This window comes from Solea solea, chromosome 11 (assembly GCF_958295425.1).
Source record: "Solea solea chromosome 11, fSolSol10.1, whole genome shotgun sequence".
NCBI classification, from domain to species: Eukaryota; Metazoa; Chordata; class Actinopteri; order Pleuronectiformes; family Soleidae; genus Solea; species Solea solea.
In genome coordinates this window covers 5877840-5938787 of record NC_081144.1, presented here as the reverse complement: position 1 = coordinate 5938787, position 60948 = coordinate 5877840, and the positions used below count along the sequence as shown (strand labels likewise).

Sequence of the window (60948 nt, the reverse complement as noted above, 5' to 3'; positions counted from 1 at the left end):
TCCAGCAATTAGAAATAAATAAATAATAATTATACTGTATATAGAGAGAGATATTGTCCTGTTAAGTGCACAATATCATGGAGACTGTGAGGAAAGAGTACAGTGTCCTGTGAAGGACAAATACAATCAAACTGTGACTCACATTCAATGAACCAAATACAGGGACGTAGATACACACATGAAAACTTACACCGGGATTTTAAACTGTAAAGATGCACATCTCCCCAAAACATGTCATAGACTTTGTTCACGTCACAGGAAGCTGAGGATTTGGACTTGATGTGTGGAGAACCCCACTCTCTCTCACACACACACACACACACAGAAGAGCTGTCAAACCAGATTCCGTTGTCAAACAAGGGGGATTAAACATATACTGCACTGAGGAGAGCTGTTGTTGCCTCATACAGGCAGTGGAAGTCTGTACCTGTGAGTCTCCCTTTGCTACTACGAACGATGAGTTGTTTGACGGCTTTTTCAAATCAGTTCCAGACTTTAAAGAATCGGGTGTTAAAAGGGAACGTGGACAGAAACTCATGCAGCGAGGAACAGCGTCACAGGGTAAGTGTTCAGTTTCCTTTTGAACCATATTCAAAAACACAAGATTTCCAGTCTAGATTTTGTACTTCAAGTCATATCTTATAACTCATTTTTACTTTTTATACAAACTGAGCTTCTATTTAACAAATAAAAGACATGCATTTCATAATCTACACCTGCAGTCACTTTGTGCAGGTGAGAGAAAATCAAAATAGTTGATCTGGTAACTCCACCATATCTTAATCTAACCACTGTAATTTACATCCAAGTCACAGATATACAGTAAATCCTATTACTATTGTTTATATCTTGAATTTACAACTTCTTTGTGACTGATAACGAGAATACTGAGCTGGAGTTAATCAGATTAGGGCAGAAAAATTGAATGATTACAAAAGGTGTGAATATTGTCAGCTATCTGTGTAATATCATGTACACTATCCCTCATTTTACCTATTTATAGCGTATATATCCCAATATTTATATATGTTTTACCTTTATTTTACATTTGTAATCACTTATTTATTTATTTTAACTATTAATATTATTATTTATTATTTTACTATTTAACCTGAGCATACAGCACTTTTTTTCACGTGTTTGTACTAAAAGGTGTAGGTCTATAAAATTCTTGCATCTGAAAGTTGAAACTTCATTTTCCTCCACCTTCCCTTAATCCGCTGCTCTTCACAGCGGTCGGGGGGGATTCCTCTGGCCAGGAAGATATGCTACGCTGTGGGTGGGGTCCCGTATCAGATTACTGCAGTAGCTATAGGAGTCTCCATGCAGATTTTCCTTCTGGATGTGGCACAGGTAAACGTACACGTACACGTTCAAACCTCGCTATAAACAGATGTTTGTGATAGCTGGAGCATGAATGTTCACAGATGGAGGCCTCCTACGTTTCCATGATTTTGTTTGCCAGCCGGGCCTGGGATGCGGTGACCGACCCTCTGGTTGGATATCTGGTGAGCCGCAGTAAACAGACACCCGTCGGCAAACTCATCCCATGGTTGGTTTGTTCTGCCCGCACATGTTCCACTTGCACTTCATCTTGAATTTAGCTGTGATTCGTCCTCGGGTGCCGAGTCCAACAGAGCCAACCATGTTTGTCTCACAGGCTGATTCTTTCCACTCCATTTGCTGTCATGTCCTATCTGCTGCTGTGGTTGGAGCCACGAGGCCCCACGTCTGTGCCTCTCAGTGTCCTGTGGTTCTTCACTGTAACCTGTCTGTTTGAGACCCTCATGAGTGTAAGTCAACGTAAGTGTTACAGACACTCCTCGCTCCTGTCCTCCATCTGCATCTGGTGCCCATTGGTGAAGAAGTAAGTGAAGTCTTGTGCAAAACACAAGTTTGACTCAGGGAAGCACAGATTTATCAGTTGATATTTTCTCCGGGTTCTCCACTTTCCTCCCACAGTCCAAAAACATGCAGATTTGGGGATTAGGCAAACTGGACACCCTAAAATTGACCGTGTGAGTGCATAGTTGTTTGTCTCTGTGTGTCCCTGTGATGGACTGGTGACCTGTCCCAGGTGTACCCCACCTCATGTGGATCTAAAGCAGTAGAAGATGGATATTTGTCTTGTCATGAGCAAAAGAGAAGACATTTCCTGTTAGAGGCACTGCTGGTTTTCTGTGTATGCTGAAAATAACATCTTTTAATTAAATAAGAGACAAGAAAAGGCTTGAAATCAGTTATTTTATTGTAATCAGAGCTGGTTTAAATTGGGATTATAGGCCTCTTGAAACCTCCTTTTCTGGCAGAAAACACTGACCAGTGGTCCTCACAGAGAGCAAAACCTGGTCCTGAGGACTCCTCTGATCACCCTTCCATTTCATAAGTGAGTCAGGAAACTATGATGGTCCTCACATACCAGGAACACTCTTCTCCAGTCTCCTCAATGTTTATGTGGACAGAGTTGTTTGCCTTTGTTGTAGTGTAGTTAGCTTCATAGTGCACGCTCTGGCTGCTTTGTCCATTGTGCCTCCATCAAGTGAGGCCTTTATGCTCTAAATACACAAACCAAGCTTGTGCTGTGTTCCGTTTCTGTCATTTTGAATGTTACATCCCGGACCTCTAAGTTAGTTTTCATAGAGTTCTTTTCTTCCTTGGAATAAAAAAAAAAATAAATTAGTAAAAATAAAACAAATAAAGCAGCTGTATCAGCCAAATGGTTGTTTTGGACACTGGTGTCTGTGTCATTGTTGGTATAACTCCAGACGTTCTCAGTCATTAGTTTTTCATCACTTTTGCCACTTTACTGCATCATGTTTAGTTAATAGTTGTTGTTTTCTTTTCAAATTAATGTTAAAAAAAATTAACACACAGGATGAGCTCAGACTGTTTTCCTACTAATCATTTCACATTTTCTCAGATTTATGGAAATTGTTCTACTGTAATAATGAATCATTGGTCAATACTTTTACTTTTGATACTTTATGTACAGTATTTTTACATACACGTGCCTTTGTCGTCTCTTCACTATCGCCCCCCCCCCCCACTACAGTCTTCTGTCTTCATCTCTCTCATGTCACCATGGTGACACCATGTTACCGCTTGCTCCAAGCTGCGTCACCATGGCTACTGAGTTTCACACCGCTCATGCGCGCTCAGCTGGCATCATGTTCTCTCTCCCTCTTCGTCCATTAACAGTGCTACAACGTGCCCTACCTCTCCCTCAACATGTTCCTGGGCGGAGACCAGAGAGACAGAGACTCTGCCACGGCCTACAGTGAGAGACTTTACCTCACATCCTCAGTCCCAAAGCAGTGCCGAGCCAAATGCTGATCATGCACCCCCTCCAACCCCCTCGCTCCTCTGCTCCTTGCCTGTCTGCCTCTCTGTTCAGGAATGAGTGTGGAGATGGTGGCAATGCTGCTGGCCTCCATCATCCAGGGTCAAGTCGTGGCCGTGTACAACGCAGAGAAGCAGGAGGCTTGTCAGCAGCTGGACCAGAACCATGACACGCCTCAAGGCACGTCGGCACCACAAGCCGCATCACTTCGAGAAACGGTAGAAAATCTCAAATGTAAAGAGATTACGCTCATATTTCTGAGGCGGTCGAGCAGCTTTGCTTTGGCATTGTTCTCTCGTGGTCCCAGGAATATCTAGTTACCCCATGAATTACTCTTCTTAGCCTGACATAGACACCTGGTACCTGGTATTCCTTATGTTGTGGGGACCTAAATCTGTTTGACACAGTCACATTATGGGGACAAAAATCAAGGCCCCGTAATGTAAATCACTACATCTTAAGGTGAAGTCATGTTTTAAAGTTAGGCTGAGGTTAAGGTTAAGGTTAGGGTCAGGATTAGGATTAAGCCAGTAGTTATGCTGGTTAAGGTTTGACTAAATCACCAGGAAGTTGAATCTCATCTCATCTCAAATGAATGTAAGTCAATGCAACATCCTCTGAAGTCAGAGAAACCAGTGTGTGTGTGTGTGTGTGTGTGTGTGCATGTTGTTCATTGTTATAGAGCAGCACAAGACTGAAGGCATTCACTCCATTCAATTCAACTTAAATAGATGTGAGTTTGCAAAAACAAGCAATTACAGCTCATTTCAAGACGATAAGAAACGAAGGACGATTAGTTCAGACAAAAGAAACCGTTTCACAGCGGAGGAAATGTTCACTTTCTTCACGCTCTTTGAACGAGTTTGATGAACACTGACATTTTCTTTTCAGAAAATCAATTACAAAGAGACTTAGGAGTAACACAAAGAGACATGACACTACTATAATGACACACACAATGAGTAAAAAGATGTGTAAAACTACCAAAAAGAAACACAATGACTCCAAAGAGGCACAGACGTGGTACAAACTGATCACCACAGTGAGACAAAAATACACCCACAGTGAGTCACAATGAGTTTTCTTTCTTCTTCTTCCTCCAGCAAAAGGCTTTCCTGACCTCAGGTCTGGTCGTGGGTGCACTGTTCTTCCTCTGCAGCCTGGTTCTCTTCCTCGGGGTGAAGGAGCAGCAGGGTGAGTCAGAAAATAGAGATCATGAGGTCACTGGTAGGTTTTTCTTATGCAGACATATCGAGTTAAGTCAAGGATCTAATTATTTTCAGCTCCCGTCTGCCCTGATGACAAAGTGCGACCATCTTATTTGGCCTCACTGAAGATGCTGATGTGTCACGTTCCTTACCAGCGGCTGGTGCTCGGCTTTGTGTTTAGCAATCTTGCATTTCAGGTATAGCTTATGTTAACTGCGGCTGCAGATGAGACAAATTTGTCCTGTATTTGATTTTTATTTGCTTTTTTCTCACGTAGTCATGATATTTTTTAATAGTTCTTTCTCTACTATCTGCTTTAATCTCAGATGTCCTGGAGTAATTTTGCACTTTTCTGTAGCCATGCAGCCGGACTGGGAGCCCACTTCCAATACCTCCTCCTGGCTCTGTTGGTACACTGCTGCACCACACTACAATTATCACACACACACACACACACACCTACATGTGATGTTTTAGTAGCCTTCTGAGTATTTACTGATAAAACACACAATAATATTTCCACAGGCTTCTGCCTCAGTCGCAGTCCCGCTGTGGCAAGCAGTTCTTCTGAGAGTGGGAAAGAAGGCCACAGTTTTCATTGGACTATCAGTAAGAAAACACACACACGTCCCTGCACAGTGACCTGAGTTCACTCTTGTATAAAGTACCTTAAAGTGATACTTCAGTACAAGTATCTTACCAGAAAATTAGATTTGATAGAAGTTGAAGTCACTGTTTTTATAATATTATAAAAAATATTTAAGTAAAAGTCTTACATTTTATGACATTTACTGTACTTATGTATCAAAAGTAATTTTTCTGCTATAAAATGCACTTAAGTTTTAGAAGTAAAAGTATTAAAAAAGGTGAGGCATTAGGATTGAGCCAAGGTGGCTCAGTGGTAGTGCGAGTTGTCTTTCAGCTGGAAAGTTGTGGGTTCAATTCCTGGCTCTGCTAGTCTATATGTGTTCTTGAGCAAGACACTTAACCCCATGTTGCAGTGTAAGGATGGCTGAATGACAAAACTATAGTGTGAAAATAAATACAGACCATAATACCAACTCTTCTTCTGACTTTATTTGGTAGTAACGCGTAACAGAGATAGTTAGAGTAAAGTAGTGGAGTGAACGTAAACATTGCTAGAAATATAAATAACAAAGTAAAGTACAATAACAAAGTATTTGTACTTTGTTACATTGTTACATTGTTTCCTCACACCGTAAATCAAACTCTCACCTGCTCTCCCAGCTCTTCATCCCCGCTGTGCTCCTCATCGCCTGTGTTCCCACTAACCTGCCGCTCTCTGTGCTGATGTGTATTTTGATGGGATTCAGCGTGGCGTCTGTGTTCTTGCTACCATGGTGAGTCACTTCCCCCTGATAATAGTCCAAAAAATAAAAAAATAAATCAGTCCTTTCCTAGGCCTCAGTCTAATCTGATTAGTATGAGAGCTGAATGTGCACATGCATCTTTGATGAATATTCCAGCTTCAGTGAGTGTTGATGGCTGGTCCTCATGTGTTTACATGTGGTTTAAGCGTGTGATAATGGAGGGATCAGCAAGTAAATGTTGCCACATAACATCGTGTCTTCAGTCAGAAACAAAGACCCAAGTTTGCTGCCTTAAACTAACAATAATGTGGACGTTGTCTTTAATCAGCAGCTTGTTACAAAGACAAATGTGTGTGAGACACATTGTGCATCGTTTCAATTTTATGAATTACTGCTCCTTCTTTGAGCCTAACATAGGCAAGTAGTTATTTTATGGACGTCTCCATGACAACAGTGGTGCTTTTATTTTTCAAACCAAACATTTAGTTTAGGTTAACTGTCAATTCTAGCATCACAGTCTATTTGAATAAGTTCATACTTCTTTTCAGAATAAAAGCTCTTAACTCGATATGAAATATTACTTTCTTTCTCAAGATAAGCAAATAATTTAAAATCAGATTTGTTAAATCATCTGCCGGGCCAGATACTGATGCTGGCGGGCCACTTTTGGACCACTGTGATAATAGATGGATGGATTATGGAACAGGCGCAGGTGTTCACAGTGTCAGGAACATTGACTGTGTATAAAAATGGATCTAAGCCCCAGAAAGTAGCATAGTTTGGTAGTAGCGACTCCACTGGTTGCCGAATTTACTCAGTTTACATGAGTAAATTGGCACGATGTCAGTTTTGTTAAAAGGTGGATATAGAGGATAAAGTGCGGCACATGTGAGTGGACACCAATTTGTTTTATCCAATATGAGCCTGGTTGTCTGGCCAGGTTTCAAAAACTTTACTGGTGCCAGTCACATGGTGGATCTCAGTCTGTGGTCAGGGGGATTAAGTGGATTATCTGGATTAACAGTGACTGTTAGAAAATACCCCTAAAGACACAAAACAACAAAGACAAAGAACAAGAAATAGACGCCAGACAAGCACAAAGACACACAAAGTAACAACAAAGATGATAAAAAAAAACACAAAATGAACTGAAAACAGTCAGAAAACTACAACAAAACATGAAACAATGACAAAAAAAAAGATGCAGAGTGGTTCATCACCAGAAAATGTCAAACTGATCTCACAGACCATAAATAATGTCCGTTGTTTACACACAGTGTCTGTGCCCACGTTCTGCTAAAGTGTCCATGTCCACAGGTCTATGCTTCCAGACGTGGTGGACAACTTTGCCGTGAAACATCCCTCCTGCAGAGACCTGGAGCCACTCTTCTTCTCCTGTTATGCGTTCTGTAACAAACTGGCCGGAGGTCTGTCTGCTGGAATCTCTACCATGATATTACAGTGAGTCATCGTCTCACTTCATGTGTTATTTTCTCTCTCTCTCTGTGTAGGTGTGTGTGTGTAGGTATAGGTGTAGGTGTGTGTGCTGATCTGTCACATTTAGTGTTGTTCCTCCCTCCCTGCAGGTTTGTGGGCTACAGAGCCGGCGCGTGTCACCATGGCGATGAAGTGGTAACGGCTCTGGTTGTGCTCTTCTCACCGGTACCCATCGCACTTCTGCTGATAGCGATGGTCTTTTTCTGCTCCTACCCAATCAACGAGAGGCACACACAGCAACTGACCACTGTCCAGTAAGTTCAGAGGTCTCAAACTCGTGGCCTGCGGCCCACATGTGGCCCGCCAAATGATGTTATGCGGCCTGCCCCCTTAATATCAAATTAGAATGAGAACTGACCCACGACCGATAGATAGATTTTTACTTTGAAATTCAGTGAAAATTTCTTCATGGCTATATTTATTGGAACATTGTGTTATGATTTGAAGCTAATTTCGCCACATAGTTCAACTTTTTTTCCACATGACCAGACACTCCCTGGCCTCCTGATGTAGATAGATAAAGATAGAAGGAACATAACACATTACTGTTTACTTCCATAATGAGCACTCAAAACACACAATATAAGTTAAGTATTAGCTTATTTAACTTTAGGGTTATTTGTAGTGAATTTTGCACATTAAAAAAAATGGAAAACGACAATATTCCTTGGAGGTGCAATGTGTATAAACTAGTGACACCTAATGGTGAGAATGCAATAGTGGAATACAAAAGGACTCCTCACTTTTCCATACAAACTACGGCCTGTTGTATATTGTAGCGACTATAAATCCTAAATTAAAACGCAGCCATGGGGCTGAGTCGGCCCTGAGCACAAAAGTCATCTTGATGTCCATTTAAGTCTATACAATAGATGAAAATATGATACAAAAAATGGAGATATATGACGGATATTAAAACTGTAAAGTGCCCGTCAACAGAAAATTACAGATATCAAACTCACCCTCATTGTATATTATATTTTTTTGAAACTATGCCATGTTTATGGAAAACTTTAAGAACAAAAACAAGCAATGTCAACTCCTGGAACATTAAAATTCATATTTCTCTGAAAAGCTCTATGCAGCACATTAGTCTTATCTAACAAGAACATGTTATGGAACAATTTTCACACTCTTAACTAATATACAGTTCCTGTTATTGTTTTTCTTTTTCTTTTCTCTCCATCAGGCCTGAAGCTACATCATCAGAAAACATAGAGCAGCCAACAGTTTTACAGCAGCTCTGTCCCGGGGTGAGGTCATCATCACAAAATTACACAAAGACCAACACATTGCATGAGTCACGTTCCTCCCCCTGCTGCTACAGTCCTCGGCGCGCACTCCAGTCGTCCTCACCTTCAGATGTTCGGAATGATTCTGCAGAAAACGGCAGATGTAAATCAGTCGTCCAGTCAGACGCACATAAACAGAGACCTGACCGTCGAGAGCATTCAAGAAAAGGAAGACTCGACAGAAATTTGCCTGAGAATGAGTCGGAGTTTTTCTCTAGAAGGACAAACATGAGGTCCAAAGTGTCATGGGTATAATAATAATAATCACACAGTCTTATAGTTTGACATTATTTGGGAAATGCTTAAGCTACAGCCAGCAGCATGTACCAAACAGCTAACTTTCCTTTTTTCCAAAGATTTACACAACCTTCTCCTCAGGTTTGTCCTTGGTTGGAAAAAAATGACAAAATGTGTATTGTATTTGAACTGGAATGACTATCATTTAGTGGGATTTACTTCATTTACAGAAGCTTCTAACTTATAAATAGAAAACATTTGTTAAAGATGTTATACATTGCTTGCATTGCTTTGTTAAGAGTCACTCTCCTCTATGTTTCCTCAAATAAATTGGGTTTGTTGTTCATTTACAGTTTAATTAAATTGTAATTGGACAGAGAACACTGGAAAGATTAACCAAGGGTCAAACTGGGAGACTACTGCTTGGCATTAATTTTCCAGAGATATAAAATGTGTCAAGCTGTATTGTAATTATTGTCATAATTCTTTACATGTTGTGAATTCACTGTGTTTTATAATACAGTACTTTGTTAAAACGTATTTCAGTGATTGGCTGTCACTGATGTTTTTACAATACAGTCACAATAATGATGATAATAATGTGATAATGATGACTTATTTTAACTAGCATCTTTAAAAGCCCAGTGAGTAAGCATTTGTGACATCTCCCAGTTCTTAAGAGCATCAAGGAACTATGGTGGCCTTCACGTACCAGAAAGGATGTTGATGTTGTTGTCTATGTTTGTTTGTTTGTTGACATGGTGACATAAGATAGTAGCCTTTATTAAAGTACCTTAAGTACATTAAAAGCCATTATACAAAAAAGTGCTTGGGCTGATAACCAATACTGATATATGTGCCAGAGGTTGTGTAGTGAAATTAACATCATATGTTGCATGTTCATGTCACAGCAGATGTAGATTTAACAGATAGAGGGCGCCAGCATAGACGTCAAGTAGGTAGAAGGCTATTAAGCCTACCGTTGTAGTCATAAGTTGTATCGGCAGATCTTGGTGTGTTTGTATTACATTTTTATTACAAGTCAAAACCTGCTGATAATATCGTGCCGATAATATCGTGCAGCCCTAATACAAACATCATTATGTGTATTAGGGCCGAACGATTTTGAATAAATACCCCTAATGTGTATTCAATTTCATTTCTGCCAGTAAATCCTCCTGAATGATGCATGGACCTTTAAAACTGAACACTTCTGTTTTTGTGGTGTGTTTTTTTTGGTCCTCACAAAGAGGCACATACAGGAACACACACACACACACAGAGAGAGCGAGAGAGAGCGAGAGAGAGAGAGAGAGAGAGAACCTCCTCCACGGTGACTCTCTGCGTTGGCTCTCCTCCATCTCTGCCCACCCGCTCGTCAGCAGCAGCAGGCCGCCCCTGCCTCCTGCTTCCGCTCGCAGCATTGTAGGGTGGTCTTGAAGACGGAGACTGAGGAGCGAAAATGGGAGTAGAAATTGAGACCATTACTCCGGGCGACGGTGAGAATAACGGTTCCTCTTCACGTCAACGGTTATCGTTGGTTTAAAGTGTCTGCTTCGTTTTCATACGCGCTTCCTTTCCCCTCTTTTTTCCTATCCTCGTTTCCAGGACGGACATTTCCGAAGAAGGGGCAGCGCGTCGTGGTGCACTATGTCGGTGAGTAGGGGAAGCTTGGGGGGGGGGGTCACACCGGGGCTTCTGGCGGATTTGGTTGCGTTTACTCTTGGTGAACATTGTCCGCCGCGTGAGTCCATTTGAATAGCGTCAGTCGGTGCTGTGTGAACCCCGGTGTGAACGCGGAATGAAGCGGAGGCTGGAAACAGCAGTAGCGGCTGCTTTTTAGCATAGCAGCTAGCGTCTGGTACCCTGTTTTACACATCGTTTCTGGTGTTTGCCCGGCTAACACCACGCAGTGTTGGATTCTTATATGTTCTCCACGACTGTCATCACCAAATCTGTAATGACACGGCGTTTTGTCATTATTCAGGGCATTTGGAATGAAGGAGCTAGAGTCTCCTGCTGACAGCCGCCCAACGCAGAGCCAACCAGCGCCTTAATGCTAGTCGGCTAACTATAGCTCCCCGTTGGCGTTAAATAGACTGAAGTACACTTAAATACATTTTAGAGACAATATTGTGCAGTTGTATGACACTGTATGCATCTGACAGCCACGATTTATAAAAGTAGAGTTTACAACAAATAAATAAAATACAGGATTAGTTTGTGAAATATGATGTTAAACCCTGTAACCATCTTTATGAAACAACCAACCTATGGTTGGTATCATCACTTATACCTTGCTTCACCTGTTAATCTACATACATACACAAAGTGTGTGTTCATAAATGTATTAGGACTGAAACAATTACTCGATTAATCGTTTGATAATCGATTAACCTATTTAATTTTTTTTAAATAATTCAATCAAATTTTCAGATTTTCCCCATTAAATGTGAGGTGTTTTTTTTTGCTCCATGTTGTGTGTATATTTCCTAGTTTGAAATCTGAGGTATTTTTCCTTTTTTGCTTTGAGTAATGCAACATGACTATAACACTATAAGTGTGAGAACACTTGAACAATAGTCTATTCATTGGTTTGAGTGATTTTTCTTTAATAATTGAAATTGGCGTTCTGATTTTTCAACTTTTTAAACATGTATATTTTCTGGTTTCTTTACTCCATATAACAAAACTCAGCAATTTTGGAACAAGACATTTTCATAATTTTAATGTGTGGAAAACACCAACATTTTATGGACCAAACGACTAGTTGAGGAAATAATTAATCGATGATAAAAATAATGGTTAGTAGAGGCTGTGCTTTCTTCAAATGAAGCAGTTTTTTCGGTGATATAATCATTTAACAGCTTCCGATCTCTTGGTTTATATCAGGCACACTGGCAGATGGGAAAGTGTTTGATTCCTCACGGTCCCGTGGGAAGCCGTTTAAATTTAGGATCGGTCACCAGGAGGTTATCCGTGGTTGGGAAGAAGGAGTAGCCCAGGTGAGGAACCAAACCAATGCCGTTTAGTAAATGAAATGTGACACAACAACCAAATCTGCCAAAGGTTTTGTGGAAACTTTTGGTAGATATAGTTTGTGGTGCTGTTCAGGTGTATGTATAAAAAAAGAGGTTTTTCTCTTTATTTGGTTTTGCCTCATTATACTCGAGCAAACAGACTGTACCATTCAGGGGGCTGCAGTCTGTACTGCAGGAGATTTTCATTATATACGAGCAGCAGCCCTCCTTCACCACAGACTGCAGTGTCCTGAATGTTCCAGTTGAATCTCAAGAGTAAAAACAGTTCTGCGTGTGGTGTTTTTAATTGTTGACAGATTGATTTTAATGACTTGTGTACTTGTGTTTTTTATATATATATATGTATTTTTAGCTCTCATTTACTGGTTTGGTAGATGGGTGTTTTTTCTTTTGTCATTCACGGTGGTGAACAGACTGTACACTGTGTACTGTGAACACTTAACTGTTTTTATATCGTCACAATTAATAATTGAGAGAACAAATAAAAACTGATTGATCAATAATGAAAACAACTGTTTGTTAGTTGAGGCCCCAGTGTGTGTGTGTGTGTGTGAATACATATTGTATTTATTATTAAACAGTGTTAAATTATGGATTATGTACACGGTTGTGTTTAATTCAGTAGCAGCAACAGTAGTAAAAAAAAAAAAGTAACCTGTTCTCCTCCACAGATGAGCGTAGGTCAGCGGGCAAAGCTGATTTGCTCACCGGACTTTGCCTACGGCAGCAAAGGTCATCCAGGGATCATCCCAGCAAACGCCACTCTCACCTTTGACGTGGAGCTGCTTAGCCTGGAGGCATGAAACTCGTGAACTCACTATGTTAAATTCCACTCAAACTTTCAGGGTAAGTCTTCAATTAAGTGAAATCACACTGTCTTGTTCTTTTATCCCCAGCTCAGGTTCTTTCAACACACTCGGTACATTTATGTGAAGTTAGAAATGTTTTAATTATTGTACACCTGCGTCCTACTAAACTAAAACCAAACATTTAAATTACATGCAAATGTGTTGGTCTGAATGAACTTGTACTACATCAAATTTCTCAAAGTTGAATTTTGATAATGTACTACTACTGTATATATGTTCAATCAGCACTCTGCACATGTTCCACCGTTCCCAACAGCTTGGTCTGACTCGGAAATAACAACAAGCCACGGCAAAACCATTGTGAAATCAAATCCAGTGCATTTGTGGACTGTTACACTCCGTCAGCTTAAAAAAAAAAAGTATTTTTAAGTTTATGACTGAAAGAAAGACACTTGACACTTATCACAGGATGATTTTAAAAGTTAACGTCACGATTATCCTTCCCCAAATAATTGTGATTTACGATATTGTTTCGATGATGATGAAAAAAATGTGTTTTAACATATATATATGTGTATGTGTGTGTATATATATATATATATATATATATATATATGTGTGTACATATTACATTCTCAAACCGGTGCAGCCTTCTGTCTGCAATTACGGTGGTCAGAGACATTTAATAAGATCATTGATGGTGAATGAATGAATAAGTCATGAGGAGGTGCAGCTCCCCAAACCCACATTAAGAAATAGATCACAACACTGTATGCTGTTGAGTTAGACAGGATTTTCACGTGAAATATAATATCGTATTAACACGATAATAGAAAATCACCACTTTTTACTTATTCTATGTGCTTGTAATCTCGATAACCGATAATATCGTATATTGTTCCATCATTACTTGGAACCAGCTAAAGTTGTCAGTGGTCTCGAATTGTTTACATCAGCATGTTGGCAGGAAACGTTTCTGCGCAGATTGGACCATACAACGCAGAACCTGACAGACAGTGACCGTTATAATGTCCCTGCAGTGCTTTTCATGAGTATGGAAACAGCTGGAGAGGACATTATAACAGACTTGCAGTATTCTGATATCTTCAACTTTCTGATAAACACTTGCGCAAAATGAACACGATATTAAAATGAGTTAGATATGAAATGATCAGTGCACAAGCGGAGTCTGTAAACTGTGGATTCACATCGCTCCGTGTTCTATTCTTGCTTAGAGTTTTTTCTGGCTGTGATCCAACTCTGCTGTCTCTTTGGTGATCTGGTAAAATGCTTTCCTCTTTGCTCATCCTAGTGCACAACAGCTGTCCACCATCTTTCACTTTTTATGAATGCGAGGCGAGGAGACGAGTCACCTGACATATGGCTCTTTGTATATGTGTATATATATATGTATGTGTGTGTATATATATATATATATGTATGTGTGTGTGTGTGTATGTGTATATATATATATATATATATATATATATATATATATATACAGTATATACACACATACATACTGTATACAGTATATATAGCTCTATAGGTCACCTGTAAAATAGACTTTGACTTTATTGTCCCTCAGGGGAAATTCTTTGTCACAGCACTGTACTTTACCGCCGCACCATCCACCCTTAACACATAAGTCACAGTTCCTATTACTAATATTAACAAGCTGAAATGCAATACATCACCACCGAGTGGAGCGTAACTGGACACACTTCGTTCAATAAATCAAATCTTTCACGAGTGCTTGTATTCTGGGACAAGGCTGGTCGTCCACTCAAATGGCGTCCCTCGACTTAACTGCGCTGGAACGTGTTATCGTTTACCGTGAAGTCACATTTAGCTCTAGTAATTAAGCTGGGAATGATGTTAAGAGCTCCAGTGGTGAAAGCCTGCAAAGGCTCTCTGTCTCAATCACAGCACTAAGATCCGCCCTCTCTTCACTGCAGGTTGACTCCTATCTCGGGAACATGGAGGAAATATGTAAACAGATGATTCCTGCTCTTGATTCCTGCATAGGACCTATTCACTAGTTCACTCTCCTTTTACATTTACATGAATTATTATGTTGTCACTTGCTTTAAAACGTTTATCCTTCATACTGTCCTTTTAGAATCCATACAGTAATAAGTCATAGGCCATCCCATCCCATGTATTATGTCAAATTCTGCTTTGTATTTTTATGATGATGTTTTTGTTTGTTTGTTTATTTGTTTATTTTTGCAAATGTGTCTGCCATCAGGACCAGGTTTAAGATACGAGTGACTGAGATGTTTAATCAATCTCGTTCCTGTGGCTCTGTGGCCTTTTACACTAAAATTGTATTGATTGCGCGTAATGAACTGTCTTGAATTTAAAAAAAAAAGAAGAAAGAAAAGAATAAATTGCTGTTTGACACAAAATAATATTTCTATGAATGAACTTTGTGACAATTGTTTGACAATGATTAGAGGAAAAAAGTAAACAAGACACTGAATCCGAGGCTTTATGAATCAAGCACATTTACAGCCATTAAGAGAACACGGGACTCTGCAGATGTTAGGGTTTTTATACTTTCTTCTGCACCGGAACATCCATTCATTTGTAAGAGTTAAGTGACTTTATTGTTTAACATTAAAACTGGGCATTATTTTGTCTTGTTGATGGCTTGTAAAATAAACCAAAAGAAGGTCTTGTGGGGAAAAAGTATTTGGTCTCTGGTTAAAGGTTTGTTTAATTTGCATGGCAGGTTTCCCCCCACAGATCTGTAGGCACATCCTGGTGGTTTGTGGTTATCTTTATTTGAAGGAGTTGTGTGTAAAAAGCTGTGGATGTTGTAAAGGTCTGTTCCTTACTCGAAACACATTAAAAGAGTACTTTTAACACAAACTGCTATTTTTTTGTCCTTCCCTTGGATGATTAATATCTCGCTGTATCACTTCAACATATTCTCTTTTAAAAATCTTTTCACTGAGGGATGAATATTTAATGGTGTTTCAATTCAATCGACAACAGAGATGCATGAAAGTGTGATTCATGTTTTTATGTTCCTCATATGACGGGAAATATCAAGGGCATTTTGTTGTCTTGTGCATTTATACTGAAGTCGAGCACAGTGACTGCAAAAGTCTTAGGCCACCATTAGACTTTCATAATTTATAAATCTGTCAGTTATTATCTCAATTTATCAAGCATTTGTTTGGTCCAGAAAATGTTGAAAAGTTTTGCTCAGTGTTTACCAAACCTAGAAATGATGATGTTCTCAGATGTCCTGTTCAGAAAGCCTATTTTAGTTATTAAAAAAACACCTCTAAAACTGCATTATTTAATAATCCTTGCAGCCCTAATGACCGTGCAGTGTAATTGTTTCTCAATTACCTTAGTGGAACACGTCCAGAAGCATTTTTCAGAAAAAATAGAAATAAATAACAGCGTATACAGGTTCAAGTGTCAAGTGCCTACCCGTGTTTTCTCTACTATTTCACGTAGAATATGATGTGCTGTGAAAAAGCTCTTTATCCGGTTTGTTCAGGACATTGCTCGAGCTTTCTAGACACATATTGCGTGATATTTAAAGTTTGCTAATATATGAGGGCAGTTATTAATCACGTCATTGCAACCCAAATGCACAGAATTTTGCACACTTTAGCTTATTTAAAGCTGGTGGTGCCCCAAAGACTTATGTTCAGTACTGTACAAACAAAATCACTGGACAGCAAAAAAATAAGTACGTTTTCAAAAATGATGTGTTGATCCAACCAGAAAATCCACTTTATATATGATTGTTGTAAATTTGCAAGAATGGCCAGTTCTCTGCCTTAAGCTGAATCATTGAGCAAATGAACAAAATAAAACAGAAATTTGTAAATATATAGATATTGTATGTATTAACAACATTTCAACCTATGCCACAAGTAAATATATGATCTTGTGCTATAGCCCCTTTTCTACCGGAGGAACTTTTCCTCATTTACTGAAGATTTTTGGGAAACCATGGCATGTTTCCTCCGAAATACCCGGGGAAAAAACTCCCTCGACCCCAAACTTTGCCCGAAAGAAGTACGTACTCGCGACTCAGCAGCAGCTGTTATACTTTACTATAAATTGCAATACAGTGTTACGATGGTGACCTTCACTGACACAGAGAATAACTTGCTTGTATGTAGTATCAAAATAGGTTTTCACAAAGCTGGTGCACAACTGCTCATTCGAGTGCTTCATTCATTCAGGATTATAATCTACTACTGGATGTTAAAGTCTTATAGAAATATAGCTACAGACTAGAAATCAGAAAATGTAGAAACCAGCTGGGAGTCAAGTAAAAGTTTATTTCGATGTGAATAGCAACAAACGCTGACCAGCTTTGTTCATCAGTTTAAATACAAATGGGTGTGCTGATGTTCAGTGTGAACAGGAGGAAAGAAACAAAGTCAAATTTAAACTCCAGTGTTTTTTTTTATTTTCATCGGCAAATTATCAATGATGTGTTTGTTCTGCACCTGAGCACATGCTCAACCTTCCTGAAACATAGCATTTTCATGAGTGGATGTACAACAGTATTTTTTCTACCTAGTGTCTCTGTTACTTTACTAACTTTATGCAAAAAATCAGTAAAATATGAATAAATTCGAGAAGCATTCAACTATAGACAGTTTCACTTCTTATTTCTTTTCCCAGCAGATGAATCCAGGTTGGGGCTTTTTTTTTTTATTCAAGCAAAAATAATCCAAACAAATTGGGTTACATGCAAATTGCAATAAAGAAAAACCCCATTTATAGAGCAGGCAGTAGCAGGAGGTTCAGTATATTTTGGTAGTGCATGTGTTTTCTATAATGTACAACTAGTCATTTGTTTTCTAAGGCAAGGCATGATCGCACACTCTTAAGTAAAATCTAAAACCCTTAAGGAAAAGTCTTATGAGTGGATGTCCAACACACGACAATGGCCGAAATGTAATAAAGCAGAGTCAGTGCTGTTGTGGCTGAGTCTGCAGAGGTTGGGAGTTGTGATCTTAAAGGTCCAGTGTGTAAGAGTTAGTGACACGGTGAGACTCCTCTGCTCGCTGCTCGCTGCTCGTGTTCCCTTAGGCTTCAGAAGACTACGGTGGCTTATGCATACCATAAAGGATGTTGTTCTCCGTTCATGTGCATAGTTATCGTTCCGTAAAATGTATGCTTTGGCCTAGGGATGCAAGATATCATCGATATTGGCAGATATTGGCTTTAAAATGCCAAAATCCTCCGATATGACTAAAACAGTAGGCTGGAAAAGCTGCTACCTCTTTGACTTCAATGCTATTTTATATCCACATCAGCTGTGACATGAGTATAAAAAAATATGATGTTAATTTCACTACAGAAGAGATTAAATGACCTCTGCAGTTGGGCAAAAAGAAAGTCCAATATCGTGCATCCCTACATTTGGCTGGTTCATTTCAATTTGGCAGTATAACGGTGCTTTCTGTTTACGTCGGAAGTCAGAACTGGGAGTTAAATGAGGGAACGTCCCCTCCACTCAGAAATGGCGACGTCAGACTAAGACTGCAACACATTAGAAACATGGCCTCCTTACATAAAGTCTATATGAAAGGCTTATTCTAAAGGCCTTTTCATGTGTGACTTGCAGTCTTCCTGCGTGTGCGTGGGTTTTCTCCAAGAACAGTTTCCTCCCGCAGAGGTTAGTTGAACACCGTGTGAGAGCAAACGGTTGTTCGTCTCTGTATGTTGCCCCTGTGTTGGCTTGCTGACCTCACCTTCACCCTGTGTCAACTGGGATTAGCTCCAGCGACCCCTCATGTGGAGGATAAAGCGGTAGACGATGAATGAATGAATGATGTGAATAGTGAGGGTGCATCAAATATTGTGTCTGTGTCACCGCTGAAGTGCGACACAAACATGAACCATGGTCAATTCCTGCCAATAAACTAAATGTTAGACACTGGACCGTTAATGTCGGAGGTTGTGGTTCCGTTCATGTTGGTCGGTCTATGCCCTCTGCCTGCACCCTGGCGGCGAAGCGAGTGGAGCGCCACAGCACAGCAGCCTCTCAGCAGCGACCCGATGTGATACACGGGCATGACGTCCGGCTGCGGCCCTCGACACAGCCACGCCATGGTCGGGACCACGGGTGCTGCCAAAGCCAACAGATCTATGAGGAAGTAGCGGCTCCAGTGGCACAGCTCAGGGGAATTCTCGTCTTCAGCTTCCTCCTTACTGTCCTCTATCTCCAGCGCTGTGGCCTCCTGCCTCACAGGCAGTGGAGCTGCAGCTTGGGGTTGGCAGGTGTGGGGCTCTGCTGCTGCTCGGTCAGAAAGTAGCGTCTCTAAGCTGTCTGAATGCACGAAGGGCAACGCAGGAGGTAAAGACGATGGAAACAGATGTGGCTCTGAGGGAGTCACATCTGTGGAGGCTAAAGAGATGACACTCAGCTCCTTGGTTTCACTTTCCTCACACAGCCAGGTCATGGTGGGGCTGCAAGCTTGGGAGCAAACCTCTGGCTTTTTCTTCACAGCAGGAGCAGGAACAGGAGCTGGAGATGGGATGGGATCAGTTACGGGGGCAGCTGTTACTGGGACCTCCTCCTGAGGTAAGTGCAGAAACAAGTGATGATGGGGGACGTATGTGTGTCCACTGCACCTGCAGCTGCTACTGAGACTGTGACAGGAGTGTGAGACTGGCAACACGGTCCCTCCGCTGCACAGCCTTTCATAGGTGGAAGAGCGCGGTACAGTAGGGGGGACCCTGATGTGGCCCTGCGGTGGCAGCTGCTCTGACAGGTGGGCCGCTTCCAGGAGCAGGTGGGTCTGCCCCGCGGGGCGACACGCTCCACTCGCCTCAGGAGTGTTGGCACCGCGCTCCAGCTGCAAGGCCTCGCTGCTGAGTCGCATGCGAGGAATGCTGCGGCTCAGAGTTCCAGCAGGGGAACAGCCACAGGAGCGAGACCTGCCCCCTGGCTGAGCTCCCTGCAACCCTGAGTATGGCTTGTGGTCATGGTGGTCCTGTTCGCGGACACTGAGGTTGGACCTCACTGACTCTACCACTTCCTGGAGGTGCTGAATCTCCTTGCGAGCCTCTTTAAGTGCTAACTGGGCCTCGACGCGGTGGCATTCCTCTTCTATCCAGTCTTCCTGCATCCTGTAAAGTTGGCCCCGCAACTCGTCTATTTCACAGTCCCTAACAGAGCACAAGGAATAATTGAATGGTAGCCTTGTTCTCTTTTAAAACCAAATGTGTCACACAAGAAAAACGTTTTAAAGGATAAAAATCATGGCTGCCAGAGGAGACACAAAGAGAAATACTTAACAAAAGCTTATCTAATAAAAATCAATGCCTACTCAAGTCAGTGACTGAATTACGTGTACTGCTTTATCTCGACCTTTTCCAAGTGGGAACTGAAAAAAACGCCCACTCCTGCACCAAAATCACAGCACACAGGAGTTGTTGATTTTGTGACTTTGGTGTTTGAAATCCTTTGTTCAGATTTACCCGAGTGACACAAACTTACCAAGTAAGGCAGCAGCGGACCAGCAGCTTTTGTGTCCCTGTGAGCTAGACGTGGAGTAAGTGAGTGGTTTACAAGTGTCTTACCACTGAGATGAAGCTATCTTAATATTCTTAAGATATCTTTATTAGGGGGGAGCCTTTTGTTAAATGGACAAAATGTAGTTTTCCTTGTGTCCCCACTGGCAGACGTGATTTCGGTGAGTTCCTGGAGACGTCAGTGAGCTGGTAGTATGCGAAACAGTCAGCATTGATTATGTGTCGGTTATATCTTACACTTCATAAAAGCAGAACTTTCTCAATCATTAGCAAATACTGGTGTAACAGGCAAACATAAAGGTTTTACCTGTGCTGTAATCTCTCCACATTCTCCCTCAGCCTGGCGCGCAGATGTCGTATACACACCTCCTTCTGTTGCAGAGGTGTGAGGTACTGATCTGGGGTGGGAGGCCTGATCCCATGGTTGTCACTGCAGGCTGTGTGCTTTGCCTGACGCCTGAGTAAACACACACGCATGCACTCGCATAAAGAGACCATTTACACTAAAGTGCTTTGTATAATCACATGTGGGAACAGTGGACTGGGAGCGTGGCTGAGAAATGGATTAATGAATGGCGACATTATAAAGAACAGTGCGTCTAGTATCAGCACCAGTTGGCAAGAGAAGGTGATGTATTATGATTCATATTTGCGTTACCTCGGAGTACTGGGATATGTCCGAGCTGCGACGCTTTCCTCTGGGACCCTACTCCGACCAGGGTAGGTGTAAGTACTGGATGCATCATTGGAATATCGCCCACTGCCACCACCAGTGCCCACTGAGCGCCTTAATAGAAAAAAGCAGGGCAAATTATACATGTTTACCAAATATGATGATCACTCAAGACACTTGGGGCTCATTCAGACCTGATATTAACATCTGGCCTCAGTGATCTGATCACAGCATTTACACCTGGCATTAAATGTGTCCTGGATGCGTCTCCTGTGACCACATATGACTGAATCTGGAATCCCCACCCTTTGTTCAACTACTCACTGACATCATTTACAACAACAAAATGATCTGATTGTACAGATTATTTTGAGTAAAACTAAAACTGCCACGGATCAGATGACGTCAGCTGAGGAGGCGGGCTCTAATCTGCCTTGAGGACTGTCTGTGATTGGATCTGAGGACACATTCAGGACGGATTGGGAACGTTTGGACCTGAACCTAGCATGGTCTGCCTGTGGTCGGATCACTCAGGATGAGATCTGAACGGGATCTTAAAAAGAGAGGTGTGACATGGAAGCAACAGTACCTGCGCTGACCTGAGGAGGACTTTCGACTCGGAGTGAGGGACATGGGTGTGCAAAGGACCTCCAACTAGTCCACTGATGTCTCTAGAGAAGGATGCTGGGAGCCCTTACAGCCAAACTGTAAGAGACAAAAACACATTACACATTAAAAAAAAAAAGAAGAACCTGTGAAATTCATCTCAGACAGCGAAGCCGTCTTCATTCCTCAGTGATCTACATCAGCGCACAGAAGCAAATGATTTTCCTACACATGCTGTGTGCTCATTATGTACTGCACTGTAAGTCAGTGACAGCAGCGACTAAGGCTTCCTTTCTGTGCTGACACAAAGGGGGGCACAGTGAGTTCACAGTCAGTGCAGCTGTGTCCTTCATGTCTGCAGAGTCTGCAGATGAACATGATAAATCTTCACAGTGACTGGTGTCACAGGGTGAAAACAAAGACGAGTGGGGGTCACAGAGGTTATAACATCTCTGCAGTGAGTTAAGATTTTCCCATTACTGTTAATAGAGGAGTAGAGTGGTGCTGTATGTGCAGTAGGTCGTGGTGGCCAGGTGTGTTTCTCAGACGAGGAAAAATATAGCTGAGATTATTGACAGCAACACCTACACTGAGTGATGAGAGTGTTGCAATGATTCAGCCTCTTCACCACTCTTTTGGTTTGGATTCTCTCCACCACACTCGACATGAGACAAACCAAAGAAGAGGGTTGTTCACGAGCAGCTCAATGTTCCTTTGACAACAGCTGCTGTTATTAAGGGGGAGTTTAAAGTTTAAATTGTTCCCGACAGCTGTGCTGGTAGCGTGTGATGGGGGAAAAAAGCACTGCATATACTAGAGATGGCATGATATGATCTTTTTTGTGTCCGATACCGATATCACAAACTTAATATCTGATGTCTGACGTCTGTCTGATACAGTCCTTAGTCCTATGAATGTGTTAACACCACATTTGTGCTCACCATCTGAAGCTATTATTTTTAATCTGCAAGATCCAGTTATTTAGACCGATACTAAAACTGGGTATCGCACTGTCTCATCCCTACCATATACATCAGTTGTGCAGTGTGAATGCATGTGTGAATGGCATGACTGTAGTGTGTAAGACTAGAAAAAACGCTACATAAGAGGGATGTAAGTAAATATGACTGCAATATTTCATGGATCTAGTTACATCAGCTCTAACTGTTATTGAAATCAAAACAAAACACCATCCCCCCTGTGGGCGCAGTGACGGAGAGCTCAGTTCTCCCTCAAACATGATAATGACACAAAACCAGAATATAATACTGCTGTAAATTGACCTAAATACCAAAGTGTGTCTAAACAAAAAATAATGATGAATGCCATCATTTCAATGTCACTCCCAGGATTTTACAAATACATTTGACTTAAATCATTTAAGTTGTATTGACTATCACTTAAAGAAACTGCGGATATACTCCTAAAATATAGGTCATAATGATCAAACTCTAGTGGCTGCAGACACAATAGGACGTCAGCATTTTCTTTGGTCCTATATTTAAATTCTAGGACAATGAGACAGGAAATCCCAGCTTCCTTTCATCTGGCTGCTGCGCAACAAGTGGCAACAAGGAGTGTTATTGGGGAGAAATACGCAATCATCTTACGTAAGTGCTGGGATCTGTGCAGGTGGACGAAACTGTGCGTAAAGGAGCGTTTAATCGTGGACACTCAGCTGGGGGATGTCGTTGATGTTATTCAGTACGTGTGAGGATGAGGATGAGGATGCGATGAACAAACCTCATCCTAATGATGATGATGATGATGATGAAAATGATAGTGATGATGACGCCTTCATTAGAGCAGTGTCAGATACGCAGACATGACTGCGGTTTGCATGTCCAGCTGACTACAACTGTGTCTCCAAACACCCGCAAGACAACGCACACATCAATGAAGTCCCAGCTGTTTGTCCTACATACAAGAATAACATTACCGGGTCTCTCTGAGTCTGTGAGACGCACAGAGACACAGATAAAAGACAGCCCGCTGCATTCACTGCCACAACAAACTCTACCATTTCTGCAGGAGGAAGTTGTGCGTCGTAGAAATGCCTCGGTTCATGGTGGACGCAGGAAGAGAAGATGCTGCTGCTGCTGAGAGAACATCCTGCAGCCGCGAAGCCCGGAGACGAAATGAGGCAACTGCGTTTGCTGCGTCGCTGCTTCTTAAAGTGACAGTATAAGGAGGGAGCGCTTCATTTTGAGCAGGAGCTAAACCGCAAATGAGTGGTTATTGTTAAATTCAATTTTCCTAGCTGAGATGTTGTGGTCTGACAGGCAACAGTTTAATAACAGCTACAACAAAAAGCCCCATCACTGCAGCTCTGACACTCGGGTCAAAGAGCACCCAGCAGTCAGAGAGAAGTTTGTTTTCATAAGATGCTGAAACATGGGCCCTTGGGTCAGAATGAATTAAAGTGATTCCTTAAAGGTCCACTGTGTAATATTCATAGAGCTCCGGACGTCATGTGACGGTTTCTGTTTCCTTGTTTAGACTGCAGCCCAAATCGGATTTGTAAGCGTATCCCATCGTACCCAATGGATACGCGTTCTTTGGAATTGCTGGAGAAGACTCTTTGAAATCGTGAGGCGTTCGGATTGAAAAGGATCTGTAAAAATTCCATCAGAATCGCATTTGAAACCACCTCCGTGGTTTGAATCAGCTTTAGAAAAATCGGATCTCATGTGTTTTTTAGCTGTAAAGACTGCCAAAAAAAATCAAGCTATAGATACAATCTCTATATGCTTAAAAATACAATTTCTGAGCTGCAGTGTAAACAAGGCCTAAGATGCAGCAAAAATGAACAAGACCAATGCTGGATTTAACCTGTCAGAGTTCACTGTGCACTTCAAATCCAGGGAGATCAACTAGTATCTCACATAACTAATATATTGGATTTTTAAAATGCCCCTGGGGTGCTTTTTTTTGTTTGGAAACAGCTGGAGAGGACATTATTCCAGACCTGGAGTATCCAGACATCTTTATCTTCCCAATGAACCTCCATTTATCTTACTCCAGAGTCACTGAAACTTCGCACGAGCCTGGAGCGTAACAAATGGACATAATATAAAAGGAATAGTGGGAGATAACGAGTCTTGTGGTTGAATCCTTTGTGAACAGGTGTGTTTCAGCAGTCCAGCTGGAAAGTTATGAAGGTGTTGGTGAGGGTCAGAGTGAGCGCATTGAGTATTGATGTGGAAGGATTCTGTGATTAATGAAAGAAAAGAAAAAGTGATTGAGAGCCAGGGTGTGGACGACATGTTTATGTGTTTGTTACCATGAAAATTGCAACTCAATTTTCTAGATATGAGCTGCAGTAAAAAATATTCCAAATACACAATGTATCATGTCTAACATTATATTACATATGTCCAGCCTTAATAATGTCAAATTGTGCTTGCAGTAAAAACAAACAGAAAATATTCATTCATACTTACGTAACCAAATATGTATTTTAATTCTCAAAACAGAACTTTAAATAGATGCTTAAGAATGATGAACAGATGGTCATGAGTCAAAGTAACACCTGCATTTTAAAGCCATTTATTTTCAACAGATCAGAACAGATCTTACATACAGGAGGCGAAGCCTGACTTTCTGGTTTTTTTCTGTTATTTTTAGGAACAAATAAATAAGAATAAATACTTACTGAGCACACAAGAACGTGCAGTCCTAAAATACCTCCAAGAATGGCTGCATAACACGAGGTGTTGTAAATATAAAACAATTAAAATATCAATACTTTTAAATAATCTTTGAGATTGTCACCTGAAATATTTAGAACAGAGGAACCCTGATGTCAGGAATCGTGTGAAGTCAGAGGACTAACGAACCTCTTTCATTGATAACCTCCCCATTGCTCACAAAGGAAAAAGTGCCAGGAACAAGCACAGAAATATGTGCAGCCTTCACGAGATGCAGGGTTTTTGCACGTTTGCCCAGTTCAACTTCAAACTCCTGCAGATTAAATCTAAATCTGAATTCATACAAACATATCTGACATATGATGAAGTTGTGGTTTAACAGAGAAAACTATTAATATTATTATCATGAATCTATTTATTTATTTTGTGTATATTACCCTGCCAAACCACTGTGATTCAGACTCAGTAGAACCAGTACTGTAATTTGTGTATTGTGAGTTTACTAATCGTAGAACTTGGGTCCCGGTGTGACGACGATGTCCTCATAGGGGGCGCTCTGATGAAGGTGCAGGGCTTGTTGTTTTTTCAGGACGAGCAGACAGAAGAAAGTGTTTGCAGCCTGGAAGCGCGTGCTCCCTGCACAGAGTGCCTTCACACTGAATGTGGCATCACTGTTGGTCTGACACAATCACACACAAGAATTGAATTATCCCTTACCCCACTGAACACTTCTCATCTTACCAATTCTAATTCTACTGTGGATACTGATTTTTATCTGTCCTTCAAGGAGAGCATGGGCTCTATCTTACATGGAAATGACAGTCCTGTGTTGCAGACATGCAGAGTGAGCTGTATCAACACAGTTAGCTGGTGTTATTGTGAATTTATTTTTAGTTTCTTACTTTCAGACTGTTCAGGAGCTTTTGTGTTCGCAAGGTTATCCTCCTCTCACCAAAGTCCTGGCTGTCCAGCATAGACTGCGTGTTACAAAAAAAAAAAAGACCACAATTCACTCAGGGATACTGGGCACATCTCCAAAGCATGTGAAATTAACAGCTGCCATATGTCAAATTCTGATACAGTGCTGGCCATTTACACAAATAACCATCCAATATTAATTCACTTGGAATCCTCCTTTCCCCATTTGTGACTGCATGTGTTCACCTGAGTGTGCAGGGATGTTGACGGAGTCTCCTGCTCCAAGCGAGCTGGATGGACAAACATGGAGTCCTCTGAAGGAAGTTCTGGACAAGTACATTCTGACCTGTACTCATCCTGATAAACATACAGCACAAATGATAGAAAATCAAACTTCTTAAGCTGTTGAGACACAAAAAAATTAATTTATTGAATAAAGTCAACCTTTAACCTACAGAATAAAAATAAATAAATTAGAATGCGACATAGGAGTAGGTGAAAATATTGATTTGGTGATATATCGTCTTCCTTCCTTATGCAATACGATAATCGATACGCCAGGGAAAATATCAATATTTCATTAACAAGTTAAGGGGCTGAAAAGTAAACCTGCCAGTTTCACTCGCCGTGCGTCATTACTTGATGACTTGATACTTAGGGTGGCGCTGCTCAAATGAATGAGGGAAACTTGGGTGGAAGTTACCTGGCTGAAGAAGAGGGAGTTTACAGTGGGACAATGGTGGAGAAAGCTAGCTACGTTAAGAGATGCTCCATCCACGTTCAATACATAGACTTTGTTCTACTACGGGGGTGGAGTGGCTCAGTGGTTAAGACTGGTACCCTGTGTGCGAAAGACATCATGGTCGCAATTCCGACTCCACCCCTGGCTGATTGTACTTATTATTGTAAGTCGCTTTGGATAAGTCGCTTTGACTTAAATGGAGAAATCCTACACTTAACTTTTCACAGACGTTTTGTTTTCTTCAGTTAGACAGATATTGCGATGTATCGCTATATAATTGTTTATCAGAGAATTGTTGTATCGTGATATTATTGGCATTATGGACCATGCATTGCATTTCGTATCAGGTGATTCCCACCCCTTAATGTGACGAAAGAATTAATGTTATAATACAAGTAACACTGTTCTAGATGTAGGGGAGGATTTTCTAGGTAGCAGATAAAGGTATCAAGAGTATAAAATGAGCATCCACCAAAGGCATAGTCTTTGGGTCTTGTCAGTCAGTTGAAAGTTGAAAGACAGTGTTTCTCAGTGCAAGAGTGCAAAGAATTTAGGTCTTTCATCATCTACTCAGTAAAATACCTAATACAATTGTGAAAAGATTCAGGGAATTGCAAAATCTTAGTGTGTAAAGGCCAGAGTTTGAAACTGCTGCTTAATGTGCGTGAACATACAGTCTGCTATAGCATCAAGAAATACAACCTAAAACTGTATAATGCAAAGAGGGAACCATTTATCAGTTATGCGCAGAAAGGCAAGCTGAGGTATCTGGGCAAGTGACTAAAAAAGAAAATGGAAATGTGTTTTGTCATCAGATCAGTCCATGTTTCAGTTTGTTTTTTGGAGAAATGGATGCAGGATTCTTCATGCCCAAGATGAAAAATACTAATTACGGAAAGGTGTCAAAAAAAACAACAACAGCATTTGTGATGGTATGGGGGAACATCAGTGACCACGGCATGGGTGATCTGCAAGTACCATTGACGCAAATGTTGATATTGACATTTTGGCCAGACATATGCCCTCATAAAGACCAAAGTCCACATCTGTCTCCTATTAAAAATGTGTGGTGCATCATAAACAGCTCAGAATCTGCAAACTTTTTAAGGGGTAATTAAAAGAAAAGGCTTGTGTGGCAAGCATCAGTTAAGCATCAGTAAATTTGTTTATCTTTACTTTGTCCTTTCAGCTGTTAAACAAAAGGCTCAAGTAGGGTTTGTAAACTAAAGGTGATAAAAGGTAAAAAAACAAACAGATATTCAGATACTTACTTGGAGTGCTGACTTGTTATCATCCTGGTTGTTGTTCGTTTCATCCAAAGCCAAAAGCTTAGTGTTGTGTGTGTTTTCAGTGTTGCCTGTTGAATCCATGACACTGATGTCGTCTATGGTGGACATGGTCACATCCTCCTGAACTTTAGCAGACATAATAATACAGACAGTATGAAACGGGCAGACAAAGGCGCAAGAACAAACAAACTGCTTTGACTTTAAGTTTCTACCTTCTTCTCGGTCCTGGCGTACCTCCTCAACCTCATCACAACCACCAAAATATTTCACATGGAAGACACTCTTAGCAAAGAGCTGCAAAGGCAAAGTGAGATTTAACAGTGACAACAGTTATGACTTTATTACAGAAACATAATCATGTGTCAAACTGCAGTGAGATCGTTTGACCTCCTTTATCTGTGGAGTTGGTACACTGGAGCATGGCTGAGCAAAAAGTTTGTCTGCACCACCGCAATCCTTCCATTGCATGAGCTGCACAGTTGGTGGGGCCATGTCCATGGCAGTGACCAGGTCTGAATAATCAGTAAGCTGCTCTCTGATAAATTCGTTGGTCAACTCTTTAGTCAGGTCCACAACTAATCGACGTTTCCTCTTTGCCTTCCTCTTCTCTTTCTTTACTAAAAGGTAAAAAGTAAAAGGAAATTTTAACATAGTAATTGTTGGATATATAAACACTGTGCATCTCAGTGCATCGATGCGAGCATTTCTGAGAGCACCTCGACATCTCACCGCGTTAAAATACACATGAGTTAAAAGAACCAGAGTTTGTGAGGTGTTTGCTTGTGCCTACGAGTGATGGGCACAGGTTCAAGGGCAAAGGCGTCTTCTACATTGTTGAGCAGGGTAGTTTCACTCATTGACGGAGTCGCTGCCTCCACTGGCTCTCTTCTGTTAGCATCTGGAAAACATATAGTCTAATTTTAGTTTATTGTGTCTTTGAAACTGTACACTGTTGATAAACAACACATGACAGCACTATCCTGTGGTGATGCTATATCATCGAACCAAACCATCATGACAGGATGGACTGTAAATAACACTGATCACCTTGTTGCTGATCGTGCAGTGAGGTCTCTAGATCTTCATTTCGAGGCTCTTCTGAGATGAAGTCTTTGGGCTCAGCAGGATCACTGGAGCTCATAAGAAAGTCTGCAAAGTCATTAAAAACAAAATGGTCACGAAAGCAGCAAAACCAAAATCGCATCAGATAATGACTGCCCTTTTCCTGAATGATAAAGATGCCAATTGTTCTTGTGTGAATGTATTCTTCGACAGATGTAAGATTTTCTTGCTACAGTGTGACACCACTGGTAGATGAGTTGGGTAATCCTTCACAGTTTTTTTATTTTTAGCTATTTATTTCTTTGTGTCCCAATTCAGTGGCTGAATCCTTGAAAAGATAATATTCCATTATAAATACTGGTCCCTCAGAGAAACTGAAGGCTAGGCAAGCCAAAGAGATTCCTGTAAAACTGTGACAAATCAAATACATGCAACAGTTTAAACCAGGACATTGTCCTCAAACTGTGGACAAAGTGCAATATTTGCTTGTAAACTGAGCCATATCCAGGGTACAATTCATGAGTTCACATTACAATGCCAGGGAAGTTGCATCATATATACATATAGCTTTAATTTTCCTGAACTCATTTTTGGGGACAGCAGGCAGCAATTTTCAATTAACCAGCTCCAGTAAGAACCCATGGCACACAGCACTGCCTGCCTGGCATCAAACAGCAGGCAGTCTGTGACATTTAGGAGCTGAGAGTACCACTTCTCTCCCACCAGAGGTAATTGGCTCCAAAAACAGAACTAAAAGAGTTGGCACTAACTCATGATATTTTTTCTTCCAAGATATCGGACTACTTTTCTTACAAAATAGCTTACCCTATCACCTTTTGAAAATGTTGACATTGTTAACAAAGAGTTTATGCTGCCTCCAAGTGGTGATAATATGTTAAATGTAAAAGTATAGCAAAGGGTTGCTCAAGCTTACCATCAATACCAGTGAAAACTCCAACATGCGATAATATTTTCAGTTATATACAGTGAAGATTAAAATATATAACATTTTCAGTAGCTACCAAATAAGTCGAATGTTTTATCCTCATCACCGAAGCCGTCTTCCTCCTGTGTGAAACTCTGGAAGCTCACATCCAGTACTGCATTCTGGTGACACTTGGATTCACCTACTTACGGGAACAAACAGCAGTGTCTCTTAGTACAATTCAATTATAACAGACTTTGGCTGCACAGAAAGAAAGACTTCATCAGTGTTTCTCAAACCTGGAAATTATGTTCTCAAATGTCCACAAACCAAAATGATCAAGTTTTCATGATTTATTTGTTAAATGGAGCAAAGAAACCAGAATTATTTGTGAAATGTAAAATGTATTCACATAAAGACACTAAAAAAATGAGAGAAACTATATCATCAATATAGTTGAGGATTCATTTAATAATCAATTAATCTAATAACCGTTGCAGCTCTATACAACAGCGACCTTCAGTGTGACCGCAATCCCAGTTGAAAATATTGCAGGGGCGTGGTTGCAAGATTTTTCAAAAATTAAACACAACGTTAATACCTGAAGACACTCTTACATCTGACGTTTTTTTATTTTTTATAAACATTTAGCATATTTGGTTAAATTTCATGTAGCAGCAACAGGCAGAGACTGGAGGTGTAAGTGTGTCTGCTTTTTAATATGAATTTTATGTCTTGATATAATAAATGTTTTACATATATCACAATATAAAACGAAACACAAAAACAAATCTGAACTAAAAGGGCAAAAGCAAATAACACATCAAATGAGAAAACAACATGAAAACAATCTGGTTCTTACCAGTGCCTGCTACATGTGGAATTGTTTTTCCAAAATCCTCCTTCAGGGTGATTTCCTCAAATCTGCTCTGATTCAGTGAAAAATGGTCCTCCACATCTGTGTCACTGGAGCCAGTATGAAGACAACATGGTGTGGACAAACAGACTAGTCATTAATTGGGGCTAGAGAACCAATCACTTACGCTAATGTAAGTGAAAGGGTAATCCTCGTTTCAGAATTCAAAAGATGAAATTACAACAGAGAAACAGAGTAATGTTTGTTCGTAACCACAGCAGGACAGCAGGCCTCCGTTTTCCCTTATCAGCACAAATCCCTGATTTTTCTTTCATGGCAGAAGTGACTACGTCTTTTTTACTACAACATAAAACAACGCAGAGCAAAAAGGGAAAAACAACAGTTGTGCACAAGATGGAGCTGTACCTTAGGGAAGGAAGCTGGGCATCAAAAGAAGTGAAATCTTCAATCAAGGTAATTGTTTTTAGTGTTGCCTCGAGCCCCTCCTTAGGCATATCTGTCTGACCTGGTGTGTTGAGAGAAAAACGAGGTAAATGAAAAAAAACATACTTTAAAGCTGGAACTCAGAGAGGTAAGATGGTGGTGAGAACAGCAGGAGCTAGAAACACCTCTAAAAAGAGATGCATTTGCAAAAAGACACAAGAAAGGAAAAATAAAACTTTTAGTTGCAGAAATTCCAGAACAGATTCAGTCAATTTTCTTCATTAAGATATTTTATTAATTTATCCGTCCCACTATGAGGAAATGTGCCGTGTTTAAACAGGGTGAAATACTGTATCATAAATACATTTCTTAAATGTTTCCCAGTTTGTGACATATGTGCAATATCTTTATCAAGTGTAATATAGGTCACTAATTACCATGTGTAACTGGACTAATACCATCTGATATGGCCGAGAGTTGGGGTTCACCCTCGACAGGTCACCAGTCCATTCACTTTCACACTCACACCTACAGTCAATTTAGAACATCCAATTGCCCTAATCTGCAGATCTTCGAATGTGGGATGAAGCCGCAGTTCCAGAAAGGCCCTCTGTTTAACAGGGATCTGAACCAATGACCTTCTGCATGTTTTTTGGGCTGTGCAGTGGGATTTCTCATTTTTGTTACCATTATCCCTTCAATGAACACATCCATTTGACCATAGCGGTCACTTCCCTCCATTTGCACAGCAATAATTATAATTTCAGCCAGTCCAATGTGAACACAGAGCAATGTAAGTTGTAATGTCATCTCCATTACAACCCCCCCCCCAAAACAAATCAAATCAAATCAAGGTGTGTTACCTGGCCTGAACGACACTTTTATTTTAAGCAGAGCATCGTTGCAGTCAGCAAGCAGGTACTTGGCTTTTCTGGAGTAGATCCTGACCACACCGAGGAGCAGATGACCGGATATCCGCAAACCCAGTTTCATCTCCAAAAGATAAGATGTACTTTATTAATTCCACATAAGAGAATATAATGTAATCAGAATAATTAAGAAATACAATACAAAATGAGGACATCATATAGGACTAAAATAGAAACACTTTGTCTCCCAGTTGGTTGTATTTTGGTATTTTTTTTTCTACTAAAAGAGAACGTTCTGAGCATGTTGTCCAGATATTTGAATGTTTCTATTTAACCCAACTTCATTTAAATTTTTAGATACGATTATAAAAAGGTTTGCAGTTGCAGTCACCTTTAGGTTAACATTTAAGGTTAAAGACAATTGTACATATGAACCACAGAGGAATGTATTTATACCCCACTTTCTTGAGTTGTATTTTGGGGTTTTCTATAATTATAGAAACACATTAAACCTTAGCCAGGTACATAACATTGGAGAGAGGGTTTTAGACTTTAGACTTACCTTTGGTGAAATGATGTCTCTGATAGTTGTCTCCAAGTTGCATTCATACACATGAGCCTTGGTGAGCTTCCTTTCCCAGTGCGCAGCTAACCAGATTTTGGCTAAAGGTCCTCGCTCGGACGTGAAGAGTTGCATGTCGAACAACATATCGGACAGAGATAGTAGCTGTCACCTGTGACAAACACAACACTGACATTATAGAGTAGTAGGGTGTCGGTGGTTACATATTTATTTATTTATTTTACTCTTGAGTTCTACTCGAAGTTTTCAAACGTCTGTTGGAAAAAGTCGGTTAGCTCAGTGTTTGCTAGCTGCCAGTTTTTCTTTCCTTTCTTTTAAAGATAGCATTAACGGTAAACAACATGGCGGCGGCGGCGCCACGTCTTTCAGTTTAGCTCACAGGTTTAGTAGAAACACACGTTTAGTTTAATTAACTTAACTTTTATGTGAAACATTTGAGGAGGTAACTAGGAAACAGGACAATTCATCCTACCTTTACTTTAAAAGTACCGCGTTTTGACACGACAGGCGGCGCGTGGACATCAGCGCGAGGAACAACATGGAGATTCGCAGGTTCGTCCACGTTACTGCTTTTTATTTTTTTTAACAATTGTTACATAAATAAATAAATTGAAGCTGTTGTAATTTATTTACCGTTTCGATGAAAAATAGTTCCCGTTTGCTTTGTTTTATTTCATGCACCAACAGCTGTTAATGACCTTGATACTGTGGAAAAGTGATGATGAAACCTCTTTGTATTGGCTTTTATCACTTCTTATATGTTATTTGAATATCTCATATTTCAGTGATTTTTATACAATGAATGTTCATATGCACAAATACCTTTTTTTTCAATAGCTTCCACATCATGTGACCCATTGACTCCAAACAAATACCAAATAGTATGTTTAAAACCTGAGAACACACATTTTTCAGAATAAAACAGCTTCAACTGGTTAAAGTGTCAAGTATTTGTGACCTATCCTACACTCTAATCAATGTTACTGGTATAATCTGTTTGTCCCACTATTTCATGTTGACAAACATCTGCTGTGAAAAAGGTCTATTACACCAGGTTTATTCAAGAAATGCTTGAGCATCACATACACATGTTGAATTTAGTTAAACTCATACATTTCAGTCACATTATTCCAATCCAAATGCCAGTGATCACAGAATTTGACTGACATAAAAACAACAAAGCAGTATTGCTAAAAGTATTATTGGAGGACCTCCAGAAAATACAGGAAATATGCATACAGTTTTACAGGTACAGGTATAGCTGTACATGGGCATTGTGTTTTTACATGTGCGTGCACTAGAGGGCATCAGGACATCACATAGCCAGCCACTGCAGCCAGACAGCAACACTGGAATCCTCTGCTCTCCATCATGCCCTCATATACATATAATACTAGGGCTATTTCCTTGATTAATCGTGTAATCGTTTGGTCCACAAATTGTCATAAAATGTTTATTAGTTTTTTTAAAACCTGGAAATGATTACGTTCCCAAATGTCTTGTTTTCTCCAAAATGATTCAGTTTGAATGATTTCTTTGTTATATGGAGCAGAAAGAAACCAGAAAATATTCACTTTTAAGAAGCTGAAAATCAGAGAGGTTGGTTTTAATTTTTGAAAAACACTCAAAATGGACGATTAATTTAGTAATGAATTAATAATTTTATTAGTAATTGTTTCAGCCTTACATAATACACAGTGATAATGTTAATTTAAGAATGATTAAGAATGACTTAATCAATCATCAAAGTAATTGCCAGTTAGTCTGTGGACTAATTGATTCATTTTTAATTTGTGTCAAATACAGCACAAGCTAATGATTTGATGGAAGTACTCATTGCTCAAGCAAGTCCAATACATGAATACTCATTCATGTATTCATGTGCACTTATTACAACACACTATCATTCTTGATTCATACAGGACGGCGTAGATGTGAACCTGCAGAACATGACTGTGGACTGACTCAGCTAAGAGGTAAAAGCCTGAACACAGAAACATCTCTGAGCCAGAACTTATGTACTTCTCGACTTGAGAAGTCGATGTCCTTCCACCTACACGTACAAAGTGGTTAACAGATGTACTGTCCTTAATGAAAGTGGAGGTTATTAGACAGACCATGTGTTTGACCGTGAGTGTATCTGGCAGCCTTTTTAAAAAATATATGGAGTGACCTCCCAACTCCTGCCTCCTCCCTGCTGACCTTAAAAAGACTATGATGAAGATTCTTTCTTTCTTTCTTTGCAGTGTTGTAACATAACAAAGTACAAATACAAAATTCATGTTTCTGTACTTAACTTTGTTAGTTTACTACATTTCGTCTAACTATTTTTGTTACTCATTACTACCAAATAAAATCAGGAGAAGAGTTGGTAATGGTCTGTATTTATATAGAGCTTTTCTATTTTTGATGTGTTGCTTTACATAGTTTTGCCATTCACACGCTTCAACATGGGGTTAAGTGTCTTGCTCAAGGACACATAGACTAGCTGAGCCAGGAATTGAACCCACAACCTTCCAGTTAAAAGACTACTCGCCCTACCACTGATCCACCTCATACTTTTACTTCTAAAACTTAATGACATTTTATATCAGAAAATTCCTTTTGATACTAGTACAGTAAATGTCATATACTTTAAGACTTTCACTAAAGTAATGTTAGAAAAAGTGACTCACTTTCTGATAAGATACTTGTACCTTTACTCAAGTATCCCTTTTAGGTGCTTTATACAAGACTGTTTATTGGTTTATTTTCATCTATTTAGGGGGGAGGCTTCTAAGCATTGCTTTAAAATGTAATAACTATGTATGATACATATTGTTGGTAAAGTTTGTGAAACACTGCATGTCACCTTGCATGGTCTAATAAGTCACTGTGCTTTAAGGAAGCTTCAAATACATTCTAAACTGGCCAAGATCTGAGACTGAGAATTTAAAAAAATGCCAAAGTTAATTTGTGTTGTGAGTGAACTGCATGCCTGCAGCAGTGCAGCTGCACAAGAACAGCTGGTACAGCAGAGAGAAAGGGAGAGAAGATTCTGGGTCAATCAGTTTTTTTAGGGACACTGAGAATAACTGAATTGTAGAGATGAAAATCAGGATAAAAAAAGCTCAGTACAATATTTTAAATCTTACTTAGTATGAGCTCCACTGTTTTTACCTCAGAAGAAATGTTTAAATGAAGTCCTTTAATATTCAAGTGCTGTGCTGGTTGAACACTCACCCCATCTGCCTCAATCTGCCTCTATAAATATGTAAAGTCATCACTATGTTAAGCGCCCTACACAGAATATTTAGTCAAGAATCTCACAAATAATTAACAGCAATTTAAGTTATAGTTATTTTAAGTAGCTGTATGGGTTTCATATTATTCAGATTATACTTGTAATTAAACCTGAAGCTGTATACACTATCTCACTGTGTCTTTGTATTGGTCAGGTATAAAGTTTATTCAGGTATTTATTCTTCCTTTTTTTAATGTGGGGGAAATAAGTGACTTTGTATAAGTCCATCTGTCATGCATATTTGCTTGGACTTGCTGCTGGCATGGGAGTTTGTATTAAAAAACAACAACAACACTATATTGTATTCAGTGCCCTAACAGGAGTAGATAACTTAAATACACAGATAATTTACAAAGGAAGGTTTTTCTATTACCACAATTCAACACCAAATGGGCTTTTTTTTATATGTGCTTGTTGGATGCACATGCATATTATCTTCAAAGGGTTGGCAACCCCCCCCCCCCAGCTGTAGCTTTGCTGTCATCATGATTTTGGTGAGTGTGCTCAAAGCTACTCCTCCAAAAGAGGAGTCTTTGCCAAACAAACAAAGACATGATGAAGCTGAAGTGAAATGGAAGAAGTGCAGTTCCTTAAGTGTGTAGTCTTTCATAACCTTCCCAGAATATGTTTCCAGTGAATCTACCAGATCATACATTACTTTAAATTGTTTCGATTTGTTTGTTGATTTAATCACTCAGTTTTAGAGACACTCATTGGCAAATACAAACACGTCTTTATAGGTTTGCCAGTTTATTTGAACTTGTCTAAATGAACTTGTTCCTTAGCAACATTTTCTCACACACAGACACTTAAACAGTTGTATTATTTGCTTAATTTTCACAGAGGAAAGACAGTACCTGAAGCTACTTTCTGTGTTTGGTTCATTTGGTTTTTTAACCATCACAACAGATTCCATTAGTGACAACATCCACAGAAATTGAGGCATTCAGCATGTGAATATTTGATCATATTTCATTAAGATGATGATTGATTTTAGTTGGTTACATATTAATCATGTTGTCAGAAGAGAGATTGTGAACAGTTTCTTTATCTCATTTACGATCCTTCACAATAAATTAGCACAGAGCCAGGTAATGCATCAGTAACAGTATATATTGTGATATAACTGTTTTTATTATAACAAATGATCAATACATATATCAATATGATGTTCCTTTTTTTCCACCACAGATGTTTCCCTTTTTAACATGTTTTTTTAAAGTCAATTGCAGATGGGAATTGTTTTTATCATGATAACCAGTTTTGTTTTCGGGCGTCAATTATTAGGGATTATCCAAATGTTCAGCAGTATGTTCCACAGTATGCAAAAGGATTGCACAACTTTCTCAACTTTCATCAGTGAGCTGCTTTAAAAAATGTCACACATCGGCCTAATTAACCTTGAAGCTGGCAGGGGTTCGCTCATCTCATTTTCTGCTCCTTCTGAATCCTCTTAAATCACAGCTTATTAAAATGAATGGAAATGAGCCGACACAGTATATAGGGAGTATATATGCTCAGATGGAATAAGCATATTGGGAATCTCAGGCATTTCACAGTAAAGGAGTCGCCCTGAATGACATTGAATTCTCTTGGTGACACATACTAAAGTATTGTCCAGGGCATTTGTTGTTTTGCTGTCTTGTAGAGCACCTTTCCTGTCTTGTGTCTACAGGAAATCAGCCTGTGGTTTAGCTGAGAGCTTGCTAACTGTCACCTCTCTGTAGGTGGATCCGCTCAGGATGCAGGCAGTCCTTAGGGTCGGTGTCACACGGCACAGTGCCAGTGCAGTGCAGACACGCCCCGTAGCTCTCCTGCTGTCCGTTTGAGAAGCGCATGGAGACGCCCATGTCATTGTTGTGTTCCAAGTTGGATCCCAAGTGTTCTTTCGGTGCTGACTGTGGACTTCCCCTTGAGATCCTCTGCCGTAACATAGACGTGTCTCTGTAAAGACACTCACGGAAGTTGGGCTTGCACAGCAGGTAGACTATAGGGTTGTAGATGGTGGAAGACTTGGCAAATATGGCAGCAAGAGCGAAGGCAGCAGGAGGAACTTGCGTGGCTTCTCCGAAAGCAGCCCACATGGACACAGAAGCATATGGTGTCCAGGCGACCAGGAAGCCTATACATACTGCTACTGACAGCTATAGAGAAGAAGCATGAAAGCAAGTGATGCAGAATATTAATGAAGTTTCAAACCAGTAGCAAAGTCAATATCCAATATCTGTAGTATCACACACACACACACACACACACTCAGGTTTGTGCAGTTATTCTTCTTAGAACACTGCATTGACTCCCATTATTTTTGGACAGCCTAAACAAAGCATTATCCGTAACTTTAACCATAATCAGTTCATGTTTAATCCTAGAATGAACCTAAACATATTTCAAATCTTAGTCCTAAACTTAACCAGTTCCTCAGAAATTAGGTTCTGCCTCATTAGGACTAGGTTTTGGTCTCCAAGAGGACAACTGGTCCTAACAAGGTGAGTGTTTATGCAAGAAACAATTTCTACTATTCACAAACACACACACACACACACACACACAGAACTGTTTATGCATGGGAATGTACTACAAAGGTTAGGTATTTTATATTAACTGCAAAACTTGAAGACAAGTATGCTAAAGTGACACATTCATATTCTCTGACCTTGACAATGACAGCATGTGCATTGTTGGTCTTGGTCTGTGGTGACACATGCTGCTGGACGGCCTGACGTGACCCCCGCACTGTCAGCAGAATGAAAGTGTAGGAGAGGAAGATGACGGTGCAGGGCAGTGCATAGCAAAAGACGAAAAGGCAGACGATGTACGACAATGCTGAAAGATCGTGGTTGGGTGCGTGCCAGTCAATGCAGCACGCTGTGCCATAAGGTTCCGCACTGTAACGTCCCCACTGTGCCAAGGGACCTATAGCAAACACGGATGCGTAACACCACACTCCAGCCACCAGGAGGCGGGCATGTGATGAGGAGAACTTGTTACCTGATCAGACAGGAAGTAAGGTGGAAAAAAAAATGCTCTGCAGTTATTGTGGTTATTTGTCAACACATGCTTTGTAAAATCTGCAGATGTGGCAGCAACATGCACATCATTTTAATTTATTCTTCCCTCACCATGGGTAGGGAGACAGACTTTAAGGCAGCAGACTAAAGAAAGAGCTGTGAGGTTGGTTAAGCTGCACAGACCAAAGAGGACTCCACACATGGCATAGAGCTGACAGGTGAGCTCTCCAAATAACCACCTGTATACACGGAGAAAAGGGAAATATGGCAGAGACATATGGCATTTCAGTATTAATTAACTTGCTTTTTGTTTGATTAATCAATCAATTATGTGGTTTATAGTTTGTCAGAAAATAATGGAAGAAAGTCCTCCTAACGCATAGTCTGTATATAAAAAGATGACTAACTCTTCTGCTTTGCGTAGTGTATTGAATAGTTACCAGGAGGTGACACCACTGGTTGCAAAAAGAAGTCAATTTGAATGAAAGTCTATGGGAAAATGACTCTACGTCTTTATTTATAACATCTGTAAACTTTTTCCAGAGAAGTCAATGGTCTCGATTGCTAGTTTGTAAATTCTATTCCAATATAGAAGAAAATAGATGGAAAAGCCTAACACATGGATGGATGGACACCAGTGTGATTGACAGCTCCTATCGTCCAATAGGAGCCTGGTTGCAGGTAACATCTGTGAATTTCCGGTTGCAAAACCTCAAATTGTTAATCTCAATGCTTTAAAATGGCAGTTTAGAGATGGGTGACACCACTTGTCCTCATCCATGTCCACAACCCAACGATATTTATTTTATAATGATTTGAAATAGTAAAAGAGAGAGTTTTCAAAGAGACATTTGGCTTGGCTTGTCTTGCTCAACGAAAACAAAAGATTTGACTTCAATAATACATGAATAATATGACATACACATACCTGTGTGAAAAAGATGAAGGAATTGCCAGTGGAAATAAACTGAGTGTCATCCCAAGATCACTGATGGAGAGATTGATGATGAAGAACTCTGCTGGCTTCAAGGTAGACCACTTGTGATATGCTACATGTAGCAAAGTGCAGTTTCCAATGAGGGACAGTACACCTTAAAAATAAAAAGAGAGATTGAGCAGTGCAGGATTATCTTGCATTAGTGGGGACTGCAAGGCGTCCCCAAAGGACCAAGACAGCAGAGATTATCTTGTTGTGTATGTGGACTTACAAAATACGCTGTAGAGTGAGCCCATGAGTATGTCAAGCTCCTTGGAGATGGTGGAGGCAAACAAAGCAGACGTGTCCGAATTATTTCCCATCTAAAATGTTGTTTACACACATGTTAATTGTACAAAGTGCAGTAATTGAAAGAATTTACAGAAACTCAATACTCCAGTTAAGTTGTTGCAAGCTGGAATGCAAAAAAAAAAAAAAAGTATTAAATTACTGCAATAAAAACTGTCTGTTCTCAGTCTTTGTTGCACTGTACTTGTGGCCTGCAGGATCAGATATAGGAACAAATGAAATAAAATAATCCTTAATGAAAGATGAGGACAATTCGTATTAAATACAAATATAGAGAGCAGGATTGACAGATGGAAAAAAACAATAAGTCTGTGTCTTTCAGGATTTGCAGCAGGGGATGGATGGGAGATTTGGAGCTCAACAACAAATCAGTTATGATGAAGATAACTCACAAGTAAAATTTGTAAAAAAGATGGTGGAATTTGTCGGTTTGTCCCCAGTTGACACACGCCGACTCATGATCCAAGCGTGCACATTCGCAAATCAAATAAAACAAATGGGGTGATTCAGATGATGCAAGAGTGTGGTCAATCTGCCATGAAGGAGAGCTGACAGTAGCTCAAGAAGAGAAAATAAATTATCTAAATAGACCGTTGGAAGAATCTTAATAGTGTCCTCAGTGTCAGCCGAAGCCTATGCTATTTACACTCGAAATGATGGTTGCTATTAAGTGCATCACTTTGCTTTTAGAGGAGACGGAAGTAAGAAATGGAAACTGGGGCGGGAAAGAGTTCTGCAGAGACAGATCTGGAGCAATATTTGGGAGCACTGTCAAACATGATGCAGAGGCAATATTGACTGTCAAGGTCACACAGGATAATAAACTTCATTACTATGCAAGTGAGCGCCACAGTCAATGACAGAATGTCCAGGCCGTCTGAGTGGAGATTACTCGGCAGAGTTAAGTAATTGTGTCCAGTCACTCAGTACATGAACTCTACTGTTGTGTCAACATGTGATATATATAGGATTTTTGGATTGTATCGGGTTTTACTTTACTTTTTTTTCTTTTTTTTAACCTGTATCAGGCTGATATTGATTCCCATCCCTATTCAGAACAATTGATTGTTCAGCTCTAACTGTTCATAGTCATGTCAGTTTGGGAGGACAATATCCAAATCAAAAGTAAAGCCACTGTAATCAGATCTGTCACTCATTCACATTAACTGTCCAGTCAGTAAAGATGAGCAGCCATTCCAGTACTGACAGACACATCTGACTGTCTCTCAATGCAAGGACATGCATGAGCTCATGAGTAGTGACAGCTACGATGTCTGCACAGTTTTCCAGAGATTGGTCGCCATTGGCATCGCTCAGTCTTTGACTTGATCTTAACATACAATAAAACCTTTCATCTCACATCTCTGATGTTTCTACTCACTGACAACTAATAACTCTTAGGTATTAAGTTGATAGTCTGACACATTTTAATCGATTAACGTCATTCATTTTATTTTTTCCCCTTTTATTCAACCTGTGCATCATGTTTCATGTTGCTTTTTGTGATTTTTATGGAAGGAAAAACAGCCTCTGTGTCACTGCAGTACATCATTTTCACGCACAATGCATCACCACTACAAAAAAAAGTATCTACTCAACGTGGGCGGAGTCATCACTGCACGGTTGCGCGAAACTGCGGTGACTTTATTCACGCGCACACACAAAAACGAGTGACTAGTAACCTGTAAAGCAGTTGTTTGTTGTTTTTATTTGTTCAGTACTTCTCCATGACTGGATGAGAGACTCCACCTGACACCGTCATGGGACTGAAATACAGCAGGCGGCAGGGTTTGTGATGCCGGTCCCGTCACTAAATACACCAGACACCTGAATTCTTTTTAACCGATCTACGCGTCTGCACTGTTAGGCTTGATTCTTGTGTCGGACGTCTCCAGAAAACACAAACTCCTTCTGACACAGTCACTGGACAGCAGCAGGGTCTGTGATACCGGTCGCTGCTCGCAATCAGTGGTGCTGTCCCAAATACACTGGACGACTCTGTTAAATATTGATGTCATCGTCCATCGGCACAACCCTAATGGATATACTGAGAATGCTAGGTTGATAGACTTAATCATTGTGACCTCATTATTTGTATATATTTTAAAGTTAGAAACTAGAGCTTTAATATATAGATTTTCCAAAATTAAAATGTGTCAGTTTGTGCTTGACTGTGTCTCTTCTCTAGCTGCCTCCTCATGTGACAGTGACTGACACTGACAGTGAAAGCGAATGCCACACGGTGCAATATTTACACCATGTTTTAGCAGCGTGACAGAGTGGTTAGAGGCAACTCTTTCAAACCATCTCGGGGCATGCTGTGACATATCTTATGTAACCACTGTGTGCAGAATCATCATGTGAGAAGATTTGCACCTAAGAGTTGTTAAGAGTGGAACAAGGAAAATAAAGGTTGCAAAAGAGGAATTGATCAGAGGGCGATGGTGACCCAGTTTGACTTTAATTTATATACCCGATTAGAGCACACTAGATCTAGATAGATTAAGATAAATACTTGTATTGGTAGACAAATTAAAACAAAATTTTGCTGTAGCAGCTTCATTTAAAATAAAGCACAAGGGATAGCAAAGCCATAAACATCACATTAAACACATTTTAAATGACTACATTATAAAGTTAACCACACAACAATCACAGCAAGGAGAGACCAATCCTTTCACCATGAGTTTGACCTTGATTTCAGTTTTTAATGACTAATGCTCAAAATATGCTTCAATCTGATCCCATTAAATCCAGGGTCTGTATATGTGTTTTTATGGTAATTGTTTATATTCAGTATTTATTGTAAAAGGAAATCAGAGTCACAGACACTGTTGTTAGCCCGTCTTACTATGTTGTTGTTATTTTAAGATGATTAATAATCTATGATATTTGAGCAGATTTTATTGAGGACATTTTTTTATGAGAAGTTTCATGCAAACGATACCTACCCTGGTCATTTGATACATCTTTAACTGGACTGCTTCTCTCATCAGAATTCTCTCATGGTGCCTGAGCCTGTGGTCTCCTGTCATGCCTGTGGGAAGGTCGGCATGCGCAACAAATGCAAAATATATAAATAAATACAATCCTGCCACCCTCATGCCATCTTCACTCCACCATGACTGCTTCTACTCTTCATGACACAAACATATTACGTAATCACAGTGTGATTGAATATGGTAAAGCAAATGTTTCTCTGTGTTAGTGGTGGTTACATCATGTCTTTTTGTTTTTTTCCTCGTACAGTTGCTTCCTTTAATTGCCTTTGAAGCTAATCTTAACGTGAAGGTCATTCACTCTGTTAACTGGTTTACTATCCAACATAGAACCATTATAATTGGTTAGACTCCTTAGACTGTATTAACTCTCTGTTCTAGGACAAACAAATGAATCATTGCACGCATGTTCATGTTCCTGTATGAAAGGCAACAACAATAAGCAGTCCATGAATGCAGGCATGCATGCATGCATGCACTGCAAATTAAAAAAATGTGTGCAGGCAGCCGCAGATTAGGTCCACAGATTCTCTTCAAAGAGGTCTGTGTTGTGACAACTTCAACATTGGCTAAAATGTAAAGAAAAGTATTTTAAAAATTTTTTTTTATGAAGATGAATTATCAGAGATGTCATCACTAATCCTGCCGGACATCCTGCAGTGTGGCTGTAATGTTTGTGCCTTCATTTCATCAACATTACAACAACCACAATGACTTTGCTCTCTTCTTTGAGAAAGTATTTGATTGTTGACAGAATGTCCTTCTTATTCTTCTTATTACTACTTAACAACTGTGAAACAGAGTACACTGCTACGTGTATAAAGAAAAAACAGAATGGCTTTAATAAAAACTGTCTTTGTTCCTGTATATCATGATCCACGGCTCACAACTAAAAAGAAAGACATAAAAAAACATACATCTATTGATAGATCAAACATTTGCCTCATCATCCTGTTTTGCTATTTTCAAATGACTTTATATTGTGCCGTAAATTGACCCGATGCCTCACCGCTGTGCCACTTACCTTCCAGGAAGGATTGGCTTGTCCACGGTCCACAGTTTCAATCATGGAGACCTCATGAAGGACACAGAGGAGAGAGGAGCTTGGCCAGTCACCGAGCGGGAGCGAGAACCTGTTCCAGGCTCCAGTTTGAGGTATTCTCGTCCTCTTCGACGACACACACATCACATCTGACCAGGAGGACGCGCTTTCAGTCTCTCACACGGCATATGCACTCATAATTGTGGAGATGCACTGTAGGCTAGTGATAGCGGCAGAGGGAAAGAGAGGGAGAGAGAGAGATCAGTATAACACTGGCAAGCTCAGAGTGTCACTGATGACTCAAAATACCGCTCCTCCACCCCGTTTCCTTTATCCATCCAAACTCATTACTTTCCCACTTTACTTATCTCCTTCACGTGGTCTTCTTCCTACACTTTTTTTTTAAATTTGTATTATTCACAATCCCTACATGCTTAAATCACGCATTTGTAAGGAGGTTTTCCCGTATCAGTTTCTGCTTTTAACAGGGCAGGATGAAACATTTTCACCTGATTATTATATTATTATTGGTTTTTAGTCCCAAGGGAAAGCTGAAGAAAGGTCCAGTTTTAAAGGTCCAGTGTGTAACATTTATTTATTGGCAGAAATCTAATATGCCAATGCTTAATAAGTCTGGTGTGAAAAAACAAAGATTGTTGTTTTTTTTGTAGCTTTTAGAATAAGCCTTTTGTATGTACTTCAAGCAAGGGCTTGGCTTTATGGAGGCCACCATCTTGAGCCGCCATATTTCTACAGCAGCCTGAATGGACAAAAATGAACATGAGCATGCGTTATGCATTTTGAAGTGTAGGCCTACCATGCAAATCTACATGGTTTCTGAAAGGCAGCAGAGTATGCACTGTGTCAATCTGCAGTTTTACCATTAGATGTCACTCATTCTCAAACACTGGACCTTTAATTTTCTTTATGGGCAGAAAACATCACTCATATCTTTGTGTGATCTATGTGTGTTTGTACAGTACATACACATGTATTTGAGATGCACTGAACCTGAACTACACCTGAAATTGATTTGGAAGAAAATCATATCATATATTCTTGCATTCCTGAACAGAAAATTGGTTGTAGTGGTTGAATGTTATACTATACTTATGATTTCTTACAGAAGCCCAGTGAGCCACATAAATAACAATAACATTAACCAGGTTTTAAACAACTTTTTGGAAAGATTTCTGATATTTATGTCGTTAAGCACTGTACTTTTGACAATGATTTTCTGACACTGGTTTTGTGTTGTATTTAAGCCTCAAACCACGATTGGCAGCTTCCACTCCTCAATAGACCAAGAAAACTGGATATTGTTTGTTCATATAACATTGCTTGTATATGTGAGTTTTTCTTTAAAAAGCCAATTTTTTGGGGAAAAAAATCACAATACAATATATCCCAATTAATCACGATATATTGTACTTTTACCATTGTATTGAGACTTTTTTTGAGACATTTTTGCCAATACACAGCACTAGTTGTGTATTGTGCACTAGATCAGTGACTGTAATGGGGGATAATCAAAACCCGGAGGAGAAAAATCTGTCTTGTCGCAAAAAACACTGTGACACAGTGTCACATTCACAAAGATATGACACTGTGTCACAGTGGTTTTTGATCCTATTTAACATCTGAAGAATATTTTTCTTGGAATATAGAATAGAGTTTGAATCTATTTGAATAATATTGTTGTTTTCAGGATGCGCCTGTGATATTTGAGATAAAGTGAGAAAAGTGAGAAGGAATTTATGATTGTGATGTTTATTCGTGGCAATAGATAAATGAGTATTAGATGGCATGTGCCCATTTTTCATCATGGTCCTAATCTTTCAGGATGATGAGCTGAAGCGGTGCCATGTTAATTATTTTCCCAAGTGAATGCCAGTTGCTACAGTGGCACTGATGTTTAATATGCAGTGATAAATTACAAAATGTTTGAAGCATAATTTGTAAACCAAAACCAAAGAAAATACTTGATACTCAATGCCATTGATACCATGGGGGGAAAAAATGAAGAAACATTGAGAGGCATAATTTTTTTTTAAGTCTGAAACGTTGCTGTTGACAAATTGCTAGTCGTTGTGTGTTATTTTGCTCTGCAATATAGGTAGTATATATATATATATATATATATATATATATATATATATATATATATATACATATATGTAGATAGTTTTCGTTTGTCCATATACACTATAAATAAAAAGACTTTTATAGCATTTCAGATTTACATTATCATCTTGTTGCCTTGTTCTAGTTGTTCGTTTGCAGAATTTTTGTCTAAATAACTGGGCCTGAAATGAGCTTCCCCTGTTTCAAAGACCAGCAACCCGCCACTGCACTGTGCACATCACTACTGTTGCAAACGAGTATCAAATCCAATACTCATGTTTAGTATTGATTGCTATCTCAGTGTCTTATATGTTTTCACACACTAAATCCAGTCCTTGTGGGGAGCATCTGAACAGCGCCTGAACCGCTGTGTCATTCTCCTTTATCATAGCCACTCGTGCAGTTTGCCTGCAGCAGCACAACTCCCAGTCTGACTGTCACTGAAAGCTGCTTACGGGAGCGTGGGCTCACTCACTGAGCTGTGCCAGGGCTGCAGGGGCTGTCGGAAAGCTGTAAAGAGCAGTACTGTCACATTAATACCTCAGCACAAAGCCCTGGTCCTTCTCAGGCTGTCCGCTCTCACACATTTAGATGAACTTAATGTCATAGCCCGTGGTCCACTGCAGTATCAAAACCTTTAAGGGACTCACGAGAGATGACAGTAGGCAGGGAATGATCAGAACAAGAGGGAATCATAAGAGATCATTCGATTGTAAGACCAGTCACTTTCCATCACAATATAATAAAGACATAGTGGATGTAAATAAATCAGTTAGTGTTTGCCAAAGACGTTGCAGTAGCTCAAGGGATGACATAGTGGGTCAGTCAGTCCACCATTTTAGTCTACATCTCTATCAGATGGAATGCCATGACATTTTGTTCAGATGTTTATGGTCCTCAGTGGATGTACCCCACTGTCTTGGCTGGATAAATTGGCTTTTGAAAACTTTAACCCTCTTATGACCATCATGATAATCAGGCCGCCTGGATTTATTTTGATTTTATGGCTACAAAATAAAAAAATGTTCAATGAGTGAGGGCCTCTGCTCCTTTTTCCAAAATAATGTTCACTTTTGATATCTGGCAGTTATTCAACCGTTTAGGAATTACCGTAGTGAGAAGCTGACGTTACAATAGTGTGACGCGCTGGAGAATCTTGCCTGTGATTGGAGGTCCTGAGGGCTACCGTAATGACAAGTATATCGGCACAAAGTTCTATTCTCTATTTCCGCTTTCTGGAATCCATCCATCCATCTTCTACCACTTTATCCTTCACGTGAGTTGCGGGTGGTGCTGTATCAGTCTCAGCTGACATAGGGCAAAAGGCGGGGTACACCCTGGACAGATTGCCAGTCCATAGTTTTTGATTTCTAGATATCTCAAACGGTCTAGGAGTTATGGTAATGAGGAGCACACATGCCAAATCCTGTCGATGATGACCGGATGGTAACATAAGGGTTAAGCCCCAAGCCAAATGTTGGACTTATTCTATATAATATCTCAACATCTAAAGGGTTGCTTAGCAAAATGTATCCCTGATGTTTGTATTACTTCCCTGCGTCGACTAATGCCCGTGACAACCTCACTGACTTTTCCTTTAATGCCATCACAAGGTTTGACATTTCTGTTTTGTGAAGTAAAATTTCTAGACGGCAAATGGAGCGATTGTTGTGACATTTTGTACAGGCATTCTCGATCTCCCTCAGGATGGGATTTAATAATCATAACTGGGTAAGTTTAGAAGTTATGAAGTTTATGGTGTGAGAGAGGGGGATACAGAGAACAGGGTGAGATGGAGGAGGTTGATTCGCTGTGGCAACCCCTGAAGGGAGCAGCCAAAAGGAAAAGAAGAAGAAGAAGAACTGGGTAAGTTTAGAACTTACACAGTGTGACAGACTTTCCAACATTTGCACCACTTTCATCGCCGTGTTTACAACTGTAGCAAGGCTACTGGTTGCATTTATCCATTCATTTAAAAAAAACAAAAAACTAGCAGTTAGATTTGAAATAAAAATACAATCAAGGTTGGTACTTTTCTTAAATAGATTTATTGTCCTAGGGGACACATCTATGTTTCCTCACTCCTCCTTCTTTCTCTATTGGCTTCTCCCTTTAGGGGCCACAGCAGCAGATCATCTGCCTCCATCTTGTCCTATTTCTCGTGTCCTCTTCTGTTACACCAACTGTCCTTATGTCCCCCTTCACAACATGTGTGTGAGCTATGGTGTTAATGTGAGAAGCTGCATGTTATGCGACTGAACATTTTGTGTTGTTATTAAAGCTGTTAATGAATTAACAGCTTAATTCCACCCAGCTTCTGATCCATACATATAAATGTACAATCATTTTCATAAATATCAGTAAATTAATTAAAGACAGAGGGCAGAATCGGTCCTCCTGCCTCCTGTTATCTTAGCTGAGAGCAGAGGGAGTTCCTGTAACCTTTAACAGGCTGGATTAGGACGCTTTAGGCTGTAGAATTAATCTACTGAGCTATTGCTTTATGACTAATTGGTGCTGCTGGACATTTTTTGTGAATATAAAATAATGATTGTCTTTTCCACTGCAATACAGGGACTGTCACTCTTATTAATAGAAAGGAAAAAAAGAAATGGTGAAATAAATGTCAATTTCAGACCATTTTATGCTGGAAAAATCTAAAACAATGCATCATTTATATGACCATGAGTTGATTAAACATAAGACTTAATTTTGTTTTCTATAATGTATAATCATTAAACACGTTCATAGAATCATGGAATCTTGTAAGTAACGGAATCAGCTGTCAACAGCTGGTGCTTTGGTTGATTTTCAGTTTTGTGATGAAGATTATTGATCAAATTTAGATGCATCTTTGTCTGATGATAATGAATTTACTAAACCCACACATTCAAATATAATCAAATTAATCTGCATTGACTTACACAGTACTTTAACCTATATGCAAACAAATGAGGAGAAGTTGAATAATTGGTGTAACTGTATTCCTGTCTGGGGGTTTAAACTATCAGCCATGTTGGAAAAATCTATATGACACACCAGTTATATTTCTAACCTTTTCAAACAGTCTTTTTGTCTAGAATATATAATATATATACATATGTGTGTGTGTGTGTGTGTGTGTATCTATATATATATGTATATATATATATGTATATATATATATATATATATATATACATGTATATATATATATATATATATATATATATATATACATGTGTGTGTATATATATATATGCATGTATGTATATATATATGTATATATATATATATATATATATACATATATATATACATACATGCATATATATATATACACACACATGTATATATATATATATATATATATATATATACATGTGTGTGTATATATATATATGCATGTATGTATATATATATGTATATATATATATATATGTGTGTATATATATTTATATATATATATATATATATATATATATATAAATTATTTGAAATTAGATAATGCAGCCCATGTACCCAAGTCCACTGTGACTACCATTAACATGCTTAAGGGTTTACTCTGCCCCTCGCTCTGTGTCCGTTGGGATTTGCTGCAGATAATGATGGGTCTTTCTCTATATTTTCGTATAGAGATTTATACGAAAGACTACTTTCTCATAATATCTGCAAGTACTGTATATATTTGATATTCACTCCACTGCAAGGAATTGGTTTCTATTTTCTCCAAATGTTTCTCACTCTTTACTGGCAGGAATCCAAAATCTGTGATCTTTAAAGGCTGAGCACAGGTTTTACATAATGACTCAATATTTCATCCTTTTTGATAAGCAAAACCTGCTTGTGCACTGTAGCATCCTGTATCTTATAGGTTTGTTTGCAACATTTATGTTCACCATGTTTTCTTGGTATGAATATAGCTTTTCACCAACAGTGTGGTCAGTGTAGGACAAAAGTTCGGTACAAGTACAGCGTTGTATGTTACTACTACTCACAAAAAAAATGAAATTAAATTCTGGAACTTGTGAAGAAGAAGAAGCCCAGAGTCCTTGATCCAAGGTGACCCGTTCCAGCGCTTCCTCCTGTATGAGCAAACTTAAAACCAACACTGTCCCTTCCCTGATCATCACTATAATGAGGACAAAAAGTCCTTTCACCTTAAGCTTCCGCTGAGGACATTATATGGGATGATTCATATTTTAGACCGCTGCAGCCTTCTATTTACTTAAATATGCGTCGTCCTCTGTCTGTGTGCCAGCTTTCTCTCTTGCCTTTTTCAGGGGCATGCCTCATAATATACCTCCAGTGACATTATGTGAGGTGTGCTGTGAGCATAATCGGATCTGTGAGTGAGCAGTGATGAGACTTTGAGTCAGGGGAGATGATTTCACCAAAAGCCCTGATTCCCCTTTATGTCCAAGTGTCTTCTTTGAAACAAGCAAGATTAATGTGTTGTTGTCTAGGTTTGCGTGACGTAGGAAGTTAAAGCTGTAGTGTGTAACCTTTGATGGGTCTTTTTTATGTTATTATTCTGCCTGTTTGAGATTTAATCTGTTTGTATACTGCACCCGTTATCTGAAAATGGGCTCTGTCAAGCAAAACTGTCAGAAATTACTAAGGGAGTGTTTGTGTATATACAACAACAGCATTAGGGTGGGTGGAGGCAAGAAGCAAACCACTGAATGACTCGGTTTTTTGAGCAGTGGCATTTATTTCTGTATTTTTTTTTTGTAGATGCTTCTTTGTGTTTTCATTCTTACTTGAAACCTGTTTGCTTTACTAGTGCAATGCTGCTGTTGCTTCCGTTTTTGTCTTGACATAAAACAAATCCCTTCCCTGTACAGCATGGGAATGTTAAGCTGACAGACTTAATCGGTATTGTGTCAACTCATACTGGTTTAAATTAGGGTTGAACAATTAATAATAAATGTTATCAAAATTGCAATATGGCCTCCTGCACTTTTCAAATTGCAGGAGGCGCAATATTTTTTACAGCCAAAATGTGTGAAAAATTACCATTTTTAGATTAAATATTGTCCTGGCCTATACAAACCATATGATCACAGCCTGAAGAAAACATCTTTGTTTCTCACAGATCTGCACAAATATCACAGTAATCATTTTAAATGCGTTTTTCCCTCTCATATCTCCATTTCAGTCAAAATAATTGCAATTAGATACTTATTCAAAATCATTCAGTCCTATGTGCGAATGGCACACTATTTGGCATACGGGTTTATAGACAATACCCTGTTGTCGTAATTTCTTTTTCACTGCATATTTTTTTTGTCTTGACATAAAAAAAGAAAGGTTGGTATGTTATATGTTAAAAGTTGCTTGTGGAGACAAAGGGATATATTTGCCACCTTCTCACTTTCGGCATGTGTGTGCATGGAATACCACTATTATCTAGGTTTATGTTCTGACCAGATTTGGTGCCTATCCTTTCTTTATTTGTGCCTTATTCCCTGGCATTTCCATATTTATTAGTCACCTCATGTCTTAGGCTTAACTGTTTTCACACCACACTGGCCTCACCTCACACATGGGTGTGTTTTTAATGGTTGTTTGTCCAACTGAGGAAAAGGAACTGACATGGAAATGTTATTAATAAGTTGACCTATTGCACTTTTTTAACATACAGTGTAGAGAGAAGAAATGAGCTCAGGCAGCTTGGCTGGTCTCCTGTTTTTTGACAGAGAGAGAGAGACGGAATGAGATGTCGCTGTCACCTTGGCAATAATGTCATTTTTTGAATGTCTTGTGCTACACATGACCTGTACCCAATATCTTAAGTTGTGGACTCATTTGCTTAATGTTCAGTCCTGTCAGGCCTGATTTATTCCCTGCTGTAAGGATTTCTTAATTTATTATTTATTTTGATTTATGTGCCTTCTTGTGGCTCTCCACTTTTGTTCAATTAACAATTCTGAACACCAAAGTTACACACATCAGTTATCTGAAATACTCAAATACATAGCTATCTCGAGCATCTCTTGTGTGACATGTCTGTTCACAAAGAAAACATGAGCGTTAAAGTAACATGTTTATTGGATTGTCAATGGAAAACCTCAAAAGTGGACTGTTTATGGCTTGAAATAACAACATTTTATGCAGAAGAGAACTTGATGTTCAAGAAATGACACTATACAAAAATTCCTTTTTCTAGTCTAGACATAACAAAAACAAATACAAAAATCTTAAACATGTAAACATTGTTAAACAACTGTTCATATAAGAATATGTTGTAGGCTTTAGAGATACAGTACAGTAAGGTGCAGGATTTTCCTCAATCACTGGGGCTAAAAAAATAATTGCCCATTAAAACAAACTGTTCATCTTAGCACCTTCATGATACATGTTTTGAGTCTGTGTTATTGATGAAATCAGTATTAGCTGCCATTTTTTTTTTAAATCATGCTTATTTCAGTGCAGGTTCAAAACCTTTGTATTTCACAATTCATAAAAAATAAACTGGCTATTTTGTGGGCCCCACTACACCTGCAGACTATGACGTTTTGTATCCTTATATAAAATCTATTGTCCATAGAAACTGAACTAATTTATAGTGAAGATGTCACCTCTTCTTGGCACTGCTTCCACCTCTAAACTTTGTTGTGTTGGTTCTGCCTTTTCAGTGCAGTTTCTGAGTTCCCCTCTCAGCTCAGTCAGCTGCTGAGCATGGCTGGACAGAGTCCCATTTACTTGCAGGAGAAGCCCATTTGATTGTTTCTCTAGTTCCTCCCTGATTTTCTCCAGGTCATCTGCCAGATAAGTCAGACCTTTGCACTTGTCCTCCACAGTAGCAACACGCCCATTAACCTCCGTTACCTCTTTCTGGACCCCCATAGCTGTGCTTCTGCAGCCACGCACCTCCTCTGCTAGTCGCCTCTTCATCTCAAGCAGGTCCGCCTTAAGGCGGATCAGTCGGCGTTCTCCTGCCCCGAGCATAGACGCCTGATGACCAACCAGCTGGACCACGCCCTTTATCTGTTGGGCTAGACGAGCCTCTCTCTCATGCCAGGAGTCATTAGCTTGACCGACCTTGTGGATGACATTTCCCAGGGAATTCTGGAGGACTTTTAGTGTGCGGTTGACTGAGCGAACATTAAACTTCAGGATTGTGAGCTCTCCCTGGAAGGGAGTATCTCTTTCTGCTTGTATCTGCTGGTCCTTGGGGTTCAGATGCTGCAGGATATTTTGCAGTGTGATGTTCAGAGTATTCAAACGGTCATCTTGCAAGTCCTGTACATCCTTCATTCTCTGCTCCGCTGCCAGGATAGTGCTTGGTTCAGCAGAGTCTCCCTGGATGGCAGAGGGTCTTTGAGTCGAAGAATGGGAAGAGGAGCAGAGAATCTCAAGGCTAGTTAGGTGTTTCTGCACTCTGTCCACGTCCACCTCCAGTCTTTCTCTGAGTGACTCCACTTCTGTCTCTAGGGTGGGAACTGCATGGCCCTCCAGCAGTGCCGGAGCAGTAGCATTACCCAGCTCCTCCAAAGCTGTCAGCAAACGGCTCTCAACAGCCCTCAGCTTACCCTCCATTCTGGCTTCCAGGTCCTGACCTGTCTCATTTCTATGTGGGTTACCACTCCTCCTTCCTGTCTCACCATTTTTAATCTGCCCAGTCAGGCCAAGCTCGTCCTCAATGTACCCAAGACGCCCTTCCAGAATTCCCTCTATGTGGTCCTTGTGTCCACCTAGCTCTACTCTCAGGTGCCCCTGGGACTGGTTGAGGCCTCCCACTGACATTTCCAGCAGCTGCACTCTCTCAACCAGTCCACTCATCCTGCCACAGCAGCCATCTGTAGCCTTAAAATCATGTATCTGGGCCTGGATATTTCTTACCTCTGTTCTCAGGTCTGTGCTGCTTTCATGTAGAGCATCTTCTATCTTTTCCTGTCTTTCAGCTTGCTCCCTCTGGCACTGACGACGCACGTCTCCAGCTTTCTCCTCACATTTGCCCTCAGCGGTTTCGACGAGCTTCTCAAACCCACTAAGTACTTCTGTCCTGGCTGCATTCAGTTTGGCATCCATCAGATTCTCCAGAGCTCCCGTAGTAAAATTACCAGTGGAGTCAGATTTTACCCCTGCTCTATTTGACATCTTAATCAGTTGTCCATCATGTCCCTTCACTGTTGCTTTAAGTTCCTGCAACTCAGTCATTTTGGCTTGCAGCTCTGCCCTGAGCTCCTCTACTCTTCCACTTAGTTCTGTAAAGCCTGAAAACACTTGTCTACCATCTAGCCCCTCTGCCTCAGCACCTCCCCCAGGAATCTCCACAAACCCTACAGTGGAAAGACTAGAGGCTATAGCTGGAGCTGGAATTGGGCCAGGGGCAGCAGAAAGTAGAGCTGACAGCATCCTGTTGGCATCCTCTCTAAGAGAAGCTCGTAGACTCTCCTCCAGTCCATTTACAGTTCCCCTCAAAGTCTCCAGACCCTGGTTTAGACGTTGCACATCCTCTTCCATTCTAAATATTCGCTCCTCTGTCTCACTGTCAAGAATCTGGCCTAAGAAAAGGATAACAAGCTGTTAAAATTGGGACAAACACACTGCTTTTATGATTTGGTGCAATTACAGTTTAAATCTGGTTCAAAAGAATACAATGATTCACACTTTTAGAGCCCACCATTATTATATTTCTTTGTAAGAAAATTATGTGAATATGCTAATTTTTCACTCATCCATTTCACATTCAAATCCATTAAGAATTAGAATGTAATTTTTGGAACTTGGACACACCTACGGTCTCACCCTCAGGCTGTTCACCACCAGAGGAAGGAGGGGGGATTTCCTCTAGGATATGTTCTTCAGGCCCTTGGCTGGGCTCATGTTCTTGGTCATGCTCTGTGTGATGTGGCTCCTGGTGGTCAGGCATTGGCTCTGGCTCTGGCTCTGACTCTGGCTCAAAGGACTCAAAGGAGGTGTCTGGGTAGGAGGAGGTCCTCGGAGGCCCAAAGTGATGCATTGGATAAGAGTTAAAACCACTTGGGGGTGGTCCATTGGGTTGACTCCATGGGTTGGCTTTCACAGCTCCATGAATAGGTGGGCCCTTAAACATTGGACCCTTGAACATGGGACCTTTGTATTGTGGGCCCTTGAACTGTGGTTCCTTAAACTGCGGGCCTTTCATTGGCGGGCCCTTGAATGGCGGCATCATTCTGTGTTGGTAAACTGGAGGACCTTCCATACAGCCATAACCAGAGTAACCTGGACAACAACGCCATTCCAGCTCTGTGACGGTTTTATGTGCCACCTTGTAGACTGGTTTGTACATCAGACGATACCTGGAACAACCAATATCAAAAATACACTTAACTCTTTTTACCCATGTCTTATGAATCCTAAATATAAACCCTGAAATGCTTTCATTAAAATGCAAATCAAAGACTAAAGATTTGTTGAGTACTCACATTAGAGTAGGACATTTCTGACCCCAAGAACACTTGTTGTATTCAGCTTTTACGTAGGGAGCTGCCCCATCCTGCACAGTAAAGGGAACTGTCTTTTCCGTGACATATGCACAGTGGTTCCTTCAGAAGAGGAGAGAAACAACATCAGAAGAGATTTCAGTCATATAAATGATTCATAGTAGATTGCAAGAATGCAACTAAATTAAAATGTAGATTAAATTATATAGAGACGTTCTCATTGTGCACAAGACTAGAGAAACAGAGGTGAAACTTACTTGTGTCTGCTAGTGGGTTTCCCTTGGTCATGGTGTGCATTGAGTCCAGCCTTGGTATGGTATTGGTGTTGTCTGTAGAACTTGGCTTCCACCAGTGACAAAAATTGAATGATGAAGATAAAATGACTCCAAACTGCAATAAAATGCATCCTTGAATATCCAGGTGTAATAGCAAAAGCTTGGTGATGTGACTCTCACAAAAGACAGAAGAAGAAAATTGTTGTCCTTTCAAGGGCAACCAATACCCTAAATTTTCCACTCCACTCACTTGATATCGATATTAATAAACTGTTGTGTCTCAAACAAGAACACATGAAAAACTAAAAATTGACAACAGAAAAAAGGTCTCTGCAGTAGAACCTTTGTTGGCTGTGCTATAAAGCAGAATGTTGGCCCTGGTGCTGGCTGTGGGTTTGTTGGAGTCTCTAACTGACAACAGTCCACTGTGAGTTTGGTGGACTACACACGCCACTAAAAAGGTCCCACTGGCATCATCTACATAACTCCTCCCACTCAACCTCCTCAAAGTAACACCAAGTTGACATAAGAGTAGAGAGCCGCCTTCACCTTCACAGTTAGTAGTACTCAACTTTATGAAAAAAAGAATGTTTTCATGATACATCTCCATAAATTTCTACCAATCAGGACCAAGTCTCGAGTCCCATGAGCTGTTTTCCCATGGTGACATCATGGCAAACCACAGAGGAAATAGTGCATCACCTCTAAAGTGCACAACACCCGGCCTTGTCCCAAAATAGCACGTTTTTTTTATTTTAAATCTTAGTGTAAAAGTAAAAAAATAATGAATATGAAATTCCATTTGCTTTGGTTTCAGTGTCCTGGACATTGTTTGTGCTGACTCACTGTCACACTGACATGGTTTGCAGTGACACATTGTTCATATTTATACAATTATGACAGTTTCAGGTGTCTGTTGTGACATGGACATTAGCCTTTCAGTCACATAAGTTTGGCCAAGGCAAGAACTACCAAAACTATAATATGCAGCTGTCATTGCTACTGCTCTTACTTATATATTTGTAACCCATTTATTCCAATGGTTATTGTTGCTATATTGTAATCATTTTAGCAAACAGTTTGGCCGTACCTTCTCACTCGTCCTCTACTTTTCCAGTTGAAGTGGATGGATGCCCCTAAAATTTATTTCTGATGAACACAACAAATGGACTGAATAAAAATACATATTGTAAATATGGATCCACACCAAAGTAGAGCTGTTCGTAGATATTAAACTCTGAATATGCCTTATTATTTTCATTATGATTTTTGCATTATTTCTTGATAATTTGATGGGTTCTTGCTTTGGTCATGTCCCTCGTCATGGAAATCCATTTAGTGAGTTAGTCTGCTGACAGTTAGACAAATAGCACTGAAAACATAACCTCCTTGGCACTGGTTATAGATATGTGTTGCTATATTAACACACAGAATATGTAATTATTTATGACATCTGAAGGTGAGACCACATTACAACATTTTGCTTATTGTTGAGTTCTCTAAAGGCTTGGCAGTCTCAAACATCTTGAGCTCTTATGCTGAACACATGCACATTGACACAGTCTAAACCTGGACCTAACAGCAAACCTCCAGGAGCAGGAACAAATAAAAACAAATACTCTGTGTTGAAGGCTGTGAAAGTACACACCCAGGCCCCAGAGTGCCGAGCCTCACAAACCCACACCTTCACTCACAACACAGGTCTTTGTGCAGGGTCGGCAAGAAGACTGGCAGCTCCACTCCGTCACAGACACTTTCCACCTAAAGGCCACATTTTTAGCCGCATATATTCATCTTAATCAATTTACCCTAACAGTCTTCCAACAAAGCCCAGCTTTCACATTTCAGAGTGGTCTGTGGAATTTACAGCAGACGCTTTTAGAGAACCGATGAACAAAAGCAAAGCATTGCATTTTAACAGCTTTTTCTTTTTTTTCTTTTAATATTTAAAACTGTTGATTATATGTTATTACAATTAAAATTTTCACATAGAAATAAAAACTTTTCAAATTGTAAAACACAATATTTTGACGAGGAAAAAAATCCCGTTGTTTGTTACCAATCTTTTTGACTTGTGACTCTTGACACAAAAGTCAGTGTGTTGTTGTCTAACCTTGTAACAAGTTAGCATAGATATTTCCTCTCAACACGTGACATGGTTTTATTTAGATAATTGCCTGTAGCGCTCTTATTTATTTATTATTTATTTATTTAATGACCTGTCAGATTTTTAATATGACCCTTTTGAGGGGTCTAACTCATTGGTTGGGAATTGTGAAAATAAGCAGCAAAATTAAAATGCTTTTTATACAATGATACCATTTTTATACATTAATGACCAGTTTTTCAGCAAAACTATTACTTTTATTTGGATATTCAATGTTGATGTTAATGCTACTTTTCTCAAGGTAGCATCTTAAATGAAGGCGTTTTATTTATAGTGTAGGAGCCAAGTCCTTCCACAATTGAACATACATTATGTATTGGCAACAGTTAATGCCATACATTCTTGGAAAACACATTACTGTCATAAAATTACCCAATTTTAAAACAGGGGAGAAACACTGTGGCCTTTATTTAGCAGGAATCTTTTGATTGACCCCTTTTAGAAGCAGGCCCATTTCCTGTATCCTGTTTGTACCAGGACCCACCTCTTTTACCTGGAAACACCCTGTTCACTTCAGATACGCAGCAAAGTGTTTATGTGAGTTTGTGAGAGGGAGAGAGTGTGTGCATGTGTGCGTCGCACGTTCTCTGCGCACTCTCTTAGCCTCATGATTTGTAAACAAGCTTTCATTGTATCAATCGGAGCATGTTTCAGAGCGCACAGCGTCCATGCTCGTACTTTCTGGTCCAGTGAAACAAATGCAGCTTTATTCTGGCGGCTGGTGGCAGCTCCACCCAGAGTTTTCCTTGAATGGCATCACACAGTCACAGCTGTTTTAGCTTCCACTCACCTGCCCCTCACAATGCTTATGTCACACTTAAGCTTTTGAAAAGCTTCCCAGCATTGCTGAATTATGACCAGACTGAGGCCTAATTTCCCTGTGTGCTTATGAAAAAAGGGAACACCATATAACTGTGTAAGCCTACAAGTCTGTGCAACATACGGGGAGATGCGTTTTTGTTTATCCCTTCTTCTCTGTTTCTTTGTGTCTGTTTGGATTTAACACCAGTGGTCCACATTCTGAGCCTGTCTGTAAATCTCTTTATGTGTGTCTTTATTTGGTGCCTGACTGGGAAGTGTAGCTTTGGCAGTGTTTGAACAAACAACAACACTGGCTTCTGTATATTTACATATCATTTTCAGCAGGTGTCTTAACTGGCATGGAATACCAGATGAGATGAAGCTTGATCCACAATGAACAAAGTTTTAATTTAAGTAGTTTCTTACTCATTTTGAACTAGATAAACTTTCAGTCATTAACTGTCTCTTTGTTATATAATAAAAAAAGATAGAAATGTTTTTATGTATCTATGGCTTTAAATGCAATCTATAATCAAGAGTAGAAATTGCATACTCTCTCTCAACTGGACTAACTTGAGTTAAAAAGTCCGGTTTCCTTCAGCTGACCACTGAGGATGACTGATCTGGTCCTGATTATTCGATTAATTGATTACTAATTGATTCCTAAATTAATTGTCATCTATTTTGATAATGGATTAATCGTTGTTAGTGTTTCTTTTAGTAATTAAAACAAGCTCTCTGGTTTTTCAGCTTCTTTAATGTGAATATGTTCTGGTTTCTTTGCTCCCTGTCATACGAAGTAATCATTAAAACTTAATGACAGCTTGTGAACGAAAGAAGACCCGCGAGAACATCGTCTCGAAAGATCTGGGTTCCAGGATCTAATTTTTTCAACATTTTACAGACCAAACAAGTACTTCATTCTGGAATCGGGGAATCGATCAACAGAAGAGTGTTTCTGTTTTTCTTGTTTCCATTAATTTTTCTCTAATTTTTCACCATGGCTTCACAGTTAAGAGTCCTGGTAGTTTATACAGAGTGCAGAGGCTTTAGAGTGTTTAATGGTTAGTATTTTCAAAAGCAAAATGTATGTAAAACATAGGAGCAGTCATGTAAAGCTGAAGATGACATGTTCCCTACGGATTTAAATATATATTTGGTTTAAAAGTCCTTTTAAATCAAACGTATATAACATTGCATTGTATTTTAATACAGAAATGCTACACATTATATCTTTAACTACTTAAGGTATGATTTTGTTTTTTGATAGAATTATAGATGAACATTTTAGAAAACCAGGTTAAGTTTTCAAGTTCAAGTTTTCCTATGTTCACTCACTGTTAAGTTTTAAGTACTTTTTATGCAATAGCTAAAACTAGGTTGAGATGTTTTTAAGTGAACATGGTTCTTGGAAGTCAAGTCTTCGAGAGGCATCATCATCATCTCAAGAATTTAGTCATTAAATAAGACAAACAGTGGTCTGGACAAACATTATTTGGTGGCCACATGTTGTGGCACACTTCACAGGTCAGCGAAGAAGTTCACTGTGTGTACTGTCACCAGACTCATGGCAGTGAGTACACATCAGGAGACAGCCAACACACACACATTTACACACAGGTTTGTGCAAATATCCTCACATTGACTTC

The 60948-nt window shown here is 39.7% G+C and overlaps 6 protein-coding genes and 1 long non-coding RNA gene across 10 annotated transcripts; 3 read left to right on the top strand and 4 right to left on the bottom strand.

Moving 5' to 3' along the window:
• The first annotated feature begins 320 nt into the window (after positions 1 to 320).
• Positions 321 to 9602, top strand: mfsd2al2 (major facilitator superfamily domain containing 2a-like 2). The gene is made up of 14 exons (XM_058643419.1): positions 321 to 561; positions 1234 to 1353; positions 1428 to 1552; positions 1661 to 1793; positions 3199 to 3277; positions 3395 to 3558; positions 4444 to 4534; positions 4624 to 4745; positions 4875 to 4958; positions 5074 to 5157; positions 5797 to 5909; positions 7197 to 7340; positions 7466 to 7630; positions 8566 to 9602. Exons 1-14 carry the CDS (start codon positions 457 to 459, stop codon positions 8921 to 8923), a joined length of 1887 nt encoding a protein of 628 aa, XP_058499402.1. The 5' UTR covers positions 321 to 456; the 3' UTR covers positions 8924 to 9602.
• Positions 9603 to 10233: 631 nt separating this feature from the next.
• Positions 10234 to 15632, top strand: fkbp1aa (FKBP prolyl isomerase 1Aa). Its single transcript, XM_058644120.1, has 5 exons — positions 10234 to 10404; positions 10514 to 10561; positions 11798 to 11910; positions 12618 to 12792; positions 14714 to 15632. Exons 1-4 carry the CDS (start codon positions 10368 to 10370, stop codon positions 12747 to 12749), a joined length of 330 nt encoding a protein of 109 aa, XP_058500103.1. The 5' UTR covers positions 10234 to 10367; the 3' UTR covers positions 12750 to 12792; positions 14714 to 15632.
• Positions 15633 to 17136: 1504 nt separating this feature from the next.
• On the bottom strand, positions 17137 to 23965 carry LOC131468050 (syntaphilin). Its single transcript, XM_058641903.1, has 5 exons — positions 23582 to 23965; positions 21545 to 21660; positions 20941 to 21069; positions 20590 to 20739; positions 17137 to 19916 (listed from the first exon to the last, which is right to left on the bottom strand). Exons 2-5 carry the CDS (start codon positions 21586 to 21588, stop codon positions 18668 to 18670), a joined length of 1572 nt encoding a protein of 523 aa, XP_058497886.1. The 5' UTR covers positions 21589 to 21660; positions 23582 to 23965; the 3' UTR covers positions 17137 to 18667.
• A 1129-nt stretch (positions 23966 to 25094) lies between these two features.
• Positions 25095 to 33634, bottom strand: rad21l1 (RAD21 cohesin complex component like 1). 3 transcript variants are annotated; one of them, XM_058643790.1, is made up of 14 exons: positions 33533 to 33634; positions 32879 to 33050; positions 32311 to 32440; positions 31430 to 31529; positions 31010 to 31113; positions 30245 to 30352; positions 29208 to 29309; positions 28951 to 29058; positions 28548 to 28777; positions 28373 to 28454; positions 28143 to 28285; positions 26376 to 26486; positions 26114 to 26188; positions 25095 to 25890 (listed from the first exon to the last, which is right to left on the bottom strand). In XM_058643790.1, exons 2-14 carry the CDS (start codon positions 33023 to 33025, stop codon positions 25714 to 25716), a joined length of 1617 nt encoding a protein of 538 aa, XP_058499773.1. In that variant the 5' UTR covers positions 33026 to 33050; positions 33533 to 33634; the 3' UTR covers positions 25095 to 25713. The 3 variants fall into 3 exon arrangements, with proteins under 3 accessions (XP_058499773.1, XP_058499772.1, XP_058499774.1); XM_058643789.1 differs by lacking the exon at positions 33533 to 33634 and adding an exon at positions 33372 to 33520; XM_058643791.1 differs by lacking the exon at positions 33533 to 33634 and adding an exon at positions 33372 to 33520 and having other exon boundaries at positions 30245 to 30349.
• LOC131469010 (uncharacterized) lies at positions 32969 to 43828 on the top strand. Of its 2 annotated transcripts, none has more exons than XR_009241765.1 (3): positions 32969 to 33451; positions 34822 to 34875; positions 43475 to 43828. It is a non-coding gene; the product is annotated as an uncharacterized LOC131469010 (long non-coding RNA). The 2 variants fall into 2 exon arrangements; XR_009241766.1 differs by lacking the exon at positions 43475 to 43828 and adding an exon at positions 37910 to 38045.
• LOC131469008 (opsin-5-like) lies at positions 36979 to 44631 on the bottom strand. Its single transcript, XM_058643797.1, has 7 exons — positions 44502 to 44631; positions 43430 to 43515; positions 40402 to 40492; positions 40122 to 40284; positions 39305 to 39432; positions 38839 to 39173; positions 36979 to 38326 (listed from the first exon to the last, which is right to left on the bottom strand). Exons 2-7 carry the CDS (start codon positions 43511 to 43513, stop codon positions 37889 to 37891), a joined length of 1239 nt encoding a protein of 412 aa, XP_058499780.1. The 5' UTR covers positions 43514 to 43515; positions 44502 to 44631; the 3' UTR covers positions 36979 to 37888.
• Positions 44632 to 53183: 8552 nt separating this feature from the next.
• emilin3a (elastin microfibril interfacer 3a) lies at positions 53184 to 56462 on the bottom strand. Its single transcript, XM_058642190.1, has 4 exons — positions 56314 to 56462; positions 56039 to 56158; positions 55368 to 55912; positions 53184 to 55135 (listed from the first exon to the last, which is right to left on the bottom strand). The coding sequence occupies exons 1-4, from the start codon at positions 56460 to 56462 to the stop codon at positions 53184 to 53186; spliced, it is 2766 nt and encodes a 921-aa protein (XP_058498173.1).
• Between the last annotated feature and the right edge of the window lie 4486 nt (positions 56463 to 60948).

Excerpts from the sequence above, each read along its gene's own strand:
- emilin3a (XM_058642190.1), bottom strand. The coding sequence starts at position 56,462 with ATGCATTTTATTGCAGTTTGGAGTCATTTTATCTTCATCATTCAATTT. Across the intron at positions 56,159-56,313 it reads AAACCCACTAGCAGACACAA|GAACCACTGTGCATATGTCA; the intron begins GTAAGTTTCACC and ends CCTCTTCTGAAG. Across the intron at positions 55,136-55,367 it reads GCCTGAGGGTGAGACCGTAG|GCCAGATTCTTGACAGTGAG; the intron begins GTGTGTCCAAGT and ends TCCTTTTCTTAG.
- fkbp1aa (XM_058644120.1), top strand. The coding sequence starts at position 10,368 with ATGGGAGTAGAAATTGAGACCATTACTCCGGGCGACG. Across the intron at positions 10,405-10,513 it reads GACCATTACTCCGGGCGACG|GACGGACATTTCCGAAGAAG; the intron begins GTGAGAATAACG and ends CCTCGTTTCCAG. Across the intron at positions 10,562-11,797 it reads CGTCGTGGTGCACTATGTCG|GCACACTGGCAGATGGGAAA; the intron begins GTGAGTAGGGGA and ends GGTTTATATCAG.
- LOC131468050 (XM_058641903.1), bottom strand. The coding sequence starts at position 21,588 with ATGTCCCTCACTCCGAGTCGAAAGTCCTCCTCAGGTCAGCGCAG. Across the intron at positions 21,070-21,544 it reads TCCTCCTCAGGTCAGCGCAG|GCGCTCAGTGGGCACTGGTG; the intron begins GTACTGTTGCTT and ends TTTTCTATTAAG. Across the intron at positions 19,917-20,589 it reads GTGGAGAGATTACAGCACAG|GGACTGTGAAATAGACGAGT; the intron begins GTAAAACCTTTA and ends GTGCTCTGTTAG.
- mfsd2al2 (XM_058643419.1), top strand. The coding sequence starts at position 457 with ATGAGTTGTTTGACGGCTTTTTCAAATCAGTTCCAGACTTTAAAGAAT. Across the intron at positions 4,535-4,623 it reads CGGGGTGAAGGAGCAGCAGG|CTCCCGTCTGCCCTGATGAC; the intron begins GTGAGTCAGAAA and ends AATTATTTTCAG. Across the intron at positions 7,631-8,565 it reads CAGCAACTGACCACTGTCCA|GCCTGAAGCTACATCATCAG; the intron begins GTAAGTTCAGAG and ends TCTCTCCATCAG.
- LOC131469008 (XM_058643797.1), bottom strand. The coding sequence starts at position 43,513 with ATGACAGGAGACCACAGGCTCAGGCACCATGAGAGAATTCTGATGAGA. Across the intron at positions 40,493-43,429 it reads AGATGTATCAAATGACCAGG|ATGGGAAATAATTCGGACAC; the intron begins GTAGGTATCGTT and ends ACAACATTTTAG. Across the intron at positions 40,285-40,401 it reads CTCACTCTACAGCGTATTTT|GTGTACTGTCCCTCATTGGA; the intron begins GTAAGTCCACAT and ends TTTATTTTTAAG.
- rad21l1 (XM_058643790.1), bottom strand. The coding sequence starts at position 33,025 with ATGTTGTTCGACATGCAACTCTTCACGTCCGAGCGAGGACCTTTAGCC. Across the intron at positions 28,778-28,950 it reads TGAACCTGTGCCCATCACTC|TAAAGAAAGAGAAGAGGAAG; the intron begins GTAGGCACAAGC and ends TTTACCTTTTAG. Across the intron at positions 26,189-26,375 it reads CAACATCCCTGCACACTCAG|TCTATGCTGGACAGCCAGGA; the intron begins GTGAACACATGC and ends TGTAACACGCAG.